Source organism: Pholcus phalangioides, unplaced genomic scaffold (genome assembly GCF_987345545.1).
Source record: "Pholcus phalangioides strain wild (caught in Gottingen) unplaced genomic scaffold, Ppha-v1.0 ptg000020l_1, whole genome shotgun sequence".
In the NCBI taxonomy this organism is placed as follows: domain Eukaryota; kingdom Metazoa; phylum Arthropoda; class Arachnida; order Araneae; family Pholcidae; genus Pholcus; species Pholcus phalangioides.
In genome coordinates this window covers 12,685,523-12,757,611 of record NW_028301613.1, presented here as the reverse complement: position 1 = coordinate 12,757,611, position 72,089 = coordinate 12,685,523, and the positions used below count along the sequence as shown (strand labels likewise).

The window sequence follows — 72,089 nt, the reverse complement described above, 5'->3', positions numbered from 1 at the left end:
AGGGATAAAGAATGCGACCACCTGCATAACATACACTCTTTTTTCTTTTAGAAATAAGCTACTGCCATACCTAATAACGCTAAAAATAATGTTGTTGGGGCTTTAAACTAAAAACCTTCTTTCACAGTCAATAATAGTTTAATGGGAAAAAAATTAAATTTTAATCAAAAATTTCCAAAGCATCTGCCAAGAAAGGAAAAGGTTTCTTTTGAAAAAAATTGCGGCCCAGTGCGACCTCACCTTTTGTACCCCCCGGTCTTGATCGGAGACAAGTTGGGAAAGAACAACATAAATGGGGGGGGGGGGGGGAAAGAGGCTTGTCCCTTAGTTTACACGTTCTTCCCCAACTTTTCGCAGATTTTTGTATTTGCAACAAGTTTCTAATTGGGTTTTTTAGGACAGGGAGTCCATGTACAATCAATTTTTTTTTATTTTGTGACACACTGTATTTTCATTCTCAAAACTGAGACTGGACTCATTTTTAGCATTTTTCAAATTGGAACCATACCTCTACGACAAATTAATTGATGAGATAAAGGGCGAATTAACAGAGGCCACCCTATATAGTAAATCCGTGGTCTATCTAAAAAAAATGGGAGAAAAAAGTTCGAAAACGGCATTTTGGCAATTCAAAAAAATTTTGAAATTGGAATGCATGTCTCTATCTTGCATAATTTTAAAAATTAATCTTTTAACAAATTTTTCATAAGAATTTTCAATCAAGAAAAGTATCGGGAGAGATCAATAATCTGAATTTGGGGGATGGAAAAACCAATAAAATTTAACATTGTCATTTCAAAGCCAGAATCAAAACACTGAAAGGAAAATTTAAGATGCGTTGAGTTTAGAAGCAAATAATGTAGAAAAACCCTTTTTGATTGAGGATCCATTTCCTCGATTAAAGTATGTAAAAATATATTTTGGCTCATCTCCACCAAGTATAGACACAAATGTGGTAAAAGTAGCGTTAGTTTTAAAGATGTTATCAAAGACTTTGAGCTGGAAAATGTAGGAGAAAGCTTAAATAAAGGGAGTGCTCAGAAATATTATCCAGATCATATATTCAACCTTAGACACAGCCACGGATCCACAGCGATGAGTCAGGAGGGGTGGCTAATTGTGTATAAGATTATAGGATTGTCCCGTAAAATACGGGTAAAATACCAAGTTTTACCATATTATCCGGATTTTGGGAGGGGTGATTACTCCCTACCCTACTTCTGGATCCACTGCTGGTCTTAGATTAGTTACTTCTGAAATACAGTTTCATTCAATGTTTTTTTTTCATTGATAGATTCAACATTGAGTAAAATATACGTATTGGGAGGGAGGCACCAAAATACAGTAAAACCTCGATAAGTCGTCACCCCAAGTTATCGAAAAATTATGACGGCTTAAGCCGAGTGACGACTTAAGAGGAGTGCCGTCAGTTTCAATGTCCAATGTTGTCAAAATGGTATAAATGAGTACAAACATACAAACACAACGCCACAACAGGCAAATTGCCCAACGTGGTGGCTGACTTAAGAACACCATGGATCCCCGAGCCCCTACCTACTACTGCTACACCACACATTCACCCCCCCCCCGCGAACCCCCCAACGAATCGGTACATGCGGGAATGTGCGTGTACGTGTAGTGCAACCTGACGTAAAGTTTTGTTTCTGTGTAATGCTTGTTATGTGTAGTGCTGTCATCTGCCCCCAGTTTTACTAACTATGAGTGAAGTGTTATGGTTGAATGATTTACCGTTGTAGGACTGTTGCTCTCTGTGGCGAGACTTTTTAACGGGGAGATCGGCTCGCATTGGCGCCTTGAAGTTGGGAACCACAGAAAACCAACTTCAGCCGACCACCACTGTGGGGTTCGAACCCGGATCCTCGCATCACGAGTCCGGCACTATAACCACTCGAACATAATGTATGAATGGTATAATGGTATAAATGGTATAAATTTCAAGCCCTAAATTAGTAGAGCCCATGCGTTCAGTGATTATTTATTATCCGTGCCCGTTGCACTTTGACTTGGTTAATTTGATTCTTCGATTTACATAATTTTTGATTTCCTTGTACTATGTGTAACCTTTGACGTATCAATAAATTTTGGTTTTGCCGGAGATGTCCTGGTATTCCCCTCCGTGGAGGCTGAAGTGCTTGCTTCTTGCAACAGAGCCTGGGTGTCTCGCGGTTTCTCCAGTAGAGCCCATGTAGAAATGAGATCTAGCTTGAACGTCCCCCAACGTTCCAAAAACCTTAGTCTGCAAATGAACTTCCCCAGCGTAACTTCCGTTACTTAAACTTTTCCGTTTGGGTATATAGGACTTTATGGTGACTTTTAAGCATATGGCAATGGTGTTAACAAGCTCTTTTTTAATGGGAGCCATAATAAAAGTCTGTTCTACTTTCTCAAATTTTTTCATAGTGACGACTTAACCGAAATTAGCGACGAGTAAACGAGGGTTAAATAACATTGTTGTCTATGAGAGATGGAAGTGCCTGAAGAAAAATGACGACTTAACCGGAGCGACGACTTATTAGGGTGACGACTTAACGAGGTTTTACTGTAATTTAAGTGCATAGGGCCTTCAAACATCTTAATCCGGCCCTGGCTCTAACCCATAGGTCTCTATGTTATACCCGCTGCTTCCACCGCTCCCTGGATTATTTCATCGCCCCCGTTGGAAACGCTGATTTATCCTACGAAGCCTCATGAAGTCACTGGCCACGGAACTAGAGTCACATGAAGTCACTGGCCGCCTCATAAAACACGGGTCGGCACGAATGATATTCAGTCACTTCACGAAGTCACAGGCGAGGAAAAAATCAGGGAAAAATCAACTTCACAAAGTCACGAACCACGGACCAACACAAATTCTCGAAATTACGGGGGTACCACGGAAGACTCGCATTCATGCCAAAGGACCCACAGTCAGCGTGACGGAGTCATTAAGTGACAGAATTGAGTGCGTGTGTCGTGTCTCACTAAAAGATTCTGATTAGGTTCCTAGCGCACTAGGAATGAGCAAAAATATACGAGAAAATGAGATTTCTGAATTCGCCCCCCCCCCTAACTTCTTAAATCAGATTAGCAACAACTCGAGACCCAATCAGCGTCCCATTCTTCCGAAGTAAACAACTCGTCGCAACTTGGATCCCAAACACACACACACACGACATCGATCAGAGCAACACAAAGAGAATCAAATTACACGAGGAAAATTCACTCACACATGAATAATAAATACACACACACACACAAATACTCATTAAATTTTCGCGTCGTGCCATTTCTCAAGCCTCTCATAAAGATAACAACAACAACAACAAAAAAGATGGCGGAATAATAATAATAATAATAATAATAAGATGAATCTTGTCTTGAGAGAAGTAATTTAACCGAGATAAACACACTCAAAAATCTAACAACATGGAGGAAAGGGACAAAAAAAAAAAAAAACATTATTTTTTACTTATTTTTTCGGTCGAGGGAAGATAAAAACTGTTAAAGCTTCAAAAAAATAATAATAACACGTCTTATAAAGTTAATTGAAATTTTGCGCGTCGCATTCCTCACAGAGAAACGACCGACGTCGTAAAGAAATAAGAAAACCAAGATGGCGGAGTAGTTATATACGACCGGAAGAGGCTAAAATTACGTCTTTTCTTTTGGTTGAATGTGGGTAAGATTCAGCCTAGGATGAGAGAATTTAAACATACGCTATTTCACAGTTGTTCAGCGTACCTAAGGTATGCGTACTCATTCCAGTGCCGTCTTAAGGCGTGGGCCCACCCGGGCACGGCCCGGGGGCCTCACAAAAATTCGATCCGGTTGAGATTTTCCAAAAATTTGCCTGGTGGGGCCTCAGAAAAATCATTTGGCCCGGGGGTCCATGATGCTCTTAAGACGGCCCTGACTCATTCCCTGGCTATTTAGGGAGTACGCGAAAAGTATCAGCAATGGCTTTGAAAAAACAGTGAAGGAAGTGGAGAAAGTATTAATTTTATTGGGAAACGGTTTACGCAAGCTTCTTGAGCATTTTTAAGGCACGCTAGTACGCATTTACTACTTATTACTTACGCATACTACGTAGTAAGTAGTAGTAGTATAATAAGTAGTACGCATACTACTTATTCTACCAGAGTCTCCACTTGTTAATACAAGATTCCTCGAAATTCACGAGCTGTTAGTTGATTGCTGCCGTAGTCCCTATACCCTCTCCATGGCAAAAGCTAGAGGGGGGCAACTGCCCCGGGTGGTAAAATTCACAGGGGTGGCAGTTTTAGGTGGGAAGAAAGACCACATTACAAATATATCGATTTTTAAAGTTGTGGGGGCGGCTGTTTGCCCCGGGTGGCAAAAACCCTAGTTATGGCCATGACCCTTTCGACACATATATACGCTCCAGGGGAGAAATACTGTATCTGTTTCCATAGCTTAGTTGGTAGAGCACTCGTCCGGCAAACGACGTCCCCTTGGACGCAGAGATGAATTCTTTTGAGGAATCGTGTGTTAACAAGTGTAGAGGACATTTCTACATTCGGACGTTTACCGCACGTTTCAGAAGTTACACGTGTTTCTAGACATACGGACGTCTGCTGCACATTTCAGGGGTTGCAGATGTCCACCACGCATTCTAAGAGACACGTATATCTCCTACTCATTTCTAGACAGTACGCACGACTACTGCGCGTTTCCTGGGATGCGCACAATTCCTTCTCGTTTCGAGAAAATAATCATGCTTCCTACGCATTTCAAGAGAAATGCACGCCTTCTACACATTTCTATAGACTACTCACGTCTCCTACTCATTTTCAGATACACGCGTGCCATCTCCACATTGTTGGATTACGCACGCCCGCTATTTTTTCCAGGAATACGCGTGCTTCTTACGTATTTCAAAGGAAACGCACTCATATTCTGCATTTCAAGAGATATGAGCACGGCCTTTTTGCAGTAGACACGCAATCTACCCATTTCTAGGACTAGAGGCCTACTCACGCCTCCAATTCGTTTTCAGGGATGCTCACTCATTCTGCGCTTTTCAAGAGAACATCTACGACGGATTTAAAGAAATGCAAACCTCAACCCACACGCAATCGAAGAGATACTGACGCCTACCGTGTATTTCAAGGGATGTGAACGTCTACCATTGCATTTTGTTTGATCATTTGTGTCGCATAACGGTTATTTTTTGCACTAATTAGACACAGGGACCTACAATTTATTGCCGATTCCGAACGGTTTTATTTTTTTTTAATGCTCACCTAGAGGTTGGCGTGCTAACCCCCCCCCCCCTCCCCCGCCCCGGTGTGGTACTTTCTGCGACGGCAATCGTTTTTTGTGGTCATGTTGCCGCCATTTCTGTTGTACCCCCCGTTGTCAGGAAAGCTTCTGATCGGGGTATCGAATACGCGAAACCTCTAAACGTCCTTTAGTAGTTTAGGCGAGTGTGTTATGACCTTCATTCTCTCTCTCTCTACCTCACCCTCTCGCAATTCAAGTGATACGAACGTCTACCGCGCATTCCAAGAAGTAAATACGAACGTCTGCCAAGCATTTCAGGAGGTAAGTACAAACTGCAACCACGCATCTCAAGAAGCAAGTACGAACGGCAACTGCGCGTTTCAAGAGCTAAACACAAACGTCCGTCCCTCATTTCAAGAGGTAAATACGAGCGTATGCCGCACATTTCAAATGATACGAACGTCCAACACGCGTTTTAGGGGATGAATACAAACGCCCATTTCCAGGGATAAATACGAACGTCCGCCATGCATTTCTAGCTATAAATATGAACGTCTGCCGTACATTTCAAAGCATGAATACAAGCGCCTGCTGCACATTCCAAGAAATAAATACGAACGTCTACCACACGCATTTCAAGAGATAAAGACGGACGTCAATTAATAAAACCGCGACGCATTTCAAGGTATAAATGTGAACGTCTACCGCGCGTTTCAAGAGTAACGGACGTCTACCTCGGATTTCAAGGAGACATGTTTGTCTTCCACGCATTTCAAGAGAATACGTATGGCTCCTATTCATTTCCAGAAAATACTCGTACTTTCTACGCATTTCAAGAAGAAACGTCCGCCTCCTACTCGTTTCCAGACACGCATGCCTTCTTCCTAGGCTTATCAAAAGCCTTATCGTGCTTTTACGTGTTGTGGGAAACGCACACATAGTGCAAATTTCAAGAGATACGAGCGCACTTTTTATAGTGCGCACGCGATCTACGCATTTCTAGAAGAGCTTAAGCGTCCAATTTTCGTTCCCGGGGATGCACAGTCAAGAGATTGTTCCGCGTATTTTCAGCAGAACGTGTTTTAGGGGCTTCGTGCGCTTTCTACGCATTACCGAAAAGCACGCCTTTCTAAAGTAGGCCTATACGTGAGGGTTGACTTATCGGTTCACGGCAAGAGTTCGTGAAGAATGTGGAAACTGAGTCCGAAAATTTCCAACGCAGAATGTTTCGAGAATCGGAAAAACCAACGAGAGACAGACTTACCTTAAGGGGATTGTTCCTCCAGTTGTTCGTCCGTGTTCGGATCCTTTTTTTTGTGTGCAAGTCTCTCCCGACAACGAGATCTAAATGTAATTAGATTGCAGTAACTCGTACGAGTGAACTATGGCGTGAATTCGTAGAAAGATATCCTCCATCGATATCGAGTAAATGATAGTTCATTGATCAGACTTCGATGAGAAATTGGCATTTAGCGTGACCGTTTTTCTCCTCTTTTTCATTTATAAATGCCAGCCATGTTGGACTCTTCGTAAATAATGATGGTAATGAATGCGTTCGTGTTAGCAATAATTACAGTTGAGGTTGTCCTTGAACCGATCGAACGTCTCTTTAAATAGTCCGAGAGCGAAATAAGAGGAAAATAAGTATTTTGTCCCGTAAAAAAACGGGACGTATCGTCACCATTCGAGATTTTCATTTCAATGAATTCTTTTTCCCTTTGTCCGCAGTAGATAGTTAAAGGTTATAGTTGTGAATCTACCATGGCCCCACACATCCTAAGTTGGAACAATAAGTCATGTGTTTTAGTGGGCCCCACGCTTATGTTGGTTTCTTGGTAATTTATAGTGTAAAAAAAGACCCAGGTGCTTAAAACCATGTCGATCCTCATAGTGCCAATTAAGTCGTGAATGCTCGTGATCGGGTTTGTACTACTGCTACTAAACCACACCTGCACCTCGTCCATATTCCTCTGCGGAACTTCTAACGAATTGGTACATGTTGGAATATGTGTGTATGTATAGTGAAGCTTGTTTCTGTGTAATACTTGTTATGTGTACTGCTGCCATCTGCAATCTATTTTTTAAACTATGAGTTTTTTCCTCAACTCATAGTGAGTGAAGTGTAATGAATGGATATTTGCAACGTTGTTGGCCTGTTGCTCTCTGAGGCAAGACTTTTTAACGGGGAGATCGGCTCGCATTCGCGCCTCGAGGTTGGGAACCGCAGAAAACCAACGTTAGCCAACCACCACTGCGGCGACGGTGGGGTTCGAACCCGGATCCTCACGACGAGAGTCCGTCACTATGACCACTCGACCACCTCAGCGGCGATCGGGTTTGTACTAGAAAACGTGGATCCACGACACGTTGTAACCAAAACCGGTGCCATCTTAACAGCAACATGGACTTTCGACGTAAGAGTATCTGCTTATCAATTTACATACTTGCTCTCGAACATCATAGTGCCAGATTTCGGGGAGCCTCCCCCCCCCCCCCACAGGCCGTAAAACAGTCCCAGAAAGCAGGAACTGTTTCTTATGCCCACGGTCAGAAGAAGTAACATGAGCCGAATTCATTCTTAAGCGGGATCCACACCCGCAGTACTGCATTCCTCAGACTCGAAACCCGTTTGTAAGGTGCGGCAAGCATGGCGCGGGCGATTGCAATGGTCGATTTTGCGCAGACACACCCCAAAACTGGTCTTTGTGCTGCAGAACTCGTACTCTTCCATTACAACCCTATTACTCGTTTTCGACATCAAATAGGCGCATGTTTGCTTGCCCCCCCCCCCCGTATACCTTTCGCACGATACTAGACTTGCACTATAACTACTACTGCCACTTTCTTTCTTTCAAACCCAGCACAACTCAGGTCTATCACCACCTATGGGCGATTTACTACCTAGTGCATTGTGCCGGAATTTTTCACTGCTGCCATCTATATTTCAGAAGTGAAATGAGTGATGTGTTATGATTGAATTACATTTGTACTGTTTGTAGTTCTGTTGCTCTCTGTGGCGAGACTTTTTTTGAAGGGGAGATCGGCTCGCATTCGCGCCTTGAAGTTGGGAACCACAGAAAACCAACTTCAGCCGACCACCACTGTGGTTACTACTGCCACTATGGTTGCTGACTCTATCATGCTGATGCATGACTCCGAGAAAATTCGCCAATACGGAAAAAAGTCGCCAAGTGTTATGGTTATAACGGAAGAGTACCCACAGAATTCTGCGCAGTTCTGATGGTGTGAATCCGGTGTCACGACGACGGATAGAAAAACTCTTTCGTGGCATCGATGAGCCACGAAAGCACCAGTTTTCCAGAAAATACGCCAAAAAAACAACAACAACAACAAAAACAGCGCATTATTCCCCTAAACTGGTATCTTTTAGGGTAATCAGGTTAACAAAAGTAAAATATCGCGTGGCCAAATCCCATCTCGTAATGGACGATGTCTCTTTTTCCGTTTGTTTCCCCCAATAGAAGCTACCCTATTCAACAATTCGCGTGACAGCAAAGCAGGATAAACTCGGTTGGATGGATTCGTCGCCACTGGCACGAAAACACAAACACACAAGTTCATTCTCGGAAATTGAAAAATTAATCATGTTGCAAAGTTAGGAAGAAACTCTCATATTAATCACTTTTCAAGAGCCTTTTTAGAACACGCCAATGTTAACGTGGCGCCACTTCTAATCCACGGAGAAGACACGAAACGCCCCATGGGACGGAAAAAAACTGTTTTTCGAGATGTCTCTGGGACTCTACGGCTTTCGAAAGTTGTTCCTTGTGTAAAATTTCTCTTGGGACGTTATATCCGAATACGCGTGCTCTAAATACCGAAAGGTTCTTCCCTCACGCAATCATTTAGTCCATTTTTTCCCCAGAGTGGGAAATATTTCGTGCTGGGAGGGGGCAGTGGAATTGTTAGAAACTATGTGTTCAGTATAGCATTTATGGGTTGACTTGAGTTGGGGGCAATCAGAAAAAAAAAGTTAGGAAAGGGGGGGGGTGGAACAAAAAAGTATCAGAGACTAGTCTGATACTAGTCCCTGAAAACGGGTAGCGCCACCAACGGGAGGTCCTCAGTCAAATAGGTTGGTTAAAAGCACTGATCCAAAGAGGAGCGATCGTTCTCTCCCAAGAGCCGAATAATTTCATTCATTCACAAACCCTTAGAGGAAAACACCACAGCCTGAAGTTGTTCCTGACCAATCGGTACTGGTGTTCCCTTGTCGGAAGCAGTCGATTGGCGGCGTATTAACCCCAGAATGGTACCTATACAACATCTACGAGACATAGTTGCGTAAAGGTTTTATTAAGCATAGATTTTTTTAGCTACCATTCTGGGGGTAATAACTCATGGTCCATCCCATCCATCCCGTTGGAAATTTTGAACACTTCGATCATATCCCCCAGACACCTGAGTTCTTCGAATGCAAACATATTCAAAAAAGGAGAAGTCTCTCTCCATAGCTCATAACCCGTGCGCCAACAAGGGCACGCGGAACCATTTCTCTGCACCCTCTTCAACAGAGTCTATGTCCCTCTGTAAGTATGGTCTCCAAAACCTGACGGCATACTCCAGTCCAGGACGAACTAAGCCTTGGAAAAAGGGAAGAATGACTTCAGGAGAACGCGAAGAGACCTTTATGAGAATGAAACCGAATATTCTATTCGCTTCTTTCACCATCGCTGAACAATGTCCAGAAAACCTCAGCCGCTCATCAATAAGAATGCCCAGATCGGTGATCCTAGTTGCATCAGGAATAATAACACCATTCAACTCGTAAGTGAAACTGGGGTTGTTCGAACCAAAATGAGCGATCATGTACTTGCCAACGCTAAATGTCATGCTCCAATCTTTAGCTCATATTGCAATCATATTCAAGTTCGCCAGGAGACTCTCTTCCTTTCGCTTTGATTCCCGACTACACCCAGAAGTGTCATGTCATCTGCGAAATTTCTGACAATCCCATCGATACCCTGATTGAGTTTATCGATAAAAAGGGAAAAAGGATGGGCCCAAAGACACTTCCTTGAGGAACTCCACATGTGAAGCCTGTCTATTCAGAGAATTCCCCGCTCACCATAACCCGTTGTGACCTATGTATTAACCACGATTATATCCTATTGAGGGGGGGGGGGGGTAAACTTTCTAAATTTTTCATATTCTTATCTGCGGGATACATTTTTTAGACCCGTAAAATACGGGATGATCCAATGACAATAAGTCACTTCTCTGACACATCACCTTGAATCCACCTGCCTCCACTCCATTCGCAGCTGAAGATGTCTACCTAGACTTCGTTCGCAGCTGAAGATATCTGCCTATGCTTCAGTCGCAGCTGAAGATGTCTGCCTTCGCAGATATGAACTCGCACAATCCACCCCTCCCAACACATCGTCCTGGATCAGCACCTGGCTGGGGAGGAGCGGGGAACAGAAATTCCGGTGAAATTTCAGTATACCCCTCGACGTAGGGAAAGTGATCAATGATTTACATATACCTGCCTCCGTTTCATTCGCAGCTAAAGATGTCTGCCTCCACTCAGGCGTGGGGCCACAGGGGGGAGGGAGGCGATGGGAACGACCACCCTTCCGAGAGCAGAATAATATGGGAAAATTCATCTATCCCGTTAAATACGGGACGATCAAACGAACTTACACAATTCTTCCCCCCCCCCATATCGTCCCCAAGATTGACGTTGGAAGGGGGGGGGGTTATACAAAAATTTCCTCGGAATTTCGGTATGACCCCTCGAGGTAGAGAAAGTAATCAATGAATCTACCCCCCCCCCCCCATTCCTCACGTCAATACACAACAAAGTAGGTATCGGAACCAATAGGACTTTTTGTTTGTGTTGTGCCATATGATGGGGGCCACGAAGACCGGATGAATTTCCAAGACGGACCGGATTCTCACAAAATGAGTATCCGATTCCAAGAGAATCGATTCCTCTTCCTCCGGATCCTTCACCAAGAGATGAATTAATTGAATGCGGAAATCGATTATTGATCGACTTCTTTTATGACTCTTTGAAGGGAAACGCAATCGAATCTCCATTAGAGAGCTTGTAACGATCCCTCCCGGGATAAACAAAAAAACCCGGAGAAGATATTTATGGGATTTCGTTTCTCTCCGAGAGCTTTATGTCAAGGGCGCTCGACCTTTTTGGTTAGTGCGGTCCAATTCATTGGTTCGAAAACGTGCGTCGGTCCATTTGAGTCTTCTGTAAGGTGACCTGAATGTGTGCCGCCGACCGCTCGAGTTATCTGGAAATGAGTCGCGGACAATTTAGGTTATCTGGGAATGTGCCAAAGGCCGCTTAAGTGAACCGTAAATATATCACTGGCCGCTTAAGTGAGTATGCTGCGAGCCACGTTTGGGTGATCTGGAATTGTGCCTTTGACCATTTTAGTGATTTGATAATGCTTCATGGGCCATGTCTTTTGTGAGTGGTTTGGATATTTCACAGGTCACATCAGAGAACTCCGAGGGCCACATTTTGCCCAAGGGCCAAGGGTTTAGCTTATATGCCTTATGTCATGCGCCAATGGTGTGGTTCATGTTTACAAAATGAGGTTCGCGGGAAACATCACATGACTCCAAGAGCCGGCTTTAGCCCGCGAGCCGTGAGTGGAGAATGTAGGCTATATGCAATGTAACTATTTCAAAAATACGCCAATTCCGGGATGACGATCACGACCAATTCTCTGGAATCGGATCGTTTCCGGATCCCACGATGAACAGCGAGGTCGATTCCACCGAGGAAATCGGAATGAAAGACTTGAAATGCGTGAATTTTTGGATCGTTCTCAGGATCGGTGATGTCCCGGATCGAGTCCAGACCGATCAGTGATATTCGTAATAACATCCGATTCAAAGCGATCCACGAATCCTATGGGATCGAGAGCGATCCAAATAACGTTCGTAGTCGTAATTCGCATGGGATCCAGAGTGATCAAATGTCTTTAGAAATAACATCGGTTCCAGAGCGATCCTGTGATATACAGACTCGCGTAGGATTCACAGAGCGATCCCGTGATATATTTATTCACATGGGATCCAGAGCGACCTAATAGGTCGTATTATTAGAAGTTATATACGATTATATACCGAATCGTACCAAATCCAGAGCCAATCAAATGATATTCCTAATCGTATAACTGCCAGAATGACTACGTGGTCTCGGGATTCTTATGCGATCGAAGAGTGATCCGTTGACATTACTGATCGTACCAGTTCTAGAGTGATCCGATGATATACCGAATTTTATGGGAATTCAGATGGCATTCCTGATCACATCCATTCAAGAGCGGTCCAATGACATTCTGAATTCTGTGGGATCCAGATGGCATTCCTGATCACATCCATTCAAGAGCGATCCAATGACATTCTGAATTCCGTGGGATCCAGATGGCATTCCTGATCACATCCATTCAAGAGCGATCCAATGACATTCTGAATTCCGTGGGATCCAGATGGCATTCCTGATCACATCCATTCAAGAGCGATCCAATGACATTCTGAATTCCGTGGGATCCAGATGGCATTCCTGATCACATCCATTCAAGAGCGATCCAATGACATTCTGAATTCCGTGGGATCCAGATGGCAGAATTCCTGATCATATCGGTTCCAGAGCGATCTTTTAATATACCCCGAATCATGCCAGATATGTTCTGGGCAATCCCGAACCGTACTGGATAGAGAACGATCTTGTGATATCGAATAGTACGGATCCGAATCGGTTCGGTGTTGTACCGGATCCGTTGTATGATATCCCGAGTTGTACTGGATCCAGATGGATCCCGTGATATACCGAATCGTAACACGGATCCGCATCAATTTTCTGATGTTCTAAATCGTACCACATCCAGAGCGATTCTCTTATATCTTTAAGACCAGACATGGCCCAGACTCTGTCCCTTAGGGATATAAGCCATCTACTTTACCCCGAAAGGTTGTAAGTAGAAGGTTGTTTTTCCAGATATTCTCTTATACCTGGAATCTTACCAGATATGTGATACACCTACCTGTGCTGATCAAGAGCAGTTCAATGACATTCCTGATCATATCAGTTTCAGTGCGGTCCAATGAGACAACGAATCTCGTGGGATCCAAAGCAATCCAACGAAATTGCCCATTCCAGAACGATTTGATGATATTACGAATCATATCTGATCAGGAGCAGTCATGTCGGTTAGAGAGCGATCTTGTAATATTCCGATTCGTATCTGCTCCAGAATCATCCAATGTCATCCTGGACCATATTCGTTTCGGGCGGTCGTAATAACCGTCATCACGGATCGCATAGGCCTATACATTAAAGAGCGATCCCGAGATATCCCGAATTCAAAAGCAAGGAACTTATCCCGTTGCGGAGATCTCTTCTAGGATAAGTGCGTTCGGCAACGTCTAAAAAAAGACACTCGGAGAAATTTGGCCAAGCCGCTGTTGATCATTGATCATTTTTGTCGCACCACGGTCATTTTCTGCACACGAGGGCTAATTAGACCGGGACCTACAATTTATTGCCGATTCCGAACGGCAGGCTTGTTTCTTATACTCATCGAGAGGTTGGTACGCTAACCTCTCGATGGGGGCCCCCTGCGGTAGCAATTTTTTGCTGCGGTCAAGTCGCCGTTTTTGTTGTACCCCTGTGTCAGGAAAGTTTTCTGACAAGGACGAACCGGGTATCGAACTCGCGACACCTCTAAACATCCTTTGGTACTTTAGGCGAGCATCTTATCGACCGGGCTACCGCGCCCCCAAGCCGCTGTTATCAGACGAAGACGAAATGAATACAAACAATGCTATTCAAAGAATGTGGGTCACATGGTCTGAAGAACTTTCCAGATCGATCGATCGTCTGCTCCGAAAGAATTTGCGCTTCTTCTTAAGAGAAACCGATCCTTTTTGTATTTGCATCGCATCCATTGTACATACGAAATATCCAGTTCGATCGATATTAGAAATCGATTCCTCTCTTCATTCTTCTCTTTCCGAGAGTTTCCGAATTGGAATCGGAAGATGTTGCGATCCACGAGTACTGATGTGTCACGCGCACATGATCGATCTGCGTTAGGTAAACGGTGTTAATTCAGCATGTTGTTAGGCCATAGTTTGATCACCTCTCGGCTCTTCCCGAGAGTTTCAGATCTCATCCGAGAAATTCCGAATCGGCATCCAAAGACCCCGATTGATTGGAATCGGAAGATGTTGCGATCCACGAGTACTGATGTGTCACGTGCCCATGATCAATCTGCACTAGGTGAACTCCAATTCAGTATCCAAAAGATACCGATTGATTATAATTGAACGAGGTTGCGATCCATGGAACATATTTGGACGGACATTCCTTATTTGGTGAATTTTCTAGCCTTTGTTTAATCACCAAATGAAACAAAGACGAATGTACGTGTGTTTGTGATGGAAATGGACTAGGATTATTCATAATTATTAATAGTTTGATCTTTTATTTGTCACCAAATGGAATCACGTCAGTGGGGTCGAAGCCGGTACTCGAGCACCGACGGAAATTTGTAGAGGTCGTCCGAGCACCCCGAGCATTGATTCAGAAGTCAAAATTTCGTACATGAAACTTGAGACGAGCACACCTAGATTTGAAACCCTTTCGAGGTCCGTCATTTGGGGGGGGGGGTAGTGTGTTCTCAAAAGTGCTCCCCCCACCCCGGTTTTTGAAAATACACTAAAATGGTATATATATGCAAATAAATATATACATACATTGAATACATGTGCTTTGCCTCCACCCCCCCCCCCCCCGGAAAAGGTTGAAATTACGGCCCTGAGACACTTTCGACGCCCCTGAATCACATATGGGACACAATCCTCCATTGGTGAGTTATTTAATTTGCTCACAAATGGATCATTTTGTTGCCAAATGAAACCAGGTCGGACACTCCTCGTTTATCGAGTTCAATCTTTTGTTGCTTCGCCAAATCAGAACAAGTCTAATGTATGGTAAATGAACGAGCTTATTTGGTGAACTACTCTTTTATTTTCTTGCCAACTGCAAAATTTTGGTGGGAGTTGGCGCGATTGTAACCAACAGAGTAGAACATAGTAGGTGGAGTTCCCTGCACTAAAATGACCTGCACTTGGCATCTCTACTTGTCAGTGACAATTTTTTTGGCAACTTTCTTTGCTTTTAAAAAACAGTTTTTGGCTGTAATTGGCAACTTTACTTTCCTTTGTTAACTTTAATGGCTTTGACAACTTTTCTCGCTGTAATTGGCAACTTTACTTGTCTTTGACAATTTTATTGGCTTTTAATAACTTTTACTGGCAACAATTGACACAATTTCACTTCCACAATTTTTTCCTGATGTAGTTGGCAAATTCATTTGCCTGTGACAATTTTAAATCTGTCAATAACAACTTTACTTGCCTTTGACAACATTACTTACTTTTAACAACTTTTTTGACTGTAATTGACAATTTTATTTGTCAATTTGCGAAGAAATTTCTTTTTCAAAAGCAAGTAAGGCTACAATTACTTCCAAAAAAAATTGTCGAAGGCCAGTGAAGTTGCCAATTTGCAGAGAATTTTTTTTTCAAAAGCGACTTCACTGACTTCAATAATTTTTTTTTTTGGAAGTAATTAGCAACTTTACTTGTCTTTGACAACTTTTCCGGCCGAAATTGATAACTTTTCTATCTGTAATTGAAAACTTTACTTGCTTTAAAAAAAATTGGCTATGATTGGAAACCTTACTTGCCTTTGAAAATTTTTCATGATCTAATTGCATTTTTTTTTTCATTTCCTTTGACAATTTTATTGGCTTTTGACAACTTTTCTGGCTATAATTGACTGTTTCATTTGCTTTTGGAACTTTTTCGGGCTGTGATTGGAAATTTTCATTGCCAACTTTAGTGGTCTTCTATAATTTTTTTTTACCGTAATAGGCAACTTTACTTGCTTTTGACAACTTTTCTGGCTGTAATTGGCAACTTAACATGATTTTGAAAATTTTTTGTGCTGTAATAGGCAGCTTATTTGCGTTTGACAATTTTCGGGCTGTAATTGACAACTTTATTGGCTTTTGACATTCTTCTGGCTGCGATTGATAACTTTTTTATCTATAATTGGCAATCTTTGCAAATTTTTCACGCTGTAATTGACAATTTTACTTGCGTTGACAGTTTTTTGGACTGTAATTGGAAACTTTAGTTGCCTTCGACAACTTTACTGGCTTTTACAACTTTTTTAGCTGCAATTGACAACTTTAATAGTCTTTGGCAATTTTACTACCTTTTGAGAACTTTTCTGGCTGCAATCAACTTTACCAGCCTTTGACAATTTCTTGGATGTAATTTGCAATGTTCCGTATTGAGCCCAATTTCCCATAATTTTACGAAGCAAATGTTGTCATGCGCTAGGTATTTATCGAGTTTTGTACATAGGCGGTGATAAACTTGGAAGTCTGGGGGGGGGGGGGTGCACGATGATATGATGACGACTCATATATATATATATATATATATATACATACATTAGGGGCTTGCCCAGGTCGATAAGATGCTCGCGCTTTAAGGTACCAAAGGATGTTCAGAAGGTGTCGCGAGTTCGATACCCGGTTCGCGTCCTTGTCAGAAAACTTTCTTGACACAGGGGTACAACAGAAACGGCGACATGACCGCAGCAAAAAATTGCTAACGCAGGGAGTCCCCCATGTAGGTCCCGGTCTAATTAGCCCTCGCATGCAGAAAATGACCGTGGTGGGACAAAAATGATTAAATATATACATTAGATCAGTCGACTCCACCTTTGACGCTGGCGGAGGGAGGGGGAACAATGGCCCTTCTCACGCCCCCCCCCCGTGTATCCGCCTATGCTTTTGTATATTGATACTTTTCCGGTGGAACAATCTTTTGCGGGCCGGATGGAACGTCTTGGCGGGCTGCATTTGGGCCGCGGGCCGGAGGTTTTGCACCGTTGCTTGATCCATGGGCTGGAAAACGAAAGCAATCATAAAGCATCTGTTGCCATCAGATATTTATAAAAAACGAAAATAAACCTCACAAATAGTATTATTTTTCAAAACTAGATGGCAGTGAAGCCGCCAACCAGGATATATTTTTCGCACAATGAAATGAAATAAGTCAATGTCGTAGAACTTGCGGGAAAAACAACAGTAAGTCAAGGCCGGCCATATTTACATCAGGAACGTATATAAATAGGATTTTGTACTACAGTCGAATCCCGTTATAACGAACGCCAAGAGACCGGAGGAATCACTTCGTTAAAACGAAATTTCGTTATAATGGAATTCCAGGTTTCCTATCATTGTTCCTGTAGGGTTCGTTTTCAATGAATAATTGCCACACACACAATCATGAGCACTCTCTGCCACTTTTATATATAATATTTGGTTTAATCATACTTTTTCACAATAAACATTATACTATTAACACGTCCTCCTCGCTTACAGCGAGCCTTTGAAATTGCCTCCTGAGTCCACAGGAGCCACTCTCTAACTACTTGAAAACACACCAAGCTTCTTTTCTCTTCGTCGAGGGCCTTTCTCCCCCCCCCCCACGCTTTCTACTCCCATCATGCTCCTTCCCAATGGGGGAAAACCTTACAGTTCCTATGTAAACTTATTTTGGGGATTAGAAAAGTGTTCGTTAAAACGAGATTTTCGCTATACGGTATTCGTTAAAACGGGATTCGACTGTATATTAGTCAGCATAGGCGGAGATAGACTTGGAAGTCTGGGGAGGCACGATGATGATGATGTCAACTCATACATACATATATACATTAGATCAGTCGACTCTGGGGGGGGGGGACCCGCCCCCTCCCCTATATCTCCGCCCATGCTAGTCGGTGCGTTGTTTTCTCCAACTGGCGCTTTTTTTAGGTAGAATTTGTTTCATTGATGTTATCCTGTATCCAGTAATGTCATGAGAAACATTCCGTCAGGGCCTGGCTGCGAATTAAACATGTGGACACCATGTTTGTTGACATATCAAAAATTAAGACGTCTTTGACCAGCTCGATAAAAAAAAAAAATCTTATATAATGAATTTGCTGTCATCTATGGTTTAAAAATAGTACTAATCGATAGTTTTTGGTTTGGTTTTTGAATAACAGGTGACAGCGTGTGTTCTATTTTTCTGTTTGTGATTGATTAAAGAAGTTGTCGAATTTCTGGATAGATGGCAGCAAGAGCTGTAGTTTATCAGACATGGATTCCAAATGCCATTGGGGCATGTAGGCTGATCATATTTCAACGGGAAACAGGCCAAATATCGCCGGAAATGATGCCAAATGTGAACAAAATAACTTATTTTAGAACAGAAATATTTAAAATAATTGCAAAATTGTGGAAAATGAACCCCTCATAGGTGAAGGTAAACTTGAAGGTCTGGGAAAAAGGGTTGGGTCTATTGTGGATATAGGGTGACCATATTTCCTCGAGGGAAATTGGGACTCCAAATACGGGAAAATACGGGACATCGCCAATTATCGCCAAAACGACGCCAAAACCAAACAAAGTCGCCAAGTATTGTTGAAATAACGGAAAAATCACAATGGCGGAAAATGCAGCATTACTGCTAACTGCAGTGGATTAAAATGAATTCCACGAAAAAAAAACGTTCACGAAGACAAATGTGGGAGATTAATATTCTCATTTATAGTTGTGATTATCATAATATAATTAATAAGTTGAAAATAATTTCAATCTTTGACTTCAATAAAGAATAAAAATTCGAGTAGGCTTCGTGCAAAAACTGGCACACTTTTGCCAAAAAGTCGAGACAGCCAGAAAGAAAAAAAAAAACCCCAGAAAATACCGGGACGTATGGTCACCCTATGTATATTAGAATAGATTACCCTCACTGAGATATAAGGAAACGTTCCCTATATTTCAGTGGTTACCCGTGTACATCTGTGATGTCAGGTGGTGGCAACCCCCATGTCCCCCGTAACTTAGCCCATAAGCATGCTTGCTGTTTTACAAACTTTATTAATATAGTCAAGGCTCACGCATCCTAGAGCCTGCCCCTAGGTCAGAATTGTTTCGTACGGGACTCCTGTGTGTAGTATTGGTGTTAGACGACCAAATAATAATGATAAAATTCATCCCGGGAATGCCTCCGCAGGTTGAAGCCTTCTGTCAGCATTTCCTGTATGAGGGTCCCTATGTAAGTCCCCCCCCCCCCACCCTCATGGCCACAGGAGAAAAGTGAGCACTCCCCTTGCATCGAGATTATATCGGTTTTTCAGGGGAAAACTACTCCTGACCCCCGAGAAAATTTTGCGTATGCTAATGCCTGACCGTGGAGAAGGCCTATGGGTAGCGCTATTTGGCGAGCACCCAAGGTAGGATTTTTCCCAGGTCTCCCACCACTGCAAAAAACAAAAATAAGAATAATGGAATTTATCCAGGAGCCTCCGGACTAATGGACTGTCGGAAACCCCCGTCGCGTCCAGTGAGGACGACTCCCACGGCACAGCAATTTTTTTTTCGGATGTTAAATCAATGCTACCAGGCGCAGGGCCCTACGTTACTCGTGAAATACCTGCCTAACTATTTACTCTGAAAAATATCATAGTACCAACTCTCATGTATCAAGAAGCCTTCGGGCCGTTTCTGGATGAGCCCATGCGTTAAAAGAGAAGGCCCTGACCAAATCATTAAGTAACGAGATTCCCCCTTATGCACTGGCAAATTCCGGGCATAAGGGTGCCCAGTACAGTTGTTGGAAATACGGGGAGGGCTCAAACCCAATAATTCCATGAGATGGTGGAAAATGTTGGAGGGGGTAGCGTACAAGTATACGCCTCACCTCCGGGCAGTGCCGTCTCAACGCATGGGCACCCAGGGAATGATAATGGGATATCGTTAATATTTTCGAGGTTAAGCATGCAAATTGGTGAGCAATCATTTAGTCGGGGGGGGGGGGGGGCTAAGAAAAACCAATTTGCCCGGGGACCCATGATTCTATTATGTCAGCCCGAATTCCGGGCAGTACGGTGCCAGAGTCGAGCTGGCCCTGGATGGTGCTGCGGAGCCTAAGCAATTTTTAAGGCCCCCCCCCCCTCCCAGATCTTGGAACCTTTTGAGACAACACTATGGGGGGGGGGGAGTCCCACATTCCGCCCATACCTAGGCTTTCTCCATCTTTGGCGATCCGTCAAGCTAGAGTTTTCATGCCCCTCCCCAAGTGTGAAGGACAGGGCTCAAGCCCGTGAGCCCAGAACGATTATATTATTTTTTCTCCCCCCCCCCACTACAAATTCACTAAAGAGACTTGAAAGAGACTCCACCAAAGACCCCCAACCTAGGGGGTTTTGCTGCTGGATGTCAGCTCCTATAGTAAATTCGTTGTGAAAACGAAAAAATGTAAAAATCGTCCTGGGCTGGAATTTTGTCATCCCACCATTGCAGGGGTTCATGGGCCTATGCAGGGCCTTAGCCAGAGATTTAATTTGTTAGTCTGTAAAAATCAGTCATTTTCTAACATACTGGGGAAGGGGGACGCCTGACCCCCTCGGTCCCATATCCTCAATATGGCCAATGCAATTTTCCCCCTCATCCCGAAATAAAATCTTATGCATGCGAAATATTTTTCGATAATTACGATTCGTAATAATCGTAAATTACGATTTAAATTAATCGTAATGATTGAACAATATTTCGATTATCCAGCCCATGACGATTTTCGTCATTCCCCCCCCCCCCCAATGAATTTATATAGGAACGGGCCTATAGCCCAACATATCCAGCAGTAAGGCTCTTAGGCTAGGATCTTCGGTGGGCCCCCAGGCTAGATTTTCACTTTCACTATGGTGAATTTTTAGTGGGGGGGGGGACAAAAATGATGAGAATCGTTCCGGGGTCCCGGGCTTGAGCTCTGCCAGCCAGGGCCGCAACTAGGGGAGGGGGGAACAGTCGGGTCTCGTGCGCTGGACCCGAGGGGGCGCGAATTTTATTCTGAAATCTCTCCTTCAACATTACAAGGGAGCAATCTAAATGCGCGCTTTCCTCGGGTGACCAAGCATCTAGTTGCGGCCCTGCTGTCAGCCCCCCTCAATGGTGGGGTTGATAGGGTTCAATATGCAGCATCAAGGGCATAGCGAGGGGAGGGTTGGGGGTCTGGTCCTCCCCCCCCCCCAAAATGTGAGAAAATGACCAAACAAAGGGAAAAAGATGGCCAAATCTATTGTTCTATCACATTGGTCTCCTCCCCCCCCCCCCCGAACGAAATTTCTGGCTATGCCCCTGTGCAGCACAGTGCCGTCTTAACGCATGGACCCACCAGGGCACGGCCCGGGGACCTCAAGGGAAGAGGGACCTCAGATAAATTAGAACCGGTTGAAATTTTCGAAAATTTGTCGAGTAGGGGTTCAGAAAAATCACTTGGCCCGGGGGCCCATGTTGCTCTTAAGACGGTCCTGGTGCAGCATGCATATTGCCATCTCAAGCCGTTCAGAGATCGGCGGCCCTAAAAAATGCTTGGACTCCGCAACACCATCCAGGGCCATCTTGACTCTGGTACAGCCCGCAGCCAGGGCCAACTTTAGAATCATGCGCCCCAAACGAATTGATTTTTCTGAGGGCCCATCTGACCAGGAATGATTGCGTACTAATTTTACATGCTTTTAATCTCGAAAATCTTCACGAGATCTCATTATCACGAGGAACTGTTCCCGGAAGGGTTTATGCGTTTTGAACCCATGGGCCCACCACCAAAGCACAGCCCCGGGGGCACAAGAATATAGGGACCCTCATGATAATGAGATTTGGTACCATGAATAAAAATGTGAATAAAGTAAGCAAGCGTTTTTTCAACAAAGCGGGGGGGGGGGCCCTGTCTACACGGCCATGATTACGGTGTCCTACGTATTATTCGGGGGGGGGGGGGCTTTACACCGGAAAATCATAACCGATCCACGGATCGCAGCGAAAGGAATCAAAATAACAGAAATCGCTATTTTTAAAAGGTCAAAGATCATAAAACCGCCATTCTCCAAAGCAGCCGTCTTCACGGAAAAACACGGCGACGAAAATTTCAAGCCAGTTGGCGTGATTTGGCTCACTTTCCACATCCCACGCAGCCCGAGATAAGGCGTCGAAAAAATCTCATCGCCTTGGCAATGATTACTCTCTGTGTTATGTATTGTGTCGTCTGTCGTTTTTCGGCGGCGCTGCTCTATTTCCATTCGGCCGATCGTCGCCGTCGGGTTCGTCACGTACTACATGTAGGTCCTCGCCGATTACGTGTGTGTTTACTCGAATAATCAGTGAGTCCACATTTAAAAAAAAAAAAAAAAAATGACCGGATCCGATTCAGTGACTTGATAAGGATTCATTTCGCCGATCAATCCCGATCGTCCATCTCGATTGACCGATCGCTGGAGCAGAAGAAGAAGCAGACGACCGTCGGTTCTTGGTGTGTGTGTAGTGCTTTACAAGTCACAAAAACTTCATTAGTGTTTGTGAGAGAGGGAGAAAGAGTGCTGAAGGGATTTCTAATTTTCCTCACCAAAGTGGGATCAATGGATCGTGTTTGTTTTGTTTACCTACGATTTCGAGTTTTGTGTATTTGATTTGATTATTTTGTGTTTTTTACAAGAGTGTGGAAGCTTCCAACAAGAATATTTGAAGTTTTAAAAGTGCACAAATTTTGATTAAAAGCTGATTGGGGCGAAGGGACCCAGTGCCCCAGAATCAAACCCGGGAGGTTCTAAATAATGGAAGGCTTTTAATGATTCTTTAATTACTGTTTTTCATTGCGCTTCCGACAAGGATATTCGAGTCATTATAAAACTTACCGGTTATGTGTATATAAGTTGGTGAATTTCGGGTGTTAAATTTCTCAATGGAGGGCGCCGAAGACATAGTATTCGTCGAACAGCTGACGTCCGTGGTACACCAGTGGAACGAGATATGTAACCTTCTCCGCAACATCCATAATGTGCCAAATCTGAGGCTCATCAAGTTCTTGCCTCCGGCGTGCATGGCCCTGGCGTGGACCCGCAGCATGGAGGAGCCGTTCGTGAAGAATTTCTGGAAGCAATGAGAAGGGCATCATCGAGGCAGTGTTGAGTTGCTGTATATGATATCGTATATCTGATACACTTGAAATAACGATTAATGCTGAGAAGTTTCGGTGCGATGAGGACTCTGTCATTGGATTAGTTACTGACACCATGATCATATAACTAAGTGTGTGTTTGATACTCTTGAGTAACTATTACTCTCACATGTTGAGATGCATTGGATTAGTTTCGTAGTCGATCAAATGTCAGAGAAATTTTGCTCAAAAAATGACCTGAATATTCGCAAGTTTTTTCTATAAATCACATTCATAGTTAGAATTTCATATCATTCTGTTGGTTGTCTTTTTTGTGTGTGTGTGTGTTTCATCAGAGCATTCTGATATTTTTGACAATGCCACCACTAGCATCGAGTCTCACTTCGACAGGAGTATGCTGGGCCTGCCTGTCCCTTGCCGCTGCTATATTAAATTCGGCAGGGTTCTATTTACCATATTGGATTAAAGGCTCGTTGTCAGATGGGACTGAAGTCATGTTTGGATCCTTCCGGAGATGTAATTATCCCAGACTTAACGATGATGGAACATTGGAGATGGTACATGAGTGCGGGAGGTACACTTCGTTCATCGATATACCCAGTGTGTCGTGGCAAGTGACGACTGTGACTGTGGGCATCGGTGCGGCCATTTCCTTGCTTGTGGCTTTCACGGCTCTGTCTGCATGCTGTCTAGCAGATGTTGTGACCAAAACTACTGCGAGGATATTAGGGATTGTGCAGCTCATGGCAGGTAAGCTGAAAGATAACATTTATATTATCACAGTGATATATAATCTGATATGTTGTATTTGCATTCTTATATTACGTTGTTAGTGGTTGCTGCCTAAAGCAAGAGTTAAATACAGTAAGGATCAACAAATCGAGAAAAAAATCTGGGTGTTAACCAAATATTCAAGGAGTCGAGCATATTTCCTTTGCATGAGCTAGTAATCACACATAGAGACAATTTTAGGCACCAATAATATTTTTATAGTCGCCATGTCGCTTGGGATTTGTCAAGCCCTGAAATACAGTGATACATAGAGTGTATAGCAAACAGGGGGTATGGCATTTTACTGGTGAACCGTTGATTCTAGAGATATGTTTCCACTTAGAAAAAGTTTCCAAATAACGTGTAGTGTAGTACTTGGGTATATCATTTATGTTTCAAGGGGTTGTATAGTTATTAAAATAAAAAAAAGTAACTTTTTATACTATCCCGATGTGTTCCAAAACCCAATTATTGTCTTGTCTCTCCTGATGCCAACAAAAGAATTCCATGTATCTAATTTCAATATTCACTGAGATATTTGAATTAAAAAAAAAAACTGAATTTTGGGAAAAAACAGCGTTAAATGCGGGTAAAATGGCTTTTCCGAATTTAGGCTGGGATTACACTAAAAAAGTTTTGTAAAAGCTCTTTGATAAAACTGGAAAAATTCGACCAATAAGATCACCAGTTGTATTTGCTCAAATGTGCCGATGTGCCTATTGGTTGAATTTTTCACGTTTTATGAAAGAATCTTTTATTAAACTTTTATAGTGTAATCCCTGCCTTTTTCCCAAATTTCCTCCATTTTTTTTAATTCAAATATTTCAGTGAATATTGAAATTAGAAACGTTGAAATTTTTTTCTGGTGACATTGGAAGAGACAGGGCAACAACTTTCTAATTGGTTTTTGGGACACGGAGGCTATAAAAAGTTAATTTTTTATTTTAATGACTATACAACACACCTTTTATTTTTGAAATATTCTAATTTTAAAAGTATAAAGATAATTCAATGCCACCAAGAAATTCTTGTAGAGATTTCACTTTTCGCCTTTAGTTTACTGATTAATAAGAGGTCAAATTTCCAAATGAATGAACGGGTTAGTATCCAGGGCTGTAAGTTGGGGGCGATTCTGTGTCCAGGCGCTGGACCAGGAAGGGCTCCAAGTTCATTCTTTGTTCGACCAATATTACAAGAAGAGAAGTTGAAACGTAAACTTGCCGCAGGCAATAGAGTAAATTTTTGTTTCTAGTTGCGATCCTGCTGGTATCAACAGAGAATATACTAATATACTTCACTATACATGCACCTCTTACACATTCATCTGTAGAATTTCTAACGAATCAGTGCGTGCATGTATTATGAGTGTAAGTGTGGCACTAACATAGGTGCCGGAACCAGGGGGGGGGGCTAAAGCTATTTCTCCCCGAATAAAATTTGTAAGGGGGCTGAGCCCTCCTATGTTTAATGAATATACAATGCAAAAGTCCTGTATAGGCCTATACGGGTGACTGGCGGCGACTTCCAGCACTCTCAATGTTCTTCATGTTGCCACCTATGGGCTCTGACATATTTATGTTGTCAGAGTTATGCTTGTTTTGCGTTCTTGTGCTTCATCTTCTTCATGGTGCTGCCATTTGTTTTCCATGTTTGAAAGTGTAGATGGTGAATGTCTGAGTTTCCACGTTATGTATAAGTATATCGTGTTGAAGGTCTGCCTACTCTCTGCGGAGAGACTTTTGAGATGGGAGACTGGCTAACATTTGTGCCTTGAAGTTGGTAAACCACTGAATAAAACTTCAGCCGACCACCACTGCACCGCCCATGGCTCCTACATCCTGGAGTGTCTTCTTAACGCATGAAAGCAAACCTCATGCAGGCCTGAGTGCCTCAGGAGAACAGGGGCTTCACAAAAATTAGAATTACTTGAAATTCTGGAGATTTTGCCTGGTAGGGTTTCAGAAAAATTACTAGACCCTGGAGCCCATGATGCTTTTAAGATGGTCCTGCCCTTAGGCTGGGACTTTTAGCGGGCTCCCCTGGCCAGATTTTCCATGGGCCCTTCTATAGTTAATTTATCGCATGAAAAAGCAAAAAATGATGAGAATTTTCCCGGGCCCCAGGGCTAGAGCCTTGTCAGCCCCGCCCTTGTGGGGTCATGCAGGCCCGTCATTTGGGGAGGTCACGGAGGGGCCGTTGCCCCCCGGCTTTTGAAAATACACTAAAAATGGTGTATATTCAATATCATACTCAATATACACACATATATTGAGTACATGCTCTTTGCACCCCCCCCCCCACCCCCCGGAAAAAGTTGAAATAACGTCCCTGGGGTCATGGTACAGCCAATGGGATTCGAACCTTGATCCTCACGATGTCCGCCCGACAGCAGAGCAGCAGTAGTAGTATTGATCACTGTGGTACTTTTCAATCCGCAAGACATCTGTTCTCGGAATAATTGGCATTCTAAATACAAGTTTTGTCTTGTATCCCGAATTAAATTTTCACGTATGAAATCTTGGAGATTCCATCGACTCGCTGCACACTCCAAAATATAAAAGTAATCATTTGACATATGGGTATTTCACAATGAATAAAAGTAGCTTTGCTTTACTGATGGCAAAGCCTAGATTGTGGAGGCGCGTTTATGGTTTTAGGCTCTTCCAATTTTGCTGCCCTGAGGTTTAGTTCCCCCCACTGCAAATACACATAGCTGCTACATTGTACATGAGCCTTGCATCTTGAAATACAGTCCCCAGCCGAGAGACTATGAACTTTCATAAGTTCCTACCTATGGATTTAAGCAGAACCGCAACGGGGGGGGGGGGGAGAGGAGCAGACGGGTCTCGTGCCCCGGGTGCTAGACCCGAGGGGGCGGAAATTTTATTCCGAAACCTCTTTTTCAACATTACAAGGGGGCGTCAAATCACCGGGCATCTCCGGGTGACCAAGTATCTAGTTGCGGCCCTGGATTTAGGTTCCTACAGGATTTCAGGATTCTGTTTTCTCATGTTGCAAATGTGAAGGTGAAGATTGAATGATTTTTCTGAAAAATTATATCACCAGTTACAAATATTCACTTTCATTTGATTAATGAGAAGTCTCATCATTAATGACTTGATCTTCTCAAAATACTCAATAAATGATGAACAAGCAAACACAGTTACGTATTGAGTCCCAATAGAAACTGTATGTGGCATGAATGTCGCTCTCCACTTGTTAATACAAGATATACAGAAGACTGGATGTTGTGAAGATATTTATTATTTGAGATGTTAATTTTTTAAGGAAGGAAAAATCTCATCTCTGCCTCTACCAGGAGTCGAACCAGGGTCCCTCGATTTCCGGACGAGTGCTCTGGCCACTAAGCTACAGAAGAGATAGAAATTTTCCTTCGCTAGAGCGTATATGTATGCGTAACTGTATGATTTGTTGACACTTGTGAAGTTCTCCCTTTTCACCTATTCTATAACATTAATCCCGTTTCTATGTGCATGATGCAGTGAAAAAATTACATTAGCACAGACTTGATAACAGATGCATCACACACAAAGATCTAATAGAATGAGACAATGGTATTTTTCTCAGATCTAAGCACTACATAAATCTACATTAGTGGAAGAAACATTCTCCTCCATCTGTTGCCACGTGATTGAGTTGGAATCTGTACTTTAGATAGACCACGTGGTCTATCTAAACTACAGTTCTTCTTAAGTATAAGAACTTTGGTGTGGTTACGAGACCTGTAAGTCAAGACCGTCGTTTGAACGTTTTCCGGGGGGGGGGGGGCAGCCCCATCTTTGGAGGGCATGTTTGGCATATCCGTAAGGTTGGTGTTTCGAGACCGGAATTTCGTGAATCTGACATCTGCGAACGTCAGTGGTCCGTCCTAGATGCACACATGGCACTGGAGTTCTGTGCTGCTATACAGTAGCTGGAACTTATCTTTATAAGTTCGGCATTAGCCTACATACAGCATGTGTTCTTGAAACACTACCGTGCTCAGACACATGCCACACAACCTATTGTAGTTTGATATGAAAGATGTGAAAATTCAGGCGTTTGACATTTTTCACTTCAAAATCTGGAAAACAAAGGGCAGCACCAGCATAACACAAAAAAAGCATAACTCTGACAACATTCGGACCACGCATACACGCAGAACACATTCCTACATTTACTAATTCGTTTGTGATTTCCCCAGAGGAATGTTAACGAGGTGCATGTACGGTTAAGTTAGTAGAAATGTTCCAATATCGCTACCTGCACTGCTCATGAACCGCTGCATGAGTTGTCGTTATAGATCATGAACTTCGGTTGAAACAATTAATAAGCCCTGCTATGTTTGTGACGTATTCATGAGGTGGAATCATTTCCCGAGGGATGCAAAAAGCATGATAAGATGACCCCAAAAAGACGGAATAGGTGGCCAAATATCATGATATCATGGATTACTGCTTCGTCCTGCCGATGGGATGTCTGCAAGACTGATTATAATCAGTCTACCAGACAGCCTCGGTTGTCCATTATCGGAACTGAGAAAACAGATTTTCGATTCAGTGCACGAGCCCAGCGAGAGTGAGAACGCCACGAGGCCCCACACATGACCCACCATGTTTGTTTGTTTGTGGCCTCGTTTTCTTAGGTTTCAAACACGTGTAATAAGATCGAGATGCCAAAACACGCGCCTTCTCACGTTACGCCGACACGTGACCGACCTCTCGCCGTCGCATAAATCATCTTTCTTTATGGTTAGCCTATCTCTTTCTTCTGTTAAATTATTACTTTGATGAATATCATTGCACGAATTGATCGGAATTACTCACTTCCGGTCGCACTTATATGGCCTTTGTTTGAGACTTACCCCCACCGGTCCACCAGACTTTCCCGCCCTTTCCCAATTGAAGCCCTGGTAATATATTTATTTATTTAATTTTTTTTGTGTGACAATAACTACGCTGATCGCGAGGACCATTCTGTAGAAGGGAATGCGTAGCAGCCAGCTGAACTAGTTTGTGCAGTGTATGTTTTTAAGCACCGGTTGTTTCCTCTTATAATGCATGCAAGGCAAGTTCGGTTTCAAGGAGCCTTCAAGTGTCATGTTGACGCTAAGCCGTTCGAAATCTGTCTTTGGCGCATTCTGTCTTCGCGCATGTCATTGAAAATTCTTAATCTGTGACCTTCATCAGTTCGATTGAAGGAGCCCGGAAAGTGATTGAAAAACACATTACAATGGACAGTAATTTAGTATTCCCCCCCCCCCCCGGAAAGAATCATGGAAGCATGGCCGCAATTTCTCAGGGATAACTGCTAAGATTATTACAATATTTCCTTGGTTTCGAACTCTTCCTGATAATGTGCGCGAAACGAATTGTGTGAGCGTCCAAAATTCGTTTCTCTCCTGGGTATCTGAATCTTAATTGTGGGCGTGTCTCTGTGTAGCTACTCAGAATCCGCTTCAGAACCCCAAGTTTCGGTCTGAACCAAAGCTGTATTGAAGAGCTTTAAAGAGCTTCTTTTAAAGCGTCTTAATACAGCTTTGGTCCGAATCCGAACCCATTGAAAAAACGCACGTGGAAGATACATTATTTTCTTGGGGTGTGACCGTGTTCACCCAGCCAATACCTCCTAAAGCAGAGAAGGTGTTGATCCAGCACTCCCAAGAGAAGATGTGGCTTTAAGGCAGTGGTTCTTAAAGTATGTGTCGCCAATCTTTGGCCGGGATTACACTATAAAAGTTTGAGAAAAGATCTTTTGCAAAACTTTAAGGAAAAAAAAATTATTGGTTACATTTGCTCGAACGTAACCGATACGCACATTAGTTAGGCCAAGATTACACTATAAAAGTTTCGTAAAAGTGTATTTTATGAAACTTAAAAAATAAACTGATCGGTTGCATTTGTTCGAATATAACCGATCAGCTTATTGATTGTTTTTTAAATTTTTGTTAAAGATGTTTTATTAAACTGTTATAGTGTAATCACGGCCTTGCATTTTTCAAGTTTTGTAAAAGATCTTTTATCAAACTTTTATAGTGTAATCCCGGCCTTTGCCAGGGACGTAGCAGTGAGATAGCAATACAGTCGAATCCCGTTTTAACGAATACCATTATAGCGAAAATCTCGTTTTAACGAACACTTTTCTAATCCCTCAAGTAAGTATGCTTAGAAACAATGCAAACAACCTGAAATTCCTTTGTAACGAAATTTCGTTATAACGAAGTGATTTCTCCGGTCTCTTTGAGTTCGTTATAACGGGATTCGACTGTATATTGATGTGCGCCTGTTGAAGCGGTTTTTATCGTACTATTCTGGGGAGCCGGGGACGAGAATAGGACATTGAATAGGGTATAGTGTAAGGGTTCACTATATTACACATGTTGTACAAGGAAGCCGCTGTTGACAAAAGTTTGAGAACCACTGCTCATGGGGAAAGGGGGTTCTAGATCACCACGGGCCAACATTTCGTTGATAAGGGACTAACTTTACGCCACTGCTTCGTAATTAATCATTTTGAACCCAAGGTCCCGGGCCACGCGTATACTATTTAGACTCAGAGCTGTGAGCACCATTGCCTATAATGCGCGTACCTCTGGGGGGGGGGGGGGGTGTACGGTACGTGATGGACTATTTAATAGTGCGCGAAAAGTAATGTCGAAAAAAACGGAGTAAATTAATAAAAAAAATTGTAACACATCTGTTGTATGGGTCATTCCCAAAAAAAAAAAAAAATGTACAAATCATTTTCGAGACTTTATAATTTTTTTTACAAAATTTCAGAGCATTCTGGTAGTAATTTTAAATTTTTTCCCCAAGTTCTTCATTTGTTCCAGATGGTGTTTATTTTTTTTAACCCTTCACGGCGCACTACTCTTTAAAGTTGGAATTTCAACAAAAAAAAAGTTGTAGGCTGTCTACTTAGGCTTAAAGGAGTACGCAGGTACAATTTTCTAATCACACAAAAAAATTACAAAATTTCTAGTAAATACGAGGATTTTAAATAACGCTTCACAGCTGAAGATCATGGATTGCTTTGTTTGGTGGTGTCTTCTATGATTGAAAAGGAAAGTTCAAAGTAAATGGTAAACCTCTTTTTATCCATTTATAATTGACTTTAACGATTTGAAAAGCTAGTCAAGTTGGGTGTTCCATGCAGTGGAACACTGAACAACAAAGAGTTTGTTTTGTTTTTGAACAACAACATTGTAGTAAAACCTCAAAATCTGGCTGTCCCAGTTTGAAAAAAAGTGTTAAACGAAGAGACTTGGTTGTAAATCTGAAATTTGTTTTGAAAAAACATTGAATCACGTTTTATGTACGTGCCATAAATAAATAAAACCGACTATAAAATTTTGAAAAAATGTAAATTTTTTTTTCTTATGAAAAACTATTTTTTTGTGTGTCCCCCCAAATTTTTCCCATGTTAAAATATCCCACCTGTTACGACCATTTCGGAAATATATTTTTATACCAGATTAAATCTGATAACACTTTTTGACCTTATTGTAAAGTTCACTTTTAATGATGCGCTTGATCGACAATTTTGGATTTGGCTCTTGGAAAGCGACTGAAGCCTCGTGTTATGTCTTCATTACCAGATTTTTCACCGTCGAATGTCCACTCTGTTACGTCATTATCGATGCTGTAATTTTTCATTAAATTTTTAATGAAAAAAAATAATTCAATTTCATTTGTCTACTCTTATGTCTTCCAAAAACTCGAGCATCGCAACAGAATAGAAACTATGATTTAAAGTAAAGTATTCTTAGTTAAGAGTTTTGAAGTTTTAAATTAGATTTATAATAAGTCATCTATTCAATTTAAACCCTTTACAAACACCTGTTTCTCAACGTGGGGAGCGAATTTGAGTGTTTCTATGAAGACTTGGAATCTTTTCCGAACTCCCTTTATTTTTTGTATCAGTTCAAATTTTTAAACAGTTTCTTGATGACCTTTTTTTTTCTCTTTCATTGGAAGGGGTTTGATTAAGGGTTCTTAATGCTTTTGTGTCCCACGGAAAATTTGTGCCAGTAAGGTAAGGCCCACGGACCCTCTGTGCGAGGAACCCTGATTAAAAGAGCGAGAGAACCACTGCTTTTTTGACGAAGTAGACAGAAATGGGGATGGGACAAAGACCCCTTTTTTAAAAATATAAGGAGGCAAAGCAAAAATTAATGGCTCTACATACAAACATAATAAAAACCCCTTTGTTATGAAACTATGAAGTTTCACCGGTGGGGACCCCAGAAAAATTACGGGGGGGGGATATCTAGATAATTATTTCATAAAAAGTGAAAATTCATATGTAATGAAATAAATGATTTGAGAAATAATGAAATATATTTCAGAATTAATGAAATAAATGTATTTCAGAATTAATGAAACAAATGTATTTCAGAATTAATGAAATAAATGTATTTCAAAATTAATGAAAATACATATTTAATGAAATGATTTACGATCTGATGGAAATTCTTTTTTTAACGTAAAATAATTTCAGAATAAGTAAAAGTCTTCAATAATTTGGGGGATTCTGTTCATCTCCGGGACCGTCGGTTCATCCAATATGACACTCCTGTAATTAAGTCTTTTGAAATTTTTAAAATAATATCCATATTCACAATACCGCAGTATACTCGTAACTTGGTGGCCCGTAGGCTTCATGGGAAATTTTAATTTGGCCCACTATATCAGAAAAGATGAAGTACAGTACCCTGTTGTGTGTAGTTGATTTCGGATGTGTGGGGTGAAGCTGGTTTTTGCTAAAGCAGAATCTGCCAAACTTATTTGTCTCATTTCCCCACCTTAGAATTTTTTTCACCCATTGCGCACCTTGCTAGGCCAGCGCATAGAATTCCATGCTGCATCTGCAGCTTCTATTGCTTCCCTGGTCTTTTACATCACAGTGTTTTCCCAAAGGGCGATATCACCCACTTTGGGGAAACACTATGCTAGAGTGACATACAGAAATCGTCACCGTTTCCTAAAATTTCGAATGGAATTCAAATTTTTCGTCGATAGCCCACGAGAGTATTCAAATCGCATTGAGCTCACGCTCACCTCGAAAAATGCAAAACACGGTAACATAACGGCCGAAAACGATTATTTACGCGACTGACGTAATGTGGTCATGTTTTGATTATGCATTACTATTCATTTCGTGGTTCAAGGCCGGTGGAGTTGATTAATGAATAAATACAAGTAGGCAGGCAGTTTCTTACAATTGCGATTCACGATTTTATTGCGTTGCGTCACTTGGCGTAAAGACGCAAACAAAGAAAGGAATGATCGGGGTCAAATGGGCACCTGGGCCACGCTCCAGTCTGAAATATAGATCGCATGCTGACCCCGAGCTGTCCCAGTTTGCTTTGGTCAGCTGGCTGTTATCTAATAACTGCCGAGGTTCGAACCTGACCTCGATTCCGCCGTGAGTTGGTGAGAGTTGTTAGCTTTTCATACGCCTTTCAAAAAGTCACCATCGACGAAGGAAAAAGTTTCTTAAAGAACAATAACATGCTATACATATATATTTTTCTTTTTCTTTTTTTTCCATGGTAACCATATTTTGGCCCATTTTGGTTGATGTCAGAGAGGCAAGGTGGTAACTCGTCCCGGATTTCGGACCCGCTGAAGTTTGCCCGGAGGCATGAGACTTTGCTTGCACATAAGATTACATGGACAAAGAAAGGGACATTTTCTGGATGTTTGTGATTGAGTATGTGAAGTAGATCCAAATCCACAGATATACACTGATATCTATATATCCACAGAAACATATTTACGGGGGCTTAGTGCCCTATAGCCCAGGGCTGTAAGTTTGAAGGGGTGATAAATATTCGAAATGTGTGGTCAAGGAAAATTAGTAGAATGAGAGAAGAATGGGAAGAAAATGGCGGCAAAATTTAACTAATACATGATATAGAGTTAGTTATCTGATGAGTTTGCAAGCATGTAAGCGTCCAAAACAGTGTGAAAACACGCGAGGACGCATTTATCGCGGTTATTTCGTAAATACGAAATTTACGTATCCCTATCAATGAGTGATCAAAAGAGTTTGTAAGTGAGGGTGCAAAACAGTGTGCAAGCATGTAAATGATGAAAAGAGGAACCTAGAGTGCGGGGGAACCTGGTCGGTGAGCGACCAAAAGAGTGACGCAGAAAGTGTATAAGCACAGGAGGGATTAACCCATCTGCATCATTCGAAAAAGTGAGAAATTGGCCATCGGTATGCAAGTGGGCCTGGGTTCGAGGCCCGGCGGAGACGTGATGACTTGTCTTTCCGAGTTTACCTCAGCATCATACCTGGAAAATAACTGTTTCCTTGGCCCATATCACCAATTTTTTTTTTATTTTATAAAGTTAGAAATATTTCAAAATGAAGAAGAGCGAACAAAGAATTTATAATGTTACTTAGTTCAATGTGTGAAGATATACATTGAAAATAATTTGAAAAATTAAATTTAATAGTTTTATGCAGTATGATAGAACTCTAGTGGTTTGTTCTTATGTATAAAAAACTAGCGCGCATATATGCGCTTCGGTGATAATTCCGCTCATATATGCGCTTATGATGCAAATGGGTTAAAAGAGTTACCCAGAGAGCAAAGGACCGTGTCGTGTCGGTGAGTGGTCAAAACAGAGGCCAAGAAAGTGTGCAAGCATGTGCTTGAGAAAAGCAGTGAATTAGAGACAGAGGCGTATAGAGACAGCGAGGGAGGGGGGGGGGGCTAAGATAAAATTGGACTAGAATGCCTGTTGGGCAGGCGGCAAAAGCATAAATCCGCCTCTGTATATCCGCATGCGATATCGCGATGTTTATTATCGATCCCGGTTCTACAAACATGTCTCGTCGAATGCACTTTGCTCTCTGGCTCGTCTGAGAATCGGATTTTATAGACACGAGAGGGATATAGTAACACGAATTTTGTGTAGCCATTGCCGCAATGAATCGATCCTCTCCTGTTATATGCGAATGTGTTCCTTAACCTGCTTCGGCAGCCACCCCTCCCCGCTTTGAACCATATTTTCTTCTTGTGCTGCCTCCCCCCCCCCCCCCCACCTATCATCCTGGAGCGAAATTCTCTCCGATTTGAATTTGATTTTTGAGTGAATTTAATAGTACATATACAAAAATTTTAGAATCAAGATTGATCTTCAGACCTCTTCCCACCCCCCCCCCCCGAGCCAGAGTCCTGCTAGCCTCTTCACGCGTGTGTTTGGTGGAGGAGGGGTGTCTAAACGTATTCGAGCTCCCACTATATATTTCACTTAATTCCCCCCCCCCATGTTTTCCTTTTCACCTTATTACCATCGTGGTCCCCCTTAGAATATCCCATAGCCACACGAAGCCATGTGACCCCAGGTTGAGAACCACTTCTAAACGGAGCGGAATCCCGATCTATTGCCATTTACTATTTTCGAGGACAATTGAGTTGTTCCTGAAGGGTGTGTACCTAACAGTGTGCGTGTGTATCTAGTGTTGCGTGTGATGCTGTCATATAACGCCATGATTGAAAACTACTGACATGCAAGATATAACGGTGTACCAATGATTTGGAGACAGCATTGCATGCGGTCCAATGGATAAGTGTGCTCAACACTTGTATTTAAATTCAATGCCTCGAGTAGGCCGGGTATCTTTGGTGTGCCTTCGGACCAGGGTTTTTTTACAGGACGCCCTTCCTAGCAAATTTTATGGTGTGAAACAATATGGTTTATTCCGAGGACCTGGTCTGCCAACTTCAACAACTTGAGAAATCAATTTTGCAATGTGTCTGGACTTGTCAATAAGAAGCTTTTTAGAAGGATTAGATATCGCTTGGTCAAGACTTTCAGCAGGCTCCTAAATATTGATTTTCAAGTTAGTTTAATATATTCAGGGCTTCCACTTGTCATACTTTTTGGTAAAATGCCCTACTTTCTAGTTTTTGTTCTACTTTTTTTATGAAATTCTATTAACAAAATTCGTGTAATTGATAAAATTGAAGGAATCATCGTAATATTGGCAAATATTACAAATGTTGTAGATTGCAATTAATGATTCTGCCGAAGCAGGAATTGTATTGTTTTCAAGGTTATTTGGGGAGGGGATGTATGTGGACTATTTGATTCATTAATTCTTTACTCGCTTAGCACTCGAGGTTTCAACGAGTAGAGTAGTCATTAAAAACTTCTGTCTGGATGAAAAAAATAATTTATGTATTGACTATTTCATGGTCTTGCGCAGTAAATAACACACTCATCATTCAAAATTATGGTCTACATTTTGTGTATAGGTGAAACATTAGTTTGCATTACAAAGCAGTTGAAGGCATAGACCTATTCTAGGTTTGTAGCATTCAGTTGTCTTCTGTATTTTTAGGGCATGCACAGTGGCAATGCTCGTAAAATAGCTAGAAATAAAAGTGCTTCATTTGTCAAGGGGCCGTTCAAGTATTACGTAAGCAAATTTCGAGCCATTTTTGACCCCCCCCCCCTTGTCAGCAAAAGTCAGAAAAACGCTAACCCCCACCCCCCATCGATGATGACGTAATACTTGAACGGCCCCCAAAAACTGGCATTGAACAGTAAAATTTAAACAAATCCCTTAAAAAAATGGATGAACAATGCAGTAAAGCCATTCAGTTCCCCTTAACTTATTAACATCGGACCTTGTAATTTACTCATTTTTCACTATGCTTTTGGAAGTGATCTAGAATGAGCGTCATTCTTAAAAAAATTACATGTCTTCATAATGTGCTGTGTGCATTGTCGAAGAGAGTTGTGATCGATTGGACTGTGGAAAATTCCAAAAAATAATGTAATTCATATTCTGAGGAGACAGGAAAATAATTATCTGTGGTTGCTAGTATCCTGTTTTGGCCAAAAATTGTTTTTGCAACCAAGTCATTTCTGCCATTTTGCTTTGGCTCGAGTCAATCTTACAGGATACTTGAAATAGTGCTATGAAAAAAAACAAAATTCAAATTTTGTAATAGAAATGTAGTATTACAAATGTTTGACCTTCTGGAAGGACAAGTAGTCCCTTGTGGGTCACGGAGTGGGTGTATATGTATGTCCATTTTTGTTTATTTATTATGTATTTTTGTTTTGTCATGAGAAAGACAGATCTGTCTTTCTTATGTATTTTGTAACGTGTTCTGTTTTGTCCAATTAAAAAAAAAAAAATTTGGGTTTTTTTTTATTTATTTATTATGCTATGATTATGTTGTCTGGGGGGGGGGGAGGTGCCCTCACCCGTCCTACTTTTTAGCCCTTGTTTTTCTAATTTTTTGAGTGGGAACCCTGTAGATTGAAAAATATAAGATCTAACCTTGTGCTCCTAGGATAGGGTTCTGTTATTGCACTGTATAGTATAAGTAGAAATGTAATTCGTATTGGTAGGGAGTGAAACACGGCTTCGTTAATACAGTCGAATCCCATTTTAACTACCTGAAAAAATCAGTTTCAGAGAATTTAACTTACTGAACTGTTGGAGAAGAGGGAATGTTTTTCTATGGCTTGTGGGGAAGAAATTTTAATCAAAACTGTGCGTGATTGAATAAGAAATGAAATCTGTGTGGCCTAAGTTTTCGATTAAAGAAAAACTTCAGATCACTTCTGAAGTTGATGCTGGAGTAAATAAAAACAATGTGGCATTAAAATACGCCATGCCTCCATCTAGTCTTTCAACAATTTTGAAAAATCGAACTAGGTTGGCATTTTATACTCACGCAGCAGTTATTCCATAGTATAAAAGAAAAAATTGGCATTCAAATTTTCTAGATGTTGATGTAGCTGTCTTTATAGGACATTAGTCCAAGATATTTTCCAGAAACATGGTTTCAGGACATTCATTTGCCAAAATGTGCCAGTTACCAGCCCACTCATATGAGAAAAGACTGGAATTTGCATGTACTTTTGGATGGGAAATCTTTCATGCATTTGTGTGAAGCATTGCACGCGTTTGAGCACGGGAATACAAACTTCTCTTCTGCGGTCTACGGTGAGACAAAAAATATTCGTCAAAAAAGAGGGGTGACCGTTAATTAGGGGTTTGAAATGCATACTTTTATTATACAAGGGGAAAGTATTATTTTTCCGTAAAAGACGTGATCTGAGGGATCTCTTGAAGAACATCCCTCAAATGCGGTATCTTCATCCCTCAGTACTTTAGAGCAGTGGTTCTCAACCTTTTCAAGCCCGCGGTCCGGTTTCATTCATTTTTGTGAGTCGAAGGCCCGGTCAAACACACGGTCAAAGGAAAATGAATCGGCTAATCACTCGCGGCCCGGTATTAATGATATCAGGGCCCGGCGGTTGAGAAACACTGCTTTAAAGGAATTCGTTGTTTCCTCGACTCCCACAATACGGAATAAAAAAAAATACGGAATATTTGCCTCAAATACGAGTATGTTAAGTGAGTAAATCTTATAAGCGCAAAAAAATGCAATGTCCAATTTTGATTTGAGTTATTTTTCAAATTCACCTTCATTCTTTTTATTATCTAGAACGTAAATAAGTTATTTCTCCTTGGAATCAAATTCCACTGCAACGAAATTTGTTAAACGAATGTTAAAATTCGTGAAATCGGAGATTCCTTTATAACGAAGTGATTTCTTTAGTCCGTTGGAGTTTGTTACAACGGGATTCGACCGAAAATTCGGTATTCTCCCAAACATATTTAAATTCTTCAGTTAAAATTAGAGTAAGCCTCGACGAAAAAGACTCGAATTGCGTTATTTGATTTCCGTCACGTGATCTACTTTCTCTGTCTTTCAACACGGCCCCTGATCAGTGGGAAACCCTCTTCCCATCGTCGAAATGTAAATGCGCTCGTCATTGTCTATGAATATTTATTGATGGCCGGCCGCCTTTTCCTCTGTGTGTGTTGTGTTGCTGCATACAAATGGCGCCTCTATCTCTCATTCGCGGCGTCCATAAATTTGGTGAATTTTTCATGGAAATTCTGTGCTGGTGTATTTGTTCAATGATGTTTGAACGGATTCGCATGTCATTTGTTGGTTCCGATGTTATTCGTACGAGATGAATTGCTATACGGTGGCTCTAGACAACTGGAATAATTCAGATCTAAGACCCAATTCCGAAGTGTCAGCAGCACGGGTCATTGCATTATATAGGTAAATACATGTTCACATCGTCCTCTTACTGTATACCCCCTTCCCCTCCCTGTTCATTCTCGAATGCGTGCATTGATTACCACAACGCTTCCAGGTTTATATCGATGGTAATCATCTCCCGCGAACTGTCGGGTAAGATCTGTTATTCAGGTCCGTAACTAAGTAGGGGCAACCGGAATAATGCCCTCGGCGCCCCGAGCTTCAAAGTGGCTGCCTAGGTGAGCTTTTGCGTCAGATGTTAATTTGTCCCGGAGCCCCTGCAGCCTAGGGGTACGAACATAGTGTGCACGCTGATTTCCGATGCTGCGAGTCGGCGCCGTTATGTGTTGGTTAAAAAACCTGCAAGTCAGGTTTTTAACCGAACAGCAACGATGCCGACTTGCAGAATCGGAAGAAACCCCGGTTTCATTCGGTGTTTCTTTGTGATGTGACAGTTGACCAAACGTCTAGGTTTGATAGGCTCGTCCTAGTGCCGTGGAGGAGTTTTAAGTTTTCCCGAGAGAACGCGATAATTTTGTGATCTACTGCTTGTTTCTTCAACTTTTTTCACTCCTAGGGGTCCCTTTGGACCATTTTTTTTCTCGTGGTGTCGCCATGGCCCCCACATCCTGTAGCGGGGCCCCTAGGCTGAGATCTTTTGCGGGCCCCTCGGTCAGACCTTCAACGGGCCCCTTCTGTAGCTAAATTATAGCGTGAAAAAGCAAAAAAATGATGATAATTATCCCGGGCCCCAGGGCTAGAGCCCTGTCAGCCCCCCCTATGTGGGGGCCATGGGTGTCGCCTTCCCCATAAGCGGATACAGGCTTCTCGAATGGGTGAGGGTCCCCATCTTATCCGCCCTAATTCCCCCCGGTCATACACATCCTCGTCGTCAGCATGAATTTGTATATGTGGCGTACTGCAATAAGTACATACGATTGATGAACTCAAGACTAGCTTCACTAACGCAATTCCACATTAATTCAAGCAGACTTAAGTCTCGAGCAATCTGGTAAAAAAAAAATATGCTATGTGTCAGGGAGAGAATGGCAACGTTTTCAACATTTATAGTAAATTCAAAGTTTTAAACTTTTATTAAAAGTTATGTTTCAATTCATAAGTTTAACCCGTTATTTTCTGTTAAAAAGTTCATATTCATTAAAAAAAAACATTCGTGAACTATGATGTGTGCGAATTTTGAAACACCGTGTATTGATTGGCTATATCTGGTAAGAATTGACTACATGTCCCGCTTTCGTCTCCGCGAAATCTGGTCTACCCGTGACTAGTGCTGGAAATTTATTATTGATGACGTAATATGTGAAATTGGATAATGTTGGAGGCCTTTTCTTTGTTTCCGAAACAATGTGAAAAGCCTTGTTCGTTGAGATCGCCTAATCTAACCTCATTGAATCTCGTTGGAGCCCACGCATAACAGTGGGAAGGTCTGAGGTAAGAAGCATGGCTGTATCAACGTGTGGGCCCACCCAAGCACATCCCGGAGACCTCAAGACGATGAAATTCTGTATTATAATATTTTCCAGAGTAAGGCCGGGATTACACTATAAAAGTTTGATAAAATCCCTTTTATACAACTCCGAAAATCCAAAATAAAACTGATAGTTACATTCGAGCAAATGCAACTGTTAATCTTATTGGTTGAATTTTTAAAGTTTTATAAAAGGACTTTTAGGAAACTTTTATAGTGTAATACCGGCCTAAGACAACCGTGATTTAAAGATAATTGAAGATCCAAGTTATGGTGAAACAAATTGGGGTAGGCGAAAAGAAACATAGCTTCATTAACCAAGCCGTTAACGTGTCAAACTCGATGAAGTTCGATCTCTTGCCTAGTCGTTCGTCGGAATCGATTGTAAATTGTGGGTACCGATCAATTTGCCCATTTGAATGTCTACGGCGCATGCATCTCGAACGGGATGAGATCAAAGCCTTAATTCTGTGGTTCTAAACATTTTTGCCATCGATGGCTGCCTAGTCGTGAATCATCGTTTATGCGCGGTTCCTAAGAATAGTGTGGAAAGAACCATTTGAGTAGGCACACTACAACATCGGCAGCTCACCGCGACACCTTAAGAAATTCTGCCTCACTTCAATGTCGATCGGTAATGGAAACGAATCTTTTCTTTTTTCGTAATTGTAAGATTATTTTACGGAGCACGAATGTTGACAAATTGTCACCAAGATCGGCTTCTCCAACTGTTTTGTATTCTGAGTGTCACCTCTTTGAGATACAGTATTTGGAGTAGGCTATCCCTGGATGGAGAAGACCAAAAACTCGGAGAATAATAGTCAGTGTGGCTCATCCTCACTGATGGCTCGGAAAGGAAAGAATGTAATGTGACATTTGTCATTCTTATCTCGTGTGTCTCTGTTTCGGTAAACACGACAGCTATCTGTCTCTTTCGATAATAAAGAATAAAGCTACTGGTACTGTATATGGAGAGAGAGTCTTTCTTATCAAGGTCCTCTGTATGTAGGCAGCCTTGTTTTCGGATGATACACAGGAGAGCCTCGTTCGAGTGGTTGGCAGGCTCTCCAACTTCGAGTGTTTCGAGCTTTCTTTATTATGGCCGTGGTATTTCAACCAGAGGCTCTTTTTTCTTTCCTTTTTTTTTTTTTTGAATTAAACGTAACAGGGCGTCGTCGAGACACGATGTCGTGGACGTCATGCCTGGGAACTTCGAGTACTTCCTATAAATCTGCGCCCCGATAAGATATCCGATGAATGCTTCATTTTGACAGCTTCCGCCGCTGTTTCAGCACAAAGCTCTTGTTATTGTTATCATTTTCGTTCTTCGAGAGTTCTTGTTTATGTTGCCGGATTGGATGATTTTAGTTCACGTGATTTTTTCCAGTGCTTTTCGACCTGTGGTCCGCTAAACCCCCCGGGGAGGGGGGGGGGCTCATGAGTAATGTTTAAAGGGTCCGCGGAATTATTTTCATTTATTAAATATTGTAAGCAGGACACATTTAGTGCTGTGAAATGGTAATTTATTAATTCTTTTTGTTTTTGAGATATGCAAATTATGAAAGACATTATATTTTAGATTTTATGGAGGTAGGTGATGTCAAAATCGTTGTTCGATACAGGGGGTCCGCGGTGCATTGACCTTCACTATACGGGGGGGGGGGATCAACAAGGTTGAGAAACACTGACCTAGAGATCGTGTTTGGGTGACTAGAGAAGTGGTAACCAATTTCTTCCGGTTCACGGCTTCCGAGTCAGAATATAATCCTACCTAACAGTTGCAGTGCGCAGAACAGTAACTAGAATTTTTGCCGCCCGAAAAATTTCCGGTGAACTCGTAGGCACATAAAAATTGTGGGGGAGGGCTTCTTTCTTTCAAACCGAGCACAACTCGTCTATCACCATCTATGGGTGATTTACTACCTAGTGAGTTGTGCCGGAAGTGTTAACTGTGTGTGTACCTAACAGTCTAAGTGCGTATGTAGTGTTGTGTTTGATTTTTTTAGTGCTACCCCTCTATATTTCAGAAGTGAAAAAGGGCTTCTGATGCATGCCCAGTATAAAAATAGATCATACATTTGCACTTGTTTTTTTTTAAACATTGGAGTAAGACAACTTCAGGTCTGAAATCTACGGAGAAGAAATATCGATGTCTGAAAGTCAGGTGTGCGATCCACAGAAAAAAGGTGTTCCGATGTCTCAGTTGTAGATGTAGCTATAATTCACAGAAACAGTCTCGATGTTCTGATAGGATGTACTGTTCAAATCAATGTCCGGCCGATTCTGATGCCTGAACTTTGGGTATGCAATCAGAAATAGTGTCAGAACAATGTTTCACCCTCGAGTATACAACTGACAGATATGAGGATCCAATGTTTATATTTCACTGCCCGTGAAATAGAGCAGTGTTTTTTGATTAGCCCATACCCTAGGACCTCTTGATAGCAAGGCCGTCTCAAAAGCATCATAATGCCTCTCCCCCCCCCCCAATTAGGCTGGCTTTGCGAGAGGACCTGGGTTCAATTCCTGCCGGAGACCAGATGACTTCTCTTTTCTAGTTCGACTCGGCATAATATCTAGAAGGTCTGTTTCCTAAATTCTATGAATATTTTCATTGGATGACCTTCTCTGGATCCGGATGTTATCAAGTGTTTTCTCGCGATCATTTTGAGATCACTTCTTGCTAACACACATGCTGCAAATGTAAAAATTCCTCTCTTTCTCTCTCTTAGCAGCCATCTTTTTTAATGCTTCCATTCATTCTCTCACGTCGACCTTTACGTTGTTCTCCTTGAGGCATTCGAGTGGCTGCTTCAAACAAGGACCCTTTTTTTCTTCTTCAAATATATTATTCTGTTCTTGAAACCGGCACACACATATACTGGGTTTGATTGGGTTGTTGCACGGGTTTATCCCATCAAAGGAAAGGCCTTTTTCTTTTTTTCATCTTCGCGTGGAAAAGAACAAAAGAAGCCGAAAAGGAACTTGTTAAGGAAGAGGTTCTTTTCTTTTAGCGAATTCTGAGTTTTTCTTTTTTTTCCGGGCCTCGCACCAAACAACTCAGATCAAGCTCGTAATGGAAAGACAAGATGAAAAACATCTAAGAGGGCTTTCCTTTCGACGATGAAACGCTTCTGTGTTTTTTTTTTTCCTGTCCAGTTCCAAAATAGGATCAACGGACGTTTCTCTCTTGGCCGCAAATTGGATTACCTTAAGCCTTTAAGAGAGAGAAACGAAAAAAAAAACCAGGTTAATTCTTCGGATCGAGACATGATCAGTCTGCTTACGTTTGCGGCCCCGAATGGAGGAGAAAAAAAAAACCAACAAGAAAGATATAAGTACTTTTTCTCAAACCGAATGGTTCAAGAAAGCGTACTCAAGTTTGTGAAACGCGTGTTTTTGCATATAGTGACCGCAAGCTATGTTTGGTTTGATCGAATCATATGCGTGTCCACTTCAGAACCCTTACTGGTGGGGTGGGGGGGGAGTCGATTGCATTGCCGTTTTGCAACAGTCGTTCTCAACCTGCAGCCGATATGGGGCCTTTAACCAAAGGAGCCACGTTTGAAAATCGAGATGATGAGGAGATGACACAGGTTATTAAGGGAGGCCACAGGCCTGTGAAAAAGAAAATTCAGATGTGAAGAGATGATGCTTTTAAGTGTAATGTGGGATAAAAAAATAGACTGTTTCCGGAATCGAGTAGAGCTTCCCATAGAACCTGGGACATCTTGATTTATGGTTCAGGGGGCTTCATGACATTGTTGGACCGGACATATCTCGCTTTACATCTCCAAGAGGAGATATCGAAGCTTTTCCCGAAGGATGGGTGCATCCGGAAGTCCAAGGGCTTCGTGATTGGGGAGGGGGGGGGAAGGGGAGTGTGTGACAGAAATTATGTCCATGATGAGATTTGGTACCATGATTTTCGAGAGTAAGTATATAAAAATGTAAGCTGTAATACTTTTCCATATTAGTATGCATCCCCCTCTTCCAAGCACCACTTTGCCCGAGGCCACGGATGTTGAGACGATTCTGTTTCAGGACAAGAGGGACCTCCCTGGCTACTCCCTACTATAGGCCGTAAATTGCTAAAAGGCAATATGCCTGTCTCTCTCTCGTTCACCATAAATTTACGGGGGGGGGGGGGGCAATCAGTAGAAAGTGTCTCGCTCCTTGATGAAAGTGAGATGACCCTGAATAAGACGAGGGGGCATGAGTGAAAGGTGAGACGCACTGTTTTAAAAGCTATAGAAAAACGATGTTGAAAGAAAGTGATTCGTTACGGAATGCACTGTAGTCAAGTGTGTCAATTTTCAGCCTTACAAGTCTGTTACAAATCAGGATTCCCGTACGTGCATGGTTACTTCAAATCTCATATTTGCTCATTTAAAAAATCGCCAAGGGTGTCCTGACGCCATTCGAAGAATCATAAGCAGCATCAAAGGATTATGTTTTATCTTACCGAGTCCTTGAACATCGCCTTGACGAAAAGGAAAGAACTCGTCTTCTTTGTGTTCTAGGACCTTGTAATTATGATACGGGTTGAGACCTGTTTGGAATTTTCGTTTTTTTTTTTAATGTCTTACAACTGACATGAGTGTGATGAATCAGCTTCCGCGAGGTGGTCCTTCAAATTTATATATATATAGCATTGTACACATATTATATACATATGTACCTATAACACGTTCTTTCTAGAACCGATGGTCGGTTTTTTTTTCCTTATTGGCCCCGTACGAGTGTTTAACGAAGGTTAAATCTACATTGCTTGACCTCGAGTGTCTTTTGGGCTTCCCGGTGCGATGATCAAGTTCAAAGACTTGTTTTGTCTTATTCAATGACCTCCTCCATGCTCCATTCTTACTCTTGTCGTTCGGGCACGAACGTTCTCTCCGTTTCGAGAACAGCTGTCATTTGGCGATCGATATCAAAGAAAATCGATCGTTCGTTCTCATTCCCGAATCCCGATCGAAGGTCGGGAAGATGTGAAGGCAATCCAGACACTCCATCGGATGTTGGGAGAAGGGAACTTTCTAGCCGAATGATCTGTCCGAGCATGGATTTCTTTATTTTGGGTCCCGTTGGAGTCCATAAAAACGAACAGAATAATTTCCACAGTCGAATAACTTTTTCCAGAATGGAATTCGTTTTTTTTAATGTTTTTATGGCCTTCACCTGTTCGTACAAAGAAAGGCCTCTTTTTGTAGACGGCTCTCGAACTGGGTCCGAATACAGAGGGTCCCGGTACATTCATATAAGGAGGTTCTTTATATTCTTCAAGTAGGCGAGTGTCTGGGTCATGAGAGAGAGAGAGAGACCCTCGGGGATTTTTCTGACAGCACGTTATTATTATTATGGTGTATACGCTCTGATGCTCCGTCTATATTGTTGATTCTTTTCGCCCCCCCCCCCCCCCACAATCTCGAAGGTCAATTTGAAGAAACGCACCAGGTGGTAGTGGTGTTGGTGGTGCACCTCAACAGCTGTTGTACTTTCGGGAGACCTATTCATTTTTTCGGCTTGGCGTCTTTTGTGGCATCCCATTTCTTGTTCTCTTCTTTTTCTTCTCATTGTGGATGATGTGAACTATATATTTTTTGGCTTTTCTATAGTGCCCTCTCTCCTGAGAAATCCCCATTGATATGGGATTGATCATTTGAGGAATAACAATGGGTTGTCATCGGAGAAGAAAAGAAATAAATTCTTTTTCTTTTTTTTAATTCTCAAAAGACAGACAGGACGTAGGTCAGTTCACTGCCCTCAAAACCTGTCAATGAAATCTAATATAGGCAACGTAATAGGTCAATTGCACCGGACAAATTGCCCAGTTTAGATAAAATTGGAGAACAAGTTGTGGAACATCTACGCCTACTTTCCAGTACGACTGTTAAAAATGAAGGACTTTTTCTCAAAGTATAGATGACGTGAGTTTGATTCATTTTAGTTTCGGCCTTTGACGTATCAACTACAGTTGTATGATGGCTAATAATGCTTTAACATAGTGATGTCATCGACAAGAATAGTTTTCCAACTGTGTTGAGAGATCACGATTAGTGAAAAAGCAACGCTCAATGGTAAAGCCGTAGCAAAAGAAGGGAGGACGGGCACCTGGGGATCCTCCCCTCCTCCCACCGAGATAGGTATCGAATACGTCGTAACATGGTTAAGTCTTATCAGTAAGTTATTGTTCTATCACTTATCCCCTCCCCATTCTCTTGAAATATCAATTGTTCCCTTTCGAAAGAAATTTCTGGCAACGGCCCTACTCAGTGGCTACGACGTGACGGTTGAGACAATAAAGGCTTTGTAACTTGTAGGGGTTTTCGGGTTTGAACGCACCAGTGTTGATCGGCTGAAGTTGGTTTTTTGAGGTTCCCAACTTCGAGACGTGAATGCGACCCGAGCTCCCCTTGAAAAGTCTCGCCACAGAAAGCAACAGGCCTACAACGGTGCAGTCATTACACTTCACTCACAATATGAAATTTTGATTTAAGCACCGAAAATATCAGACACCACGCGCACTCATACTTCCGGCACAAATCACTCGGTAATAAATTGATTATAGAGATAGGGCCGGAGTTGTGCTATGTTTGAAAGAAAGAAAAAGTTTTACACGAAACACAAGCATAACTCTGACAACAAAAATACTTTAGGGCCACGCATGTACTCACAACATGTTCCTGCGTGTATGTACCAATTCATTTGAAATTCCCCAGAGGAATGTTTACAAGGTGCATGTGTGGTTGAGTAGTAGTGATGATGCCGGTAAATCTTAATAATCGAAGGTAGCAATGCGAGTGCCTTTCATTTATGCCGGAAGGTCCATTACAAGGATATATTATGAAAGATCGTATTACCTTTTTCGTTACAGCTATTTTCTAATACCATCGCGGATACCCTCGAGACTCTCGACCCATTCGTACGATACCCACTGGTCCATCCATGTTTCTAGTCGAATTTACGTTTCAACGCATCTTCTCGAAGAACAATTTCGAGTGTAAATGGCTCTTCTTCCTGGTCATTGGCTCTGCTGTCTTTTGTAGCTATAGCAAAGCCTTAATTGAGAAAAAAAAAAATACCCCATTTCATGTCGTTGGTTGACCAACAACTTTTTATTCGTGTGGGAAGAAAAAGTCGTGGGTTTGGCCTGTCGTTCACTTAAGAAAATTAACGACTCCATCATTCGTCTTCATTTCCTGGAGAAGAAGACAGCCGCAATATCGTTCAATCACTGGTTAAGGGAATGGGAGAGTATAAGTCTAATATCAATGTTCCCGTACACCACCATCAAGATTGAGAAATAACTGCCTAAAACTGTTTTAAAAAGTTGAAGTTTCATCTGAATTCATTAAAGTGTTAGAAGAAGCTTTTCTCTCTCATATATAATGTCTTTAATTTTACTAGATGCTCTTCTTGTTTTGGTTTCCACTCGGTTCGTCACTAACCACGAGTTCTATTTTTCGACCATTGACAGTTTTTTGCTTTTGTTTTGGCTTCAATCCCCCCTCCTGTCGACCAAATGATAAATAAGCAGCTGCTTACGTGACGTCCTGTTCAATATTTTATTCACTATTATCCAGATTCCGGCCAGTTCCTAAAACGCCCAGACATCGAAAATGGGGAATATGCTAGCGTTCATGAAGGCGTTTGATCTTATCTGTACTAAATTATTAAATATCTAGAGATGCGTCGTAGTTCCCACGGGGATTAAAGCTTCAAGAATCCGCTGGATTCGATCCAAATGGAGAGAGTTGGTTGAATTACTCAAATTCCCTGAAGCAGGCATTTTCAACCTGTTGCTCTCTTGCACCGTGGTTATCTACACCGAGGGTACTCAACTTTATAAAGAGTGCGGGTGTCACTTCATTGGTTTGAAAACGTATTGCCGGCCACATAAGTGCTTTGCCACTCAAGTGATCTAGGGAATGTGCCGCTGTCCACTTAAATGGCCTGGGAATGTGTTATGAGTCATTTAAGTGGTCTGAGAAAGTGTCGCGGATCACTCAAGTGGTCTATGAATACGTGCGTTATGGGTCACTTAATTGGTCTGGAAATGTGCCGCGAGCCACCCATGGTAATTAGAAGTACTCCAGGTCACTTAATGTATTTGTAAATGTATCGCTTGCCACTTCAATAATCTGTAAATGAGTCGCTTGTTACTTAAATTATTTGTAAATGTGCCGTGGGTCATTAAGTGTTCTGGAAATGTGCCGCGGGTCACGAAAGTAATATGAAAGTGCACGATAGGCTAGTGTTCCGGAATTATGCCGTGGGTTTTCTAACCCTTTAAGCGGCAATTAGAAAACTCTAAACCCCCTTTAAAATGTCATATCTCTTTTCATTAAGTAGGCTTTCTTTCGATTTTCAACAGGTGCAAACTAAGAGTGTAGAAAAAAGTTTTTCATTGAAAAATCGTTTTTACAAAATATCTGGGATTGTCAGTGTTAAAATAAGAGGCTTTTATAGAGGTGAGATATTCCGTCATTGCCGCTTAAAGGGCTAAGTGATCTGGAGATGTGCCGTGGTCACTTGAGTGATATGTATGTTTATACCACTCAGTTGATGCTTACAAAATTAAGTTTTATGTCGCATCAGATGAAATCGAGGGCCACATTTGGCCCGCAGGCTACGGGTTCAGCATGTATGATCTACATCCTCAACTAAACGACTCGAAAACGTAGATGGTTATGTGATTTTTGGTAATGGTTTTTAACATTATGCTGGTTTTTTTTCAACTTGCCAAATGCAAGATGCTCCTCTTCTGGAGCGAGGCGTAAATGGTGCTCGAGACGTCTTTGCCCTATACGAGGGGTGTACAACTTTTCCAGTGTGCGAACCAAATATTATGGATGACTGCTGCTTGTGGGCCACAAACTGATGTACTCTACTCGGGACCATATAAGACCCCTTGCGAGCCTGGAATACTCTAGTGGGGGGGAGGGGTGGCACAGATTAAAATCAGATGAAAAAGGAGCTACGACAAGTGGTGAAGAAGGGGGGGGGGACCACAGAGAGTCGTGAAGAAATATTTTCAGAATCCCGCAGAGCTGTCCATAGAACCAGGTCCATCTTACTCTCATTCTACTAATTTTTTTGACCATTCCTCAAATTTGCCGCCATGGGTTATAGCCCGCTAAGACAGATACTTTTCTGGGTACAGTGACTTTTGACGGCGAAGTCATAGATCTCGCTTTCCGTTTCGACATTTACACGCAGAAACAAATTTCTATTGATACAGAATTATTTGAATTTTCTTTGAAGAAGCGCCGTCCTCTCTCACCGTTGCAATCGAATGCACTCTGATTCTGTGACTGAGTGGCTGACTTGCTGTGCGTGCTCTGGTAATAATCGTTCATTCACTCTCTATTTGACATTAAATTGTTTTTCCTCATCCCGATTCATCACAGTCGGCGAGTCCTATTGTCCTTAGAACCACATTAAAAACGGGAGAAAAGGGAGGATGAAAATGGCGTCTTTATGAGGTCGTAGAGGGCGCTAGCGAGTTATGCCGATCCAATCATAACGTTTGCGCAAATTAAAATTAAAAAAAATAGTGGAGAGGTTAATGGATGAAGGAGGAGACATTCACGAGGAGGGCAATAATAATAATAACAACACAATAGAATGGGTACGTACATATCATTATACGTACTTACTATCTGTGGGAGGAGAACTCCTGGATGTTTTCGTATTGAATGGGGTGTACGGAGTCCCGAAAACTCATAAACTGCGAATTTTATTGCCTAATAAAAATTGCTTCTCCCTCGTATAACGAATTTCGTGAATTTATTAATTCGTTTCCGTGCGTTTTGCTTTGTAAAATGAGAACCCTGTTTTTTAGAGCTCTTGGAAATGATCATTCCCCTCCCTCTCACCCTACCGATCCAACTTTCCCTAAAATTTGCTTAAATAATGATCGCTACGATCCCCCGTTTTCACGCAATAACTTATTATGTAGGACGCTTTTTTGGCATGGTATTATCTAGCGGTAACGAATGGCCTTCGTTAATGTCGTCATTGAAATTAATATGGCTCTTTTAAATTTTTACGAGTCTTCGTGTTATAGGATAACCCCAATGTATATGTGACGTGTTGAATTTTGTTCTTTCGTTGCCCGCGGAATTCCTAGCTAGTCCGATGCTGAAAGGTTTTCCCACCACGGTCTACCTAACTGCTTGAATCTTTTTCGGGATAGAGCGGGGACTGTGTTCTGGTCTGGTAGTGACGCGTTCAATCGAATTATTAATTAATGTGAGTGAAAACTCTGAAATTCGGCAAACCATGCATTCAGCCCAAAACACATACCGGCTTGAGAAATCATAGGTGCCGGGTCACCGTGGTGACTAAAAAGTTCGTATTGGTGACGTATATTTAATAAATTTGAGGATTATAGAGGACACAATACAATTGTCGTTTCACACCGTTAGTATAGTCAGGGGTGGGAACTCTGAGCCAATTGCGCCGCACTGCGCCAAAACTAATATCTTTCGCCATCCTGCTCCAATAGCGTATTTTCGCATTTTTCTGCGCCAGATAGCGAATTTCGTTTCAGTATGCCCGGAATATCGGAAAGGACGCCAAAAAATTTTTGTTCCTGCCAGCCACGAAACGTTTCTTTACGAGAAGAGCGTGTTTTATTCCACTATACTTAAACTATCGCCTTAAACTATCGGCCCCTGATCGGGCTTTCCATCGCGAAACCCCGATATTGTCCGTGATCGTGGAACTGAAGATGGTTTGCAATGCCTTTCAGCTTTAAAGTGCAAATTGGAGTGTTTCCGTTTAAAAAAAAAGTCGTCACTGGAAGCAGCAGAAATTACCGTAGTCGATTGTCATTGTGTTAAATCCCGATGTTTCGTGAAAAAAATTTTCATTCCGGAAGTAAAAAGCGCTTGTCCGCCGAATTACGAATGTTAGTTTAGAAACTTTGCCGAATAACGAGCGTTAAATCGCCAATGTTGCTAAATAACGAGCGTTAAATCACCAATGTTGTCGAATAACGAGTGTTAAATCGCCAATCTCGCCAAATAACGAGAGTCAGATCGCCAATCTCGCCAGATAATGAGTGCTGAATCGGCAAACATCGAGTTGATTCTTCCGAAATTCTCTCCCATTTTGCAACAATTTCTTTCCAAGTATAAAAAAATTAAAAACTTATAAAATTTTTTTAGCTCATTTGAAGGGCTGCTGTTCAAGGCAGCAAATAGTGCCCTCAGTAAGCAAAAAATCATCTTAAATAGACGGGTGCAAAAAATTTTATGACAGCCGCTCTTTCAAACAAGGTGTCAAAAGCCTAAAACACCAAAAACAAAAATCAAGCTGACGAAAAGATGTTTGATAACAAAAGACAGTGCAGTTTTATTTTGAAAAGGGTTGAGGGTTAACGAAAATATTCTTGTTAATTTCACTGCTCCAATTTATAAATATCTGCTCCGAATCCCATATTTTGCTGCTCCAAAACTGCTCCAAATCCTGAATTTTGCTGCTCCGAAATGGACTTGGTCACTTCCCACCCCTGTATAGTTCGTAAAGTGTCTTATACAGTTTTCAATGTCTTAAACAACAAATTGTTCCTTTGGTGTCATCTGTTTAATCATCCTTTTTCAAAATCTTTGACGATTTTCTCTGCTTTTTGTCTAACACAGTTGAATAACGCATTTTTGACTCTTCCAGCATGAAACCATTGCAAGAAAACTCAGTCAACACTGTCGAAATTAGATTTTCTCTTCTGATTAAGCTTCGGGCTTTATGTTTAAGCTTCCGTTTTTTCAACCTTCTTTAAATTCTTCTTAATGCTTGACATCTGAACTTGAGAAATTCCATACTCTTTGGCAGTTTCGGTTCGAGGTTTTTGGTGCATCAAAAACTTCACAATCTTTTCTCTCTTTTTCTCGCGTTCAGTTTTTCTAGATTTCAAAACATTGCATGAAGACTTGCATTGACTGGCAGATTTTTACTTTATCAAAATACACTGCTCAAAACAAGTAGGGGAGCAAGCAAAAAAGTGAAGAAAACCGTGCGAGACAGCCATGTATTGGCATGCAATGGATAGTACACGCGTATCAATGCGCAATACAGAAAAAAGACGTAAAAAAAATTTGGAATTAAGCTTTAATTCTTTGAAAATATCGAAAAAACATGAAAAGATGATTTAGGGCAACAATTTGGTTACATGTAAACGATAAAAAAAAAGTACTGTTTAGACATGGTGCATGAGTTTTAATAGGGCGTGTGGCCTCCTCGAACAGCTAAGACTGCTGCACACCTGTTTGCCATGGATGCGATGAGGTTATCGATCAGACTTTGGGGAATACTGTTCCACTCCTCAAGAAGTGCAATCTGCAAGTCTCGGACAGTAACAGGCGGCCTTGGTCGCGCAGCAATGCGTCGTCCGAGCATGTCCCAAACAAGCTCGATTGGATTCAGGTCAGGAGAGCACGCTGGCCATTCCATACGCTGTATTGTTTCAGCTTCAAGCATGTTCTCCACCAGACGAGCTCTATGCGTTCGGGCATTATCATCCTGGAAAACAAAGGAATCGCCAATGGCTCCAGCGTAAGGGATGACATGAGGTCGCAGTATCTCGTCTGCATACCTTCGGGCCGTCAAAGTGCCATTCCGAATGATATGCAGGTCCGTACGTCCGCCTATGCTGATTCCACCCCATACCATCCGACCAGCTCGTCTGTATTGTGACCTTTCACGAACGAATGCGGGGTTATTTCGAGTGCCCCTGTCCCTCCATACCAGAACACGTCGGGTGTCACACTCCAGACTGAATCGGGACTCGTCTGTAAACAGCACTTGGCTCCAATCATGTTGCTCCCAATCTCGATGTTCAGCAGCCCATCTTCTTCGGGCCGCACGGTGTCGTGGGGTCAACGGAATGCAGAGCATTGGCCTACGTGCATAGAGCCCTCCCTCATGAAGCCGATTACGTACTGTTTGGCTGGACACCCTTCGTCCTGTTGCCAAGAGCAAACGTCTTTGCAGCTGCGTAGCATTCTCTGTTCTGTTTCGACGGGCTGTTAACCGTATATACCGGTCATCAGTTGCTGTACGACCTTGCCCTGGTCGACGTCTAACATTTCCTGTTTCTTGGAATCGATTCCACAGCCTTGCAACAACCCTTCTGGCGACTCCAACAGCGTGCGCGACACTACGTTGTGTTTGCCCGGATTCCAGTCTGCCTATAACACGCCATGCCATGGATTCCGGTAAATCACGTTGTTGAGACATCCTCAAGTCACCTTGTCTCAAAAAAAAAAATACTGCGCAATCGAATTTCACAGTTACGGCAGTAAAACAGACGTTTCTGCAACATCCCGATTTCTGCCCTTATCTCCTTTTTCTGGTTTTTGACGTCATGAACTTTGATTTGCATATGAAGTTTTCTTCTTCCGTTTCCTGCTAGGCTTTAAATTATGGATGATTCATTTTATGTTACTTATCGGTATACATCTTTGCGTAATTTTGTTAAAACCATGTGCTCCCCTAATTGTTTTGAGCAGTGTAGTTAGCCTCCTCTATGGCTTAACAAAGAACAAAGTAAAATAATTTTTTGTGTGGTTTATGTATTGTGTTGTTTCTGATGTGTTATTGTATGTATTTTATTCATACAAAACAAAAAAAGGCAATTTGTCTCTCTCAAAAAAAAAAATTGAATGTATTGAAGGTAGCTTAGAGCCTTATACATTTCGAGCCCCAAAGACTAGGTTTTCTATAGGCTAAGTCTTAACTGGGACAATATATTTGCCATTTTCAAATGTCTTATGCTATAAAAAATATTATGTTCATGGTGGTTAGTATGTATCTGCAGTTTTCGTGCGAATTGCAGTATTCGATTATGTGAGGAAAGGATTTTGAAATTATGACATTAAGCGGGTTCACATTAATGGGTTCTACTATGTGTGTTACAGGCAAGGCGCCAAAATCGGCCAGCCCTGCCAATGTCCGAATTTCGGACTTTGGCCAGCCTTTTCGTAAAGTGGCTGGCTAGTTGCGGCCCTGAATCTGCACCTGGTCAGGACAAGCATTTTTTGCAATGGAACCACGGTTCGCAAACGACCTTTATGTTTAGCGCACGTCTAATGGGCTGTCCATGTATAGAATGAAGAAACAACAAATCGGCAATCGGCGTCATTCCGTTAGCCTTCCGCCGGTGCATTAATGTCGGGGGGGGGGGGGAGAGTGGTGACTTTAACTCATTGTTAGCAGCGACCAATCATCAATAATCACAGTTGCTGCAAAAAATGGCAAATAAATGCCTGAACTTACATAACATGAAGATTTAGGTATTTTCACTTCAAAATATAGAAGACATATGGCAGTACCGGTTACGCGTTCTCTCTCGAGGCTACCGCCGTGCTTGTGAGGCCGCACCCTTTTCTGTTATCTTGGCCGCACAAAGGCACTGGTCGCACAGAGCACGACACCGGCAGTACCACTATAAAAAGACGAAAGACGCATGACTTCTGATAACATGAATACTGTTTACACAACACTTTCCAGCATGTACCAATTCGTTAGAAATCCTCCAGAGTAATGTTTACGAAGTGCATGTAATACGGTGAATAGTAGTAGTTGCTGCACCAGTGCTCACCAGAACTATGTGTCGCAGCAATTCCTACAACACGATACTTACATAATATGAAAATTCAAGCATTCACCATTTTTGCTTCGAAATATGGAAGACAGATGGCAACACCAGCAAGAATACGAAACAAGCACAATTTTGACTGCAGGGTTACTTTAGGGTTACTCGTACGCTCAGAACACATTCAGGCATGTACCAATTCGTTAGAAATTCCGCAGAAGAATATGTACGAAGTGTTAAGTAGTAGTACTTCGTGCAGCAGAGCCTAGCCTTTCGCTTGTGAGCCCGCGTCCTAAACACAGGCCGGCCTATTAGAGACGAGTGGTCATGGTGTAATGACTCGTTGATTGTTGGTATATACGTAGTCATTCGAATTATTTTTGAAGCAAGGAAGCCATTGTTTTTTTAGAATCTTTTTTTCCCTATTTCATTGTGTGTATAATGACGTCATAATATTGATTTCCTCGTTAATTGAATTATTAATTATTTCTTCTTTTGTGTTTGTTCATATAGCGCTATTGATGGCAGCAGGATGTTGCATTTATCCGAATGGCTGGTCCAGCCGGGAGATCCGCGAGGTGTGCGGCCAGGATTCCGATGCCTACAGGCTAGGTAAGTTATCGATTTCAATCAGTATAGGCCGTAATAGGTTCAAAGACCGTAACTGTGATTAAGCTGTTAATTATAGAAATTGATGCGTCTCTTCGATATTATTTGAAGGTCACGATATTATACGTTTTGTGGCCGCTAAATTTTCCTCACGAGAGCGAACCTGGAGGCGTTTTCGAGGAAATTTTGGGGGGCCCCTTTCCTATTATGTCATAAGAATGATGATGGCGATGATGTCAAGGTCCTTGTTGTTCCGCCTCTCTCTTGCGTGAGTAATAATGTTCTCGGAAGGAAGGGTCTTCATTACTCTTTCCACCACATAATCTATACGCGGGTAGAGGAGGCCGTGGAGAAGAGCCATTATACAAATTGGGCATTTTACTAATATCCGTACGCTCTCGCAAGAATATAACATAACCCCGAGGTGAATTATGACTCACATTTGTCTCCGGATTCGTGTTCGGGACTTCCCTCCGCCCCCGATCGGTGATCTCCGGATATGTTCCAGACTCGTGTCCATGGAGTCTAGCTCCATCATGAAGGAAAAAAAAAAAAACATTGTTACGCGAAAATCATCCTCGAACTAACATCGATGTTACACAAGAAACCATAATGGCTATTTTGTGCTAATGATTTCGGAACGCCACATTGTCTCGATGTTCTATTCTGGCCCAAAGATTAAGATTGATTGAATTTTCTTGGAAGCGATTGTTGCCAAAACTGTTGTTTGAAACTGAAAAATTGTCGTCGTTAATTTGGTGCTGCCGAGTCCAGTTTTTTTTTTTTTGGAAGACTATTTGTTGTGAGGTAATTTAATTCGGGTTATTTTTTTCAACTTTCAGGTATTTTTATTCAGGTCGTTAAGTTGTGCATTGTCATTGATGTATGTGATTGTCATACGCATAACGCTAGTACGGGGTCGCGCAGAGCACGTAACCAGACAACGGTGTCGTGCTCTGTTCGACCATGCTCTGTGCATACATGATAAGAAAAAGATTTGACCTCACACAGCGCGATGATAGTACGTATCGCACAGAGCACGACGATTGCATGTACATTGTCATGGTTGCCAAGAGCGTTGAAAATCTAAGGATCAGTTCAAAACAAAACCTGCCGAAATCCATCCAATCCTGGCCCTTCTGCTTGCGAAGCCATCATGTTATGCGCACGACCATATTGTTGTAGGGTTACGTACTCTATGCGACCCATACCAACACCATCTATAGATGGAGCCCATCGATAGATCATAGCAGATCTATAGATGCTATTGCTCGTACTATCATCGTGCTGTGCGAGACCAAACTCCTTTTCTCTTATCTTGTAAGCACAGAGGCACGGGCCGCACACAGCACGACACAGTTACGTCGTTAGTGCTCTGTGCGATTCCTACTATCGTCGATTCTCATGTAGGGGCCATATGTGCACCCCCCTCCCCGTGGATCTAGGGCAGTGGTTCTCAACCTTTGGAAGAACGCTGCCCGGTTTCATTCATTTTTTGTAAGTAGAAGGCCCGGTCAAACACATGATTAACGGAACATGAATTGGGGGAAAAGGAAACGACAGATCTCAGTCGCGGCCCGGTATGAATGATGTTACGACCCAGTACCGGGCCGCAGTGCCCGAGTGGCATGCTGGTAAGATGCTCGTCTACCATCGTGAAGGTTGTTGTCAGGGTCCCGGGTTCGAACCCAAGGGAGGATATAGATAAGTTATTTTCTTTAACGAACTCGAGGCGACCACCGATAGACAGCACCTTCACTTCCAACCCATCTCACTAATGGCAGTAAATTGCAATATAGCGATATGGCCAGAGTTGGTGTTTGGTGAAGTAGTAGTACCGGGCCGCGGCCCGTCGGTTGAGAAACACTGCTCTAGAGCATTCGGGAGGGTGGTAGGCCTACAGGTAAAAATTAAGTAAAGAAGGAACCATGAAAGGTGATAAACCCTTTCAAATCCTGTACGTACTAACAAACGTGTGCGTTTTTTTCTCGCCGTAAATAGTCTTGTAATCTCGGAGTTCACGGTCCTGATATCGAATGCTATAGATGTTTTATCGTTTGAGTCAGTCCTGAAGTCACCGAGATTTAAAAAGGATATTTTCAGCGTTAGAGAGAGCGCAACCCTCCACGTTTGTTTGCACAGTCTGACAAAATTTTGGAATCCCGTTCCGGGTGTGCTCATGCGTTAAGACGGCACTGGGAGCCCTCTAAAGGGAGGCTGACGGGTATCTTGCCGGGGTCTAGCGCTCAGTTATCATTTATATACATTTTTTTAAGCTATGAAAATAGACTCAGAAATCAATTGAACATGTTGAGGGCCGTGCCAAGTGATTTATTTTTTTGAGGTTCTACCTGGCGAATTTTCGAAACTTTCAACCAGATTGCATTTTTATGAGGGCCCCTTCCGTGTCCGGGTGGGTCCATGCGTTAAGATGGCAGTGCATAGGTACGTCCTGTACCAACACCATCTATAGCAGAAGGCCTCCGTGCAAAGCTCGGGACGTCACTGAAGAACGTCATCTCACCTATAGCCTCTGGATATACTACAAAAATGATAAAGATGGCGCATGCGTCAGCCTGCTATATCCAATGGCTATATGTGAGGTGACAAATGACCTCGCGGGCCTCTGCGATGGTCGAGTGGTCATTGTGGGGTACTCGCATCGCGAGGTCTTGGGTTCGAACCACTGGCGCCACAGTGGTGGTCGGCTGAAGTTGGTTTTCTGTAGTTCCCAACTTCGTGGAGCGAATGCGAGCTGATCTCCCGTTAAAAAGTCTCGCCACAGGGAGCAACAGGCCTGCAAACGGTACAAATATTCAAACATTACACTTCTGAAAAATCAGATACTGATATTTCGTATACTGAACTCTATATATACGCATCCCCAGACTATTAGGTATACACACTCATACTTCCGGCAAAACTCAATCGGTAGTAAATTGCCCATGGCAGTAGATCTCAGTTGTGCTCGGTTTGAAAAAGTAACGTCACAAGTTTCGCGAGGATGCCTTCTGCTATAGATGGTGTTGTCCGTGCTCTTACGAATTTACCCACCCCTATAGTCCTGAATCCTCTCCTGCGGCTGACTATATGATGTGTGAGTGGGTCATGAAATCACAAAAAATGAAAAGTCATCACCCTTTTGTCTTAACAAACGATCTTCAGTGGTGAATTTGTAAGATTTTTCTGATCTTCTCACGGAGACATGAACGAATTTTCCTAGCTTTTCGGCTTTAGACAGCTCGTAATACGAGAACTATACTCATTAAAGACCTGTACATTAGAACGAAAAGGAAACGATGTATATTCTTTCAGAGACTCGTCTCTGCCATCGGCCATTACAAAAAGCACAGACGTAAAGAGTAGGAATTTTTTTAAAAAAATCGAATAAACCTCTCCTAGGAGGAAAAAATGTTACTTGGCGACATCAAGGCCGTCTTGGTCATCATTATGTACGATTTTATACGTCTTTTTTATGCGTTTACAGCTCGCTCGGAAGCCAGATAGCGGGCGGTCGCGAAACATAGAGAAAGAAGGTCGGCCGTATAATTTATACTCGTATATATACTAGTACCAACACGTGGTGACGGGTCTCTTTTTTTTTTATTGACTTTTCACTCGACTTGCGCTTAAAGTTCGAATTTTTTTTATGGAGCTATAAACACCGCTCGAAAAGTATATCTTTTACAACCTGCGAACACGTTTCTCTCTCTGTCCGCTTTATTTTACTATTCGTAGCCCCCGTTTTATTTCTTTCGGGGGAATACGGCCTCGCACGTTTTATGTCCATATCTAGACTTTCGGATGTGGTGGCTAGGACGGATCAGAAGGACGTTATTGCGTGATTTCCGCGTTTCATGGGCGGATTCTGTGGCACCATGTTGAATTCATTGAGCGGCTAACATGTCGGGGGCACGGGGGTTCCGTTTGGCCATTATTTAGAAAATATTACTGTTTTGAAAACAAAAATGTCGTCGTTGATCGAAAACCCTCGTTTAAAACTGTTATTTTCAACGATTTTCGAAAAGGCTGTTGTGTCATATCAAACGAACATTAGGCCCTGTACAGGCCTAATGTTCGTTTGAGTATCCTCACAGGGATACTCAAATCGATCTCGAGTAGCCCGGAGACCAAGAAACTGGTTCGACTGAACTTTCCTACTTTCCCTCACACGGCGCTACTAAAAATATTCCAAAGCACAAAGAGAAAAGAAAAATGACGAATTTTTTAGTTTTTTCTACTTTCACACGAACGAAATTGCCTAGATACCAGAAGGCTCAGTATACACGCTATCCAGCATGTACATATTTCCAAGGCACCACTACACTGGTCACATATTGTCCGGAACAGTATTTTAGGAGAAATGTAACAAAAACTCTTTATTATTGCTTCTTCTTATCATTATTTATTATCATTATTATTTCTGTCCGTAACTCTCATAATACAGTCGACGTTCATTATAACGACGCGTATCGTTTCACGAAAAACGTTATAAACGACGTTATATTGGAAAGAAAACATATAGCGCAGTCATTATATGAAAACATTTGGGACTATTCCTACCGGTTGTTTAAATGGAATAGTCGCTATAACGTGTGGTCGTTATAGCGAGCATCGACTGTATAATCTCCAAGTCGGAAAAATTACTTTCATTCTTAATTTTAGTAAAAAATAAGAATTTGGATTGCTTCGGTGAAAATACGGGACATTTTCATGAAGTCGGTACGGTAAAAATAACGAATCAAAAAAATTATCCCCCCCCCCCCTGCAAAAAAAAAAAATGTCACATGCGTTAATTGCCGTCATTGTACAAAACCACGAACAAATTTTTCATTTTTACGAGAAAAAGACAGTTCGCTAAGTGGTCATTCAAGTATTACGTCAGCATCGGGGTTTGGGGTTTCGAATTTGCTGATTTATGATGACAAGGGGGAGGGAGGGTTTGAGTGATGTTTACGTACGTCACTCACTTTATAAAAGTGCGAAATATTTGTGATGACATCTTATTCGGTGTGCCAAAAACGACAAAAACCTTTCGCTATTTTTTGGGCACCTGAACCAACATTCCCCCCCTATTGAGAAGTCCTCTACAAGAGCCCTTTTAATTACCTCTAAATGTTCCGAAAATTCTTGAAGTGATCTGGAAATGTGTCCGACAAGGGGTGGGGGATCAAAAATGACAATAATAAATGGCAACAATCGGCGTCAGTTGAATCCGTGTCCCGCATGATTGCAGTTTCTTGTGAGCGTGATCTTGGTTTTGATAGCAGTAATGGTAAGAATGTAATTCAATCTACTGTTTGGCGATAGTTGGCGACTTTGCGGCAAAAAATTGACAATTTCGTTTTTTTTTCTTAAGGGATGGAAATCCTTACTTTATTTTCAATGAATCCCCTTTGTTTATCTATGAGCGGTTTCTGTGCGGAATTTGGACTCGCGTGAAAATCTTCCCCAATTTTCATCCTCCAAAGTTGGCAGTTTCAAAATCTGAGAGCAGCGGAAAACAAAGCTCAGCTTATCAAAACTGAGCGGATCCTCCGGCCACATTGCTTTCTTGACAGTCGAACGTGGAAAATTGATTCCGCCGTTCTTTTATAATTTTATAGAAAGCAAGAGTTATTTGGGCCCTTCGGCTATTTTATCACTTAGGAAACAAGAATCCGTGAGGTGCGTCCGAAGCTTGAAGAAAGAGGAGCTTCTTTTTCCTTAAGGAATGTCGTTTCCGAGAAAGGCTTTAATGCCAAAAGAAAAAAAAAAATCTCGTCTCATTTGCCGGAGGACGTCGGCCATTTAATGTCGTCTCTTGTTGTTCATTAAGGCGATTGGTTGGCGACGAATCATTAGCCTCCGGTGCACGTCTTTAATGGGAATCCATTTTGCGTTTTATTTTTTCATTCCTCTCCTGATCACAGCCATTATAAGGCTGTAACTCCACTGAATACCAAGTGGTGTATGTGTGTCTCTCTCTCCCTGAGGTCGGCCTTGTGTTACAAGCTATTATGTTACGTAACCCGTGTTAAGTTTTTTGTGATGATGATGATTATAGTCGTTGTTGGGAATTTCATCCACCCTTGAGAAAAAATGTTAAGAATGGCGTGTGTATTGAAGCTCTGTCGTATTTTAGAAAATCTCGATACAGCTGTGTCTCTTGATGAATCGCCGATAAACGGCTTCGCGACGGCCGTATGCTTGAAACACGGTATAATCTCTTCCACATTTGAAGCCGCTACTCATTCTGTGGGCTATTTGTTATGTGTCTAGAGCTCTACACAAGTGGTGGCCCGCGAGATAAGGTAGAAATCTCGATACATCTGAGATAAGGTAGAAATCTCGATACATCTGAGATTAGGTAGAAATGTCGCGATACATCTGTCTCTCTGTCGATGAATTGTCGGCTTCGAGACGGCCATATGATTGAAACACGGTATAGTCGCTTCCACCCCTTCTGTAGGCTATCTGTATATATATCTAGACCTCTAGTGATCCGTCAGATTAGGTAGAAAACTCGATACATCTGTCTAATCTTAGGGCCCTGACACTCTGTCAGGGCCCTAAGATTTTTTGCCGTCCTGGGCAAACATTATTTTTCCGCCCCTACAACTTTAAAATTCGGTAATTTTATAACGGTTGTCTGTGTTCCCACCTAAAATATTTCCGCCTCCCTAAATTTTTTCCTCCCGGGGCAGTTGAATCCCCCCCCCCCTCTTGTTCCGGCCCCTTCTCTCTGCTGATGAACGGCTTCGCGACGACCATGTGATGGAGTAACGTTATAGTCTCTTCCACATTTGAAGAAGCGGCTCATTATATGGGCTAGTGGTGTCTAGAGCTCTAGATCAGCTGTGGTCCGCGAGATTAGGTAGAAATCTTTGTACATCTGAGATTAGGTAGAAATGTCGATACATCTCTGTTGGTGAATCACCGATGAACGGCGTCGCGATGACATAATATATATATATAGTCCACTGGTTCTTAACCTTTTTTCCATCCCGCACCCCTCGTGCAATACGACTTATCTTCCCACACCCCCTTGGATAATCAGTTTTCTATTCGTTTTTGTTTTTTTTTAATTAATTACTTTAATTATCTGTATTAGTTAATTTTTATAAACTCTTTTATACTTACTGTTTAATTTCTTTTCTCGGCTACTATTAATACAGTAGACCAGCGGTTCTCAACCTTTTTTGACTCGCGGAGCCCTATCCAGTTTATAATTTCTATGACGGAGCCCTGTTTGACTCGAGGAGCCCTTTTTTGTGGCAGAACCTTGTAGGCCTCTTTTATTTATTTATCTATCAAGTTTATTGATTTATATTATTTTGCTCGAGTCACCGCGGAGCCCCTGGGACGTGTACACGGAGTCCTTAGGGCTCCGCGGAGCACCGGTTGAGAACCCGTGCAGTAGACTGTCGCTAATTCGGCACATATCAAACCAGGATGTGCTGGATTATCGGAATCTCCGGATTACAGGAAGTCAATTAAAGAAGCCCATTTCAATAATATTGCGGATAGACATACAGTGACATGTTTTCCTCTTTTAGGGTGCGATTATAGTGCACGCGTGTTTCCGATTCCTGAAACCCGCGTCGTCTACGGTTGGTTAAAAACGGTTGGAGACGACGCGAGTTTTCAGAATCAGAAACACGCGTGCACTATAATTGCACCCTTATGCTCGAAAAGAGTCTACTATATTAAAGTTTTTTTGAATAAATTCAAAATCTAAACTAAAAAAAAGTTAATGCGAAATTTGGGAAAAAGTTTTAATGAATTGTTCTTCACTTATGGATTCCAGCCGGTACAACAATATACAGGGTGTCGTGTAAGTACTAACTCGGCCCTTATCTCCTGGAGCGTTCGTCGTAAAGAAATGGTTCCAATTTTAAATATGTTCAAAAATCACCTTGCGCCAGAGTGAAAATACGGTGTGCATTAATTGAAAAATCTAAATATTTATATGGACGCCCTGTGTGTCCTAAAAACCCCAGTTAGAGAAAGGTGTTACCTTATCTCTTCTGAGCGAACGAAAAAGATCTCACTTTTCCTAGCGATATACACTCATGTCCATAAATTGAGGATAATGCCAGCTCCGGCAAATAAAGGTTCAGAAACAAAACAAACGTTACTTATTCATAAAGCCCATTTATTAAACAAAAGATAAAGAACAAAAACGATGGTGTATGCATGATACCATTCATAGAAACTACGATTTTTGCTCCCTGGAGCAATTGTAAAAAATATCTCCTTTACAAAAACTTACTATTACATGGTTGGTATGATGGTTAATACATTGTATGTCGCCCATGCGATGAAATACAGTCCGTACCACGCCTAGGCATGCTGAGTATCAAATTATCGATCTGATCTTGGGGAAGATCACTCCACTCAGCAAGCAATGCTCTCCGAAATTCCGGTACACATGTAGGAGGTGGTTGACGGGCTGCAACTCGTCGGCCAAGCATGTCCCACACATGCTCTATCGGATTCAAGTCAGGTGAGAATGCTGGCCATTCCATACGGGTTATATCCTCATATTCAAGGCCTGTTTACGATGTTTGCTCGGTGAGGACGGGCGTTGTCATCCATAAACACAAATTCTGCGCCCATGGCATCCCTAAACAAACGTACATGTTGTTCCAGAATGATGTCCCGATAAATTTGGGCTTTCATGGTTCCGGTTTGAACATGGAACCCAGTATAATTCCACCCCAAACGAGCAATACTGCACCACCGTAACGGTGTCGTTCAATGATACCTGGCGTTCTCCATATGAAAGTCCGACGTGAATCAGACTGCAAGCTAAACCTGGACTCGTCGGAAAACATCACACAAGCCCACTGTGACGATGTCCACATTGCATGTTCTCTACTCCAGGCTAATCGCTGCCGACAGTGAGTTGCCGTGAGCGGAACACATCTGACAGGCCTGCGAGCATATAGACCAATATCTCCCAAACGTCTGTACACGGTTTGCCTTGAAACTGTGGTACCCGTGGCTGCAGATAGCTGACGAGACAGGTCGGATGCTGGGCTCCGTCTGTTTCTTTTGGCAGTTACTGCCAAATACAGATCTTCATTCGGCGTTGTAACTCGGGACTCGACAGTACCAACAATGTACTGTAACGTCTACTGACATTTCCGTTATCTTGGAATCGTTGCCAAAGCCTAGAGATGACACTTTAGGCAATTCCAAGTTCCTCGGATACTTCCATCTGAGTACGCCCACATTCCAGGCGGCCGATAATTCTACCACGTAAAAAATCATCCACATGCGTCCTCTGTGTCATAACTATTCGCTTATGGCACTGAGCGCCTTACAGAACTCTTGTGAACAATTTCACTTCTTTGCCACCATTCTTTATATACCCCCTCTTACAGTCTCGTCATTGTAACGTACTATCGGCATCATCTGGTGGCTTCCTGAAATTTGCATATCATTCTTGCAGATGTGTGTGATAATTCTACAGGTGAAATTTTTACTTTAGATTTCGATTTCCGTGTGATTCTAAATTATCCTTAATTTATGGACATGAGTGTATTTGAATTCACAAATCGGAGAAAATTTGGGAAAAGAGCAGCATAAACTAACGGACTCCTTTCCCTTATTTATACTGTTCTTTCCCAACTTTCCTACAATTTTTGAATACAAATGTCTCAGTGAATATCGCACTTAGAAACGTGCAATCCCCCCCCCGTTTTTTGAATTCAAATATCTCGGGGAATATTGAAAAAATTATAAACATAAAATGTTTTTGTTGGCATCAGAAGAGACGGGGCAGCAAATTTTTAATTGGGTTCTTTCGCACCCCTAGTTGAGACCCACTAGTATAGTCTCTTCCACATTTGAAGCCGCGGCTCATTCTTTGGGCTAGTTGTATGTGTCTAGAGCTCTAAACCAGCGGTGGTCCACGCAGCGCCACAACTAGATGCTTGGCAAGCACGCATTTTGGCACCCCCTTTCTAATGTTGAAGACGACGTTAAATTGTGAAATGTGCTTTCCCCCCCCCCCTCTCTGGCAGTGCTTAACGCATAGGCCCACCCGGGCACCTCAAGAGAAGAGGGGAGGGGCCCAACAAAAATAAGATCTGGTTGAAATTTTCCAGAATTTACTAGGTAGGGTCTCAGAAAAATCGCTTGCCCGGGGGCCCTTGATTGCTCTTAAGATGGTCCAGCACGAGACCCGCCCCCGCCTGCTCCCTCTTAATTGCGGCCCTGGGTCCGCGAGATTAGGTAGAAATCTTGATATATATACTTAGAAGTTTTGAGAGGAATGAAATTACTCTTTTCTGACATCGCTGCCCTTAACATAGTTTACGGAAATTTTGCCTCCGACATTCCGCTACTGCGCATATTCCGTCCCCGGTACGTTTCGCCTTGCCTGACCAAGTGTGTGACCGTATGAGTGATCGAGTGAGTGGGACATTTCAGCTTAAACATATCGCCTCTTGTTTAAATATAATGAGTAGGCTGCAAAAATGTGAATAATGCATGTACGTAATATGTTTTTAATACAGTGAAATCACAATATATCGATATTTTATGGATCATTCACGCTATAACAAAATCGTACGATCACTCCCTTGGTCACTAATACTAATACTCATTTGGCTATTCACATGGCAGGCGAAATGTCAGGGGCGAGGTTTCCGGGGGCGAATGTACCGAGAACGAAAATGGACATAGTCTGCTCCATGCCGATTTCTTTTTCTTGAGCCAATCGGGAGCCGATCCAGAAAAAAAACCGATCGAAAGTTGTCGAGATCGATCCGTCGATGGACGTATCGATTGACTGACTGACTGGGTCTGTGAATGCGTTTCGCTCGTTTGTAACTTTTCCTGAGCAATCACACTAATAAGGATTCCCGTGTTCGACCGCTAGGTGTCGCATAATCCCTATTACCCACACATCAATGTCACACTGGTCTCTTCTGCCATAGAATAATTCTACGAGGAATGCAATTAATATGTCTTATCTCCCGAACCCGCGTCATGTTTCGGGAATGTCGATCGTCCAAGAAAATCCTTGATTAATTGTCTTCTCATTAGAACGGAGGCTCCAAATTACTCGACGACACACGAAGGTATTTCAATCCAATCTCGTTGCCTGAGAGAATCCTCATCTCTCTCTCTCTCAGGATCGACGGTTTGGACTCGTGTGGGCCCCCCTTGTTGGAAACGAATACGTATTTAGGTTCTGGTATTCGTTGGATTTGCGCAATTTTTCATAAACGGGCCGCGTGTCTGACTCAAAAATTCACCGCCAACAACAGCTCCAAAAAAATTAAAAGATAATACGAAACCTGCCTGTCACGATAGCTAGCTCGCTCACTCACTCACCAGGTCACACAGTCAATCAGTAGGTAGCTCATTATATCACTCTCATTTCCTAGGTCACTCAATAGGTCGCTCATTATATCACTCTCATTTCCTAGGTCACTCAATAGGTCGCTCATTATATCACTCTCATTTCCTAGGTCACTCACTTCGTAGGCCATTCACTTATTATCCAGGTTACTCACTTACTCCCTAGGTTACTTACTTGCTAATTTCTTAAATCACTCACTTTACCTTTGGATAGCTCACTTTGTTACTAGGTTGCTCATTCTGTCAACTCACTAAATCACTCAGTTTATCGCTGGGTCGCTCATTATGGCACTCATTCATTAGGTCACTTATTCTATTCCTGGGTCGCTGTTACTGTCACCCGATCACTCACCAACACTAACCACTTTGTCACTCACTAACTACTGTATCATTTACTGACTCTCTCACTCGGTCATTCCTCGCTCCTGCTCCTGGCTAACCACTGACTCGTGTCGAACTGTCATCGGTGAATTTTCCGTCAACTAACCGGCCGAGGACTCTTGATGAGGAACCTTCTCGATTGCTTTCAGAGTTTGGAGGAATTCGAGAACTTATATCTAAACTGATGTTAGTCGGATAGGCAGCCCCCCCCCCCTTTCCCCCACGGTCTGTGTTCGGGTGGACTCAATGCGTTAAGACGGTTCTGCAAATAGGCAGAGGCCGAACGCATGGCAGAAAGAAGCTTTCTTAAGGCCTTTAAACCAGGGTCTCTTGAGCCGTGTGGGTCACGGCCCGAACTTTATTCGCAGGGACTTCCGAGATGGGTCGTACAAATCCACTATTCTTGAGGTATGGGTCACGACCAGAACTCGAATTCTGGAGGCATCCGCGCCTGGTTGGGTGTAATGCCAGTCATGGCCCCCCAACTCGAGGCGACCACCGATAGACAGCGCCTTCACTTCCAACCATCTCACTAATGGTAGTAAATTGCAATATAGCGATATGGCCAGAGTTGGTGTTTGGTGAAGTAGTAGTCATGGGCCCCCCCCCACATCGTGGAGCAGGGCCCCTAGGATGGGACCTTTGGCGGGCCCCCAGACCAGACCTTTATAGTGAATTTATGGCGTGAAAAAACAAAAAAATTATGAGAATCGTCCCGGGACCCAGGGCTGGAGCCCTGTCAGCCTCCCCCTTGTGGGGGCCATGATGACGGTAGACCTTTAGTTAGTCTCAAACTGGAGCCATATGGGCCCCCCCCCCTTTTCGGTTTCGGGACATATTAAGGAGGAGGAGGGGCTGGGTGGAAATCAAATGTAGGATTAACCAATGACAGGTGGTTTGGGGGGAGGGACGGGCTACAGGGAAAAATATACAGACGTGAAGAAAAGACGTACGGTGGATAAATCTTTGGACTAATTTAAAAATTCAGCTCTAGAGATTTTTGTTTTTCTTGAATCCAGAAGACACCTCACACTTGTGTATCGAAAATAGAAAAGAATGAGTTGACCATATTTCCCATCGAAAACTGACCACTGCGTTGATTTCAAAAGATATCGCGGGACACTTAAGTGATCTGCAACAGCACTGCAGATCATTTAAGTCATCTGTAAATGTTCCGCGAGTCGCTTTAGTGATCTGGAATGTGCCACGGGTCGTTTCAGTGATAGATCGCAGCACATTCCCAGCTGATCTTCGAATTTGTCGTAGGGGATCTGCATGTTGAGATCTGATATGTAACATGGATTTTTTTTGTGGGGGGGGGGGTGTGGTGGTGGATTCCAGTTTTGCCCTAGTGGCGTGGTGGTAAGATGTTCGCCTACCACCGTGGTGGTTGCCGTCAGGTCTCCTAAACGGAATTTAGGAGGCCATCGGTGCATGGCGCCTTCATTTCCAGCCCAACTCGTTAATGGCAGTAAATTGCAGTATAGTGATATGGCAGGAGTTGGTGTGTCTGTGGTGAAGTAGTCATCTCAATCCGTATGAGATTTTTTTGTTTGTTTGTTTGTTTTTGGCAATATGCCGAAAAGTGTCGCAAAAAAGTCTCGTGACAGCCGCCTTCAAGAAACACGTTCCTTCACTTATTCCAAGTTTGAAAGGTAGATGGAGGCTCTGCGTTGAGACTGAATTTAATAGAATATTTTCTGACACCCCCCCCCCCCCCCCCACTGATAGTTCCTATAAAATTATGGTGTTCACGTAACGATCATCGGTATTTGGTTACTATCACCATATTCAGGACCCGTCTTTGACACGAAGGAACCCTGGACAATGTCAAGGAGGCCCTGCAACTGGGGGGGGGGGGGGATCAAAGTTATTTGAATGCATACTGTTTAAATTTTGGTGCTGCAGGTCGAAATCAAATCCTGAACATGATGTCTGTTGTTCTTTTTTGCAGGTACGTGCGAGCTGTCCTGGTCGATGTACCTGCTGTCGGTGGGAGTCGGCCTGTTGCTGCTGTGCGTCGTGCTGTCCCTGAGGGCGTCCAGGGTCAAGGCGAACTCTTACCGCATCTGACAACCGCGGATGACCCCCAGGGTGGGGCTGCGGCGCCCCCGGAGACGTCGGCGACGACGTCGGAACCACCTCCAGAGCTTCGAGATGCAGATCCAGCAGATGGACGACGACGAGATCGCGACCATCCAAGAACAGCTCTGCAACAACAACCAGGTGGTGGTGGCGGCTGCCGCGGTGACCAACTGCGCCAACGTCGCTGCTCAGCAACGCACCTTCGCGCACCACCACCATCATCATCATAATCGGACCAGCAGCTGACAAGACGCCAAACGACGTCCGGTGGCGGCGGCCGCCGTTTCTGTTATTCATTGCTCAAGACGCTGCTGCATCGCAGTCGCTCACCCACGAGACGTTGTCGTCGTTGTTCTCTTGTGCGGGGCCAGATCACCATAACCATTATCATCACCATGAGGACAGGTGTTAGAGATTGTCATCACCCTCTCCTTTATAACGATGATTTTTTTTACACCGCTAACCTTCCGTTACAGCGAGATTTCTCTTCAAAGGAAAACTCATGACATCGCCAAGTGATGCCGTTTAATACGATTTGGTGGCTCACGATTGTCGCCAAATTCTGATTGGGAAGAGGGGGGGGGATTTAACCAATAACACAGTTTTTTAGTGACATGAAGTTCTGGTAATTTGTGTGAGCGACGAGGGTGATCCAAAAAACTGTTAACGTGTCGCTAGAGATCCGATTCAGTTGGACAAACCCATGGCGTTATGCATCTGTTGAGGTGAAAATCCCACTTTGAACGACCTTCGCCAAAACGGCCGATTTTCGAGTTTCCCTAAAGAAAACAATACAATTTGTTCACAGATAGGCAATTTTTCAACAACAAAAAAAATTAGCAATATTTGGAACCATTTAGCGAAAATTTACTTGATTTGGCAAACATTTGGCGATAATTTACTTGGAAGAAATTGTAATTTTTTTAGTGAGATTTACTGACATTTGGCAGAATAGGTTAGATCTCCCAAGTCTGGTTGCACAAATATTCGGTCGTAACACTTCACTTGTTATCATGAAAAAACAGTCCCGGCATGCTTTGCGTGATATCGTGTTTAGGTTTTCATAATTTGTAGCTTATCTCTGAAGATTTATCGCCAAGATAGCCCTCTCTTACAATGTAAATTCGACGCCAAACGGTTAAGTCTCAGCCTCTTCGCCAATCTTGAATCAACCTTTTTCTTAAATCTGGTCACTCCATGCATACCTGTCGCATGCGAAAACGGAGGCATTTTTTTTTATCTTCCGTTTACACTCGCCAGCTGTCGTCGTCATGTGGTATGATGCGGATGCTTTCGGTGCCATCGAAACCATCTCGTGGACACCTCTGGGAGTCGTACGTTTCACTAGTTTTCGGATCACCCTTTGTGCCAAAACATTCGGACATGGATTTTTTTCCTTGAATTTGGCGAATTGACGACGCTCTTTTTCTACCGATTTGTCGCCGTGGGGGTGTCGCTCTCAAAAAGAAATATGGCCTTCCCTGGGGGTCAAAATCACGCGAGAGAATGAATCTAGGATGTTTTTGAACATGTAAATCGACCTGTTCCGTTTCCGTGCATGTTACTTAACGCGATACATGTTTTCTTTTGCTCAATATCGATTCGGAAACCAATCCGGATTCTCCATCCACCACGAGAAGACACTTGGCCTCGCCCACTTCCACAAAACCAGTTCAGTACTTTTCCTTTTCAATTATTGGCGTGAAGTCAGTCATTTGGCTCAGAAAAACAAAAACTTGGCGATAAAAACCCGTACAATTTCTTCCGCCTCGAGTGATTGGATGGGCGTGCCCAAGTTCTTTCTCGCGGTGGACGCCATTTTAAAATTCAACAATTTAGGATCAAACGACCACGTGCCTTATACATCGATGACAACATGTTATTCGTTTCCCGATTATGTTACTTGTAATTATTACGAGTTATCGATTATTAACATATAGCTCTATCGCTGCCAACTATTATAGTGAATCCTTTTAAAATTCCAGATTTCGTGTTGGATAATTAAATCGATTAATCGAGCATATATATATGATGTACATACATTTATTATCCTGTTGTAATAATCGATTAAATATTGATGATAATTAAAGGAGAAATTATTACTTTTCTGTAGTTTGACTAGTTTATTTCCGTGTTTGTTTGAAGAGCTGTTTGCGTACCGATGCTTGCCATTTACCACGAGAAGGTGCTTGGCTACGCCCACGTGTCACGTGATGTGCACCAACCGATTTTTTTTCCCCTCGTTCATTTCGCGAGTGAAACTTGGCGCGTTTGTTGTCTTTTTCCATGGAAGAAGGAAAAAGAATAGAAGGGTGTAGTCAAAGTGTCCCCATCCATGGTGGAGTGTAACGTTAAAGTATAGAGGTGTTATATGTATC

General features: G+C 42.4%; 1 protein-coding gene across 1 annotated transcript; it reads left to right on the top strand.

The window, feature by feature from the left end:
• The first annotated feature begins 23,568 nt into the window (after positions 1-23,568).
• LOC149070995 (LHFPL tetraspan subfamily member 6 protein-like) lies at positions 23,569-69,834 on the top strand. The gene is made up of 3 exons (XM_089248563.1): positions 23,569-24,072; positions 55,792-55,890; positions 69,581-69,834. The coding sequence occupies exons 1-3, from the start codon at positions 23,679-23,681 to the stop codon at positions 69,697-69,699; spliced, it is 612 nt and encodes a 203-aa protein (XP_089104689.1). The 5' UTR covers positions 23,569-23,678; the 3' UTR covers positions 69,700-69,834.
• Positions 69,835-72,089: the final 2,255 nt, after the last annotated feature.

Excerpts from the sequence above, each read along its gene's own strand:
- LOC149070995 (XM_089248563.1), top strand. The coding sequence starts at position 23,679 with ATGCCACCACTAGCATCGAGTCTCACTTCGACAGGAGTATGCTGGGCC. Across the intron at positions 24,073-55,791 it reads GATTGTGCAGCTCATGGCAG|CGCTATTGATGGCAGCAGGA; the intron begins GTAAGCTGAAAG and ends TTGTTCATATAG. Across the intron at positions 55,891-69,580 it reads TTCCGATGCCTACAGGCTAG|GTACGTGCGAGCTGTCCTGG; the intron begins GTAAGTTATCGA and ends TCTTTTTTGCAG.